The 72089-nt window shown below is 36.4% G+C and overlaps 1 protein-coding gene and 1 long non-coding RNA gene across 2 annotated transcripts; both read left to right on the plus strand.

Annotated features, from left to right (window-relative positions):
* Nucleotides 1–9096: 9096 nt before the first annotated feature.
* On the plus strand, nucleotides 9097–10228 carry LOC121419515. The gene is made up of 2 exons (XM_041613969.1): nucleotides 9097–9345; nucleotides 9807–10228. The coding sequence occupies exons 1-2, from the start codon at nucleotides 9102–9104 to the stop codon at nucleotides 10226–10228; spliced, it is 666 nt and encodes a 221-aa protein (XP_041469903.1). The 5' UTR covers nucleotides 9097–9101.
* A 17844-nt stretch (nucleotides 10229–28072) lies between these two features.
* LOC121420051 lies at nucleotides 28073–40865 on the plus strand. The gene is made up of 3 exons (XR_005970690.1): nucleotides 28073–29298; nucleotides 35930–35932; nucleotides 40827–40865. It is a non-coding gene; the product is annotated as an uncharacterized LOC121420051 (long non-coding RNA).
* The last annotated feature ends 31224 nt before the right edge of the window (nucleotides 40866–72089 follow it).

A 72089-nucleotide genomic window follows, 5' to 3' on the forward strand; every position in this document is an offset into this window, starting at 1 on the left:
TGGCATGGGAACTGTTAAAATGCCATGAAATGAGATATCAACTTAGAAAAAACAGTGTTGTATGGATATGATTTATTGTAATGAAATGAGTTATGCTTTCTACATCATTGTCATTTTGTGTTAAGCCCTGTTTAAAATAGCCCTGTTTTCACCCATCTGAACTCTTTTCTTATATACTTCTTTCTGCCAACATGGTCAGAATTATTTTATTATATTGTATAAAATGTGTTTTAATGTATATACATTTTGGACATAAAAACTGTATGAGATGTACACAAGCAAGGATTCTATAGTAACTTTCGCCGCTTTTCGTATATTGCTGTTACTAATTACGTTTTGGTTAATTTTAAACTTACAAGAATGGCGAGTAAGTGACGACCCTACCCCTCTTGTGATTTAAAGATGCCGGATAATAATGCTCACCGATAATTCATAGACCCATTACTATATAAGAAACTTTGTTAATATAATTTGTTATGATAGCACGAAGAAAGACTCATTTCAACTCTAAATTATGGTTGTTTAGCATGTTTTGAAAGAATTTACCGAGTATCAAATCTATTGTGCCCACCTATTGTTCTCGCGTTTGTGCGTACGGTCTTGGAGATTAGTATAAATAGAGTACGATATCGGATAAATCTCTGTCACTTGATAAAGAGTTGCAGCGGCACTCGAAAGCTCGTGAACTTGTAAGCTAGTGAACACTTTTTGCGAGAGTGATCACGAATTTCCTAGAAAGTCTGTGAACACTTTTTGCGAGAGTTATCACGAATTTCCTTGTTGACCATAGTAGATTGCGAGACAAATGAATGCCCTCTAGCGATTATTTCAATCCGCAATAATGAACCTATTTAGTATCAAATCTTTTTCATTCTTTTCTTGATTGTAAACGTGATTATAAAAATAATGTATGAATTAAAGAAGACAATTCTGTATTCCGTGAAAATGTTATTTATTGGTATGACTAAGTTGTCATGAATTTATCAGCTAATATGATCGAAATGAATATTAGTGTGTCTTGTATTAAAAATTTGGATGGATTAAATAATGTATGTAAAAGCAATTTATATTTGAAACAAGGCCTTTATTTCGTTGTTAATTCGTGACACACACTAACACACCATCCACACACACAACGCATAATCTCTCCCACACACCACCATTACCCACTACCACACACACTTGTGAAAGGCTCAACATAAGCAACTACTTCCAAATCAGGCAAGCCAATTTGCAATTTAACAGTGGGACTGTTGGCCATTGTTGATCAACGAAAGACATAACCAATGAGATAAGGGGAATGGGGAAAAGTAAATAATGCTTTATGAAGTGAACATGAAGCTATAATGTGTCGTGTGCGTGGGTTGGGTGGGGTGGATGTATGAAGTGTGTATGAATAGACCAATGGTATGAAGAAGTGTATGAATGGACCAATGGTATGAAGAAAGGTAATGTGTTATGTGTGGTTGTGTGTGTGGGTGGAATTATGGCGAGGCGTCTTTATGCGTGAATACAATTACCTTTGTTCTCACTTTGTTCGATTCTTCACCCAGCAACTTGGTGCAGCTGAGATTTTACAACCTTTGGGGGATTGTCTCGTAGTCAGTCGTGCATGAGAAAATCCATATAGAAGTGGTACCTAAATATACAGGGAAGATAAATCTACCAGTTTACGTCAATAAATCAATTATCAAATTTCATACTTCATACAAGAGAACTTCAAGCTGATGGGACATTTTTACTCCGTAGTTTCGACACTGTTGTTTTGACACACTAATCAGCTTGAAGGTAACACACTGTTTGCATAAAGTATATCTTTGCCATTTAAGACAAACCTCAGGCAAGTTTTAGTGACAGAAACAGATTTGTTAAAATGATTACCATACAACATACCGTCTTCTAATTGCGTGTTATGATAACATTATTCGTTCCATTACTTGCATGCAAACATCGTTGCTATATTTTCATTTCATGATTCATAGGATTATAAGTAACTTTCGTCGAAGATCAAGCTCATTTTCATGCAACCAATTGTCTATTTAGGCATGTAAATGAACAACTCAAAACAATGTTCTTGAAAATTATACACACGGATTAAACGTATGCTATATCACATCTTTTTGTTTTCAGCTTGTCTCAAAATCATGATTGATTAATATTTTAGGGCCACCGAAGAAAAATATTTTCAATTACAGCATTACAACAATTTATGTTTAAACTATAGAATTCTGATGCTTGTATAGTGACCCTTCATAACAAATTTACCCAAATGTTTTTAAATCTTTACATTCGTTGCCCATAAGTGAACGTGTCAAATTAAAAAACCTTTTGCTGGTATATCACTCAGTTTATGGGTCTGCTCCACAGTACAACACTGCTCTCATCAACACCTACACACCATCTATACACTGCAAAACCTTTGGTGTTGATTTAACAAGAGCCCGGTATCTATCAGTATGTCCACACCAGAGAAGTGTTAAGCAACACCAGTTTCGTCTTGGATAACACCAGATAGTAGTATTAAAACAGCATCGGTTTGATTCCAAACCGGTGTTGTTTCAATACTTCTCCGGTGTGGACATATTGGTATTGGTATTTATTTTCCATATCACAATGTTAAAAAGAACAATACAATGTAAATGTATGTACATAATAAAAATCGAAAGTGAGATGGCTGGATTAACCCACTCAGCTTTGTTAATGTAACAAAGCTGTTCTTCCTTGGGGTCCAGAAAATATGTAACAACAGTTACTGTACATAACATATGATATAACAACAGTTACTGTACATGACATAACATAGAATTAAACATAATAATTTAACTAAACAATAATGAAAAACATATAGATTCCGGGCTGGTGTTAAATCAAAACCGGAGTTTTTGCAGTGTAGGCTTTCATGCTCCAGTTACTCGATCCGGTCTTCTGTCAGTTCCAAAATGAAAAACAAAGGGCGGGGGGATTCATCTATGCGGGGCCCTCGCTATGGAATTTCCTCCCGCGAGAGATCCGTTATAGCAAGTGTGTCGAAACTTTTAAGATTAAGCTAAAACTCACCTCTATCCTTTTGGGCCATTCTTGGTCTCTTGTGTGACCAAAATTAGGAGAAAAATTGACTTTAATCAGTTATAGATATACAATTTTTTTATAGATTTTGTTATTCAAAGGTTATGTAACATGATCATGGTTAGCTTTCGTTTGGAAATATTTGCTGTCTCCAATATCCATGCAGGTTCCAGGTCAGAGGTCAAAGGAAAGGGGTCATGTCTGTGACTTCAGATCAAAACCTGATTCTTGAAGTTTGATTTCTTTTTTTAATCGATGTTAATTTAAAATTAAAAGTAAGCTTCACTGTTATCATAATCAGTCAGAAATTTCTAAAATTTTTAGACTTATACCTAATTAAATTCACGATTTGTCACAATTTATGTCACACATGTGACCAAGAATGGCCCTTTCGTCAATGATTTCCCTGTTCCTCTGTTATTTTATTTGCTTCCCCTTCACTTTTGCGTCACGAGCATCTCTAGCGAGATTGATATGGCGCTTAATACATTGCATTTGTTATGATCATTGTAATCTCAATAGGTATATTTTAAGACTAGCCATCTATAACACACAGTCAATGAGAACAAGTAAAACACTGTCTGTACCAGGTCTCCTTCTAGTCTGCAGGCACAGACCCTGATTGAACTTTGATCAGCAAGAATGTTTCCACGCAAAGAATAGCACATACAAAACTTGCTGTTTCATAAGGGCCTCCAGTGAATAAGGCATGAGTAGGCTGCAAATTCAGACCTTTAACTCGAGTGAAGGTGTGTGTGTGTGTGTATTTGAGTTTTGTCAGACGTGTATCAATCAGATATGATTATTTACGTCTGGGACCGACCTTTAACGTCACCATCCGAAAGACGTGACCAGGGCTCGAACCTCGAACCTCTGCATCAATTTGTAACTTCCCCACAGCTTGGATTACAGGCGCACGCCACAACGCCCAGTTAAAGGGTTTGTACAGCAGACTAGTCTCTTTCCAAGCCACTACTGCGAGTCAGTCTAAGTAAAGGACAATATTGATTAACACATGATAGTGGTTTCGAAGGAAACCAATAATAGACAGATATAATAGTCTTCATATTATCTTTCTTTCATGTGTGTATGTGTGTGTGTGTGCCTGTGTGTGTGATTGATTTTTTTTCAGACGTCTATCAGAGAGATTTCATGTGTTGTTAAGGCGCATACCATTCACATATGAATATTTACCATTTCCATTCAATTCCTTGTTTTTATTTGGCAATAAGTCATGATTGACTATTTTTGCCACTCACTGTATAATGAGTAGGGTAACAATTTTATTCATTATTATTATTATTTATTTCCCCCTTTTTTGTTATTTCTTGTATAATCATTCCTTTTTTCTATGGAATTACAAACAAAACAAAACAAAACATCTAAATACGATTCGTTCTATACTTGGCCTCTTTCCAAGTCACTACTGTGTACAAATCTTTTGATGGGGCTCCATAAACGTGTATACGATACTATAGTAACTTGGATCCAAGGAGACCAAATATGGAATGACTAACCCGAGTGAATGATTATCATTATTTGCATTGAGTCCCTCCACACCCCCTTTACTGGTTTTAAGAAAAACATGTTCCTGATTAAACATGTAGAATGAAATCGTGTCCTAATGTCCTGTCAGAAATCATTGTATAATTGGAAAACATATGGGTTTAAGCTAGGTCACTATCATCGGTTGGTGTGCGGGAGTTTCGCATCGAGAACAAAAGACTTCTTTACAAAATCACTGAACCCGACATTTCATTGAAATTTGTTTGCAACTATTAGGGGTTTGAAACTTAGCAACAACAAGCTTGGCAAGTGATGATAAATATTCTTGGGCAACTAATAAAGTCCCCGTAACACCCTAGAAGGATCCGATGATGCTATCTTATTGGACTTATCTGAAGCAGTAATAGTCCAAATTCATGTTCATGTGATCAAAAAAGTTCTCAGACGTGTATTATTGATTCTATATGAAGTGATTTATCGGGGAACTCCCCGATATGACCGGAACCTATTCGTGGTGTACTGCCTTCACGACACATCATGCCGCTGTAGATGAAGATGGCGGGTTCCAAAAGACTACTGGCTCTCTGGATATCATCTGTTGTGAACCTTTGCTCCTTTACGATGTTTCCAGGTTGGTGGTAATTAATTACAGATTTTGAACAATAGATTATGCTATCATTTTTTGACCCAAAATGCTTGCATGGGAATTCTGCAAATCTACTTAAGTTAAGGGCGTTCCACAGTTGAAATGAAATCCTCGTCGTTTTAATTTCGCACAGGATTGCTTAAAGCCCTTTAATGTTCCAATAGTGCAAAATAATAACATGGGTTCATGCGCTTGATTTTTTATATCGAAATTTGAAATCAACCCATTTGAATGTTCTCTAAAATATTGCGTAATCAAAGGAATTGGGCACCTATAGACGTACTGACACCACAGCGTTTAGTCTTTGAACCTCTATTTTTTAAAAATCCATGAAAAATTCATCAACTTGACAGTTTAGTTTAGAAATGTATATTTAAGATGGAGAGTCCATTCATAGAGCAATGCATCGGCTCTTCAAACTATAGTAGCACCTTCAATTCAGAAAATGGTATATAAATGACGCTAACAGATTTAACAAAATGAAATTTGTTTAAGAAATTGGAGAATTAGAATCTAAGGTGAGATCCCCAGGGCCCCCAATTCTAGGAAGTGTCCCTTCTCTACCCATGCATGCGTTTATGCGTGATTCTAATCAAAGAAAAACAGGCAACGACCACAAATTATATAGATGCATCTAGACCAGAGGCGGCGGATCGTAATTTCGTTGGGAGGGGGGGGGGGGCAAAAAGGGCATTTGTAATGTCAAAATGGGCATATTGGTGCAAACGGATATTTTCACCATGAGATTGTCATCTTCATGAAGTAGTTGTGTGTTTTGCAGTAATTAAGTTGAGCCTTTTTGAAGTGATTTTTTTATTGAAAAGATAAAAGAAATATATTCAGGCTTTACTTTTTTCCGCGAGCGAGCGGCTAGGAAAAAAATTCAAATCTGAAATTGTGAAAGTCCCTGTTGGTAATTACGGAGATGTTGGGATAGAAAAATCGCGAGCTCAAATTTTTGGACGTTACGTGTAATAAGACATGAAAAATAAACCTAGTTTTTATTATCATTAAAAAAATGTGTAACAAACTAAGAATAGACGCGAGCGCGAAGCGCGAGCTCAAATTTATAATACACTAACAATAAAAGGAACCTGATAAGGACTGCATTTATTGATTATTGATGAATAGGATAGGGCCTACATATCTTACCAATTGAATACTGCGAGCGCGAAGCATGAGCTGAAAATTCGTTACATTTGAACTTGAAAAACTGGACATTCTAAGCACTTTTTGTAACCAAGAACAGAATGAGTGTCTCACTAAACAATGTCATGATGCGAGCGCAAAACGCGAGCCCAAAAATTGTGATACTCCAAGCTGAGAACTGGATATTCTAAGCATTTTTGTAACCGAGAACATAATGAGTACCTAATACTAAACAATAATTAATTCGAGTGAGAAGCGCCAGCCAAAAATTGTGTGATTTTCTCACCTATTATGTTATACTTCCAATGGGTATTTTATTTTGAACAAGTGTGCATTTGATATTTAAATAAGGCCACTTTCCATTTTGAAAAAGAGGATTTTTTCCTACGGGGAATTTTAGGGGCAAGTCCCCCTGATTCCCCGCCCCTGATCTAGACAGATATTTCTTAAACAGTGTGTTTCAGGCATTTCATGTGACGGTCTAAAATTACAGCCTCTCTCATTAAAATCCCCTAACTGTGTGTAAAGTGACTGGGTGATTATACATGGGACATAATTTTTTTTTATCAAGATGAAAATGACAGACCGACAATTTGTGCATTAAATTCATACATTTCTCTCAAATTCTTATGAGATTTTTTTACACATTTAGTCATAAGAATATAAAGAACGTTTTCATTTTAACATTTTCGTAGAATAAAAAAGTTAAATACAGTTAGGTTCACAGACGTGCACCCGTCATACAATGCTGCCCTTTATATAAAACCCATGAATGCTGCCCTTTATATAAAACCCATGTCATTTTCAACCAAGTTTGCAAAGTTGTAAAGTAGTATCCCTAAATTAGACCCCAAAATAGCCAATCTGGAATAAGATTATTTGAAATGTTTTTTTTTCAACTGGTTTGAGTAGGTATGGGTGTCAACAATTACCCCCCCCCCAAAAAAAAAAGTTAGGTGGAATACAGGGTGGGGAAAGTGTTTTTTTTTTCAAGGTCAAAGGTCAATGACCCATTCATGTATACTGTATAATGGTATCTCTAAGATGAAAAGGGCGCAGGTTGGCGATCATGCCTAGTGCCAAAATGCACAGATTCTTACAAGAAGATCAACTTAGATAAATTATACTACCCAGAATGCACATTCACCCATAAAATCGAAGTTCAAAGCCTTTTTTATGCATATTTTATGTAAAAAGGTCTATGACCTTTTTACATAATATATGCCATACTGTATAACAGTATCTCTGAGATGAAAAGGCGCAGGTTGGAAGATCAAATGAAATAAAATCAAGTACATAGAATTCACATTCACCCACAAAATATAAGGTCAATGTCCTTTTTACATTATATATCATAATGTAATGGTATTATATATCTGAAATGAAAAAGCGCTGGTTGGATGCATATTCACCCATAAATTCAAGGTCAAAGAATTTTAAAGGTCAATTACCTTTTTTTTTTATTATATATCATACGGTATTATGGTTATTGAATTATAAAGATTTGCATTTATTCCGGTGAAGCAGTTCTAGGCGTGTCTTCATGAATATGCATTACGTGGGCTGATGATGTGATATTCTCACTTGTTCTTTTGTATTTTATTATATGAAATTAGGTTTATTCCATTTTTTTCTACCAAAAAACTACAATTACTTATTTATTGCCGCAACTTAATTCACCAAAATGGAGACACATCATTTACACATGCTTTACAGACATGCGATCCACCTTGATAAACTATCCCGTATAACTATTTTAGAGGTTGGACAAATGAGCAATAAAATTGTCTGTTAAGATTAAAACTCCTGCTATAGGAAAATACATCTAAATAGTTAGTTTTAAATATCTACCTGTGACAGTATGTAATGGGCGACAATTTGTGGTTCTAGGTTTTTTATGGCGACACAAATTGGCACAATATGCTTCAAAAAAGAGATCGGCATGAGAAGCACAAATTGTCGCGAGGCGACAATGTGTTGTGCAACAAGGGTCAAATTTACACCCCTCCCCGGTAAAAGGTTGATTTGAAGTAGCTCAGTGAAAATATGGTTAGAGATACAACGAATGAGTCAGGGGAAGCGAATGACTGTTGAAGATGATAAATTGAGAATATCAGCAGTAATGAGCCGTTTCATGCAAGCTGCCAGCAGAAAGGCTTGTTATAAAAGGCCTTGTGAGTGGCGCGTAAGTTTCGGGTAAATTTCTATTGGCAGCCATGATAGCAAAAATTAAACGACCGTGTAAGTGGAGTAGAAGCGAGCAAGGCCAGTGATTTTTTTCTAAGGTGTCATTCAAAGAACAAAGCTACCAAGAATTCACCACCCTGATTTTGTTTTAGACCGTTTGATAATGTCATTATTTTCATTAACTTTTGGTTTTATCATGTTTTATATTCCATGCTTTAAATGTGGTTGGACACCCACCCCAGAAAAAAAAGCTTTAAACTTTATAATTGAAATGTTCTCCTATGATATCATAAAATATCAGAACTTCGAATTTAACGAAAACCATTTAGATTTATTACACCTTCATGTTTGCTCCTCAATATATTGAAATGAGACAATACTAAGAATATTTTCTAAAAATGCAGCTTTATTAAATTTTGAATAACCTTATCTGTGTCATTTAGGGATACATGGTGATGTTCCTGATGATGTTGTCTACACTGAGTTACACAAAGATGTAAGAATAGGAGACAGTGCAGTCCTGACATGCCGCTTTAGAGGTTCACCAATGGCTGTCTACTGGAAGAAAGGATATGATCCCAGACGATCACCAAACCTTGTATCATGGATTCCAACTGATGACGTCACCGGTAAATGTCAACGTCATAGGGTGTGTGAGATCATGGAGATGAATGAAAATTATTCCTTGATCATTAAGGACGTCGGCATTTCTGAACAAGGTCGATACATCTGCAGAGTTACAAACTACAAGGGGAACACCATACATAATTTTACAGACGTTAGTTTATATGGTAAGAGTTCATCATTATGTCCCCCTCCCCCCCCCCCTTTGAATAGATATCATTTTTCGTCAGATTAATATATCTTTTTGAGCTCAATAGTGTTGAGATGATCTTATTCATGGAACATAATATGCATTTTATCCTCACATACATATCATGGAAATAGCACTCTTGACAACAATAAGTGATTTTACAAAACGGAACATTTCTTATATCGTTTTGGCCGTTGAATATTTTTAGTTGTGTATTTTGCATTGACAATACTAAAAAAAGATTTTTGTGTAGGCTGACAGATCTATATGATTGTCTTCCTGCGATATTAAACGTGATAAAAATATAACGTAATTGCAAGAAATACTATTTTTCTAAATAAAAAAAGAACCTAAATAGCAGATAATCCCAATCCCACTATTGCCTAAAACTTATATCAATATAGAGGTCATCCCACTCCCCCTTTTTTCACCTTTCAGCTCCCCCGGAAGAACCCTATCCAGTTATCGATGGGTGCCTCAATAGGTCATCGGTCAGCAGTCCAGAGCCTTGCCGTGTTCAAACCAACAAAACTATTACCTTAACCTGCTCGGTAACCAATTACTACCCCGGGATAGAACTTTTCTTTCTACATGGGACTAAACAGATAACTACCATACATCAGGAGGAGCAAAATAATGTTGATTCAACAAAAAACAAGTCGATTTGCATCGAAGCTGGCCCAAGTGAAACTTTGTATACATGTGTTGCATCAGATGTACCAGGATCGAGAGAACGAAAAGCCGCATCGATCTTGGTGGAATCATTTTTTTCTATTCCCTCGGAAACGATACCAGTAAATGTCGAGACTAAGAAAGAAATAAGTCTTGCTGCCATAGCTATGATAATTGGTAATTTTTAATTTCTTCCCTATCCACTAAATAAATTATTTGAACTTAGCCCGAAAAGCTGTTAACCTAAAAATGCCCAACCCCCCAGGAACAAATACTATGCTCTCTTGGAAGGAAGGGTACATGACACGTGGAGAATGTGCTAAGATTAGCTCTCATTATAGCTGATATCATTATACCAAAAGAAATCTGGTATGTAAGTCGCTTGACACATCTAAGAATAGTAATAATAATAGTTGCAATGATAATAATAATTGTAACAAGAAGAAGAAGATAAAGAAGAACGCATCCCCCCCAAGGAATAATTCCAATAAAAATTTAGGAGAGAAACCCTAATCCACTTACACAATTTTAGCTCATCATTCTATTATGTTTTCCAGCCTATTTGATCGTTTTACTTGTGGCTCCAGTGGTTTTCGTTTGGCGGAAATGGAAACATCGGCATACCAACAATGGTGGAATACAAGGTAACCTTGCTAGAAATTACATTTAGCATGAAAATAATAATAATGATAATGGTTATTTATCTGCGCTATACACAAAAAGTATCACAGCGCTTACAATTGTCAGCAATAGAAAAACAAATATAAATCTTAAGTAACAAAAAAAATATAATTATGTACATTAAATTGTATTAACTGTTGGTGTTCTCAACAACAGATGAGGCCTGGTAGACTCTTGCTTGCGTTTATGGCCCTATTTAATGCTGAAATAATTTACGAATTGACTAACATAGATTACATATAAGTCTGAGCATTTCTCGTTGTTGAATTGTAATACTTTATCAATAAAATGTACCAAGGAATGTGTGGTGGTACATTTATGGCGAAAGTAAAGCTCTTAATGAAAAAAAAAACATGATACTCCAATGAGGACACAGTATTGAACTGGTTCAAGAGTTACTTCGCTTGCAGGATACAATTTGGCGATTACAGATAATGTCACATGTAGGGGAAGGCGGGATAAGTTGTGACACTTCTTGCATTTTGCATGTTAGAATTTATATGACTAATAATATTGTAGTATGAAGTACCTTGCCTTGAAATTTGATTCTTGGGAAATATTTTTTCACCTATGTATAACTTTCTACCCCCCACACTGAAAGTCATTGTGACCTTTGAAAAAAAACGATATTAAAAAGCTTAACTTGCCCCATGTGTGGGGTAAGTTGTGCCACCTTCTGGGGTAAGTTGAGTCACAAAGACTATGTACAAAATGTACGCGGGAAGAACCGGCATGTCAATTTTTTATTTAAAGTCTTTTTACACTGTAAAAAATGAAGTGCTAATTCAGCACTTACAGTGCTTGTATAGTGACTGCACTACGAGTGCTGACTTTCTAGTTCAAATTTAAACACTGTAAGTGCTAAATTAGCACTCCATTTTTTTAAGTGTACTTGCTAATTCTCTATAAATACTAACATCCTCTAAAAGTAAAAAAAAAAACCCTGTCATGTGAATTTGCTCCGTTCTGCCTGCATATCAATGGCTTTTAAAGGTTTATTATCATTTTTATTATTATACATTACAATTACCATAAAAATTACCATGGCTCAATTTGCCCCATGCTTGCTGGCACAAATTACCCCAGTCCGAACTCAGTGCGACATTTTCACATTCACAAATTTCTTATGCATCCATCATGTAAAAGACTATGACAATAATGAGAATCCTTACCTGGACTAATAATATTATTCGTATTTCTTTACATTTAAAGATGTTTGTTGGTACACTGTAAAAAATAAAGTGCTAATTTAGCACTTACAGTGCTTGTATAGTGACTGCACTACGAGTGCTGATTTTTTAGTACAAATTTAAACTAGAAAATCAGCACTCGTAGTGTAGTCACTATACAAGCACTTGAAGTGCTAAAATAGCACTTCATTTACAGTGTAAAGGCGCTGATCTATTTCACGCCTTTTTTTTACCTTTTTTGGCTGAAATTTGTATTTTTCCCTCTAAAAATGTATTTTTTGTTTTAAATTTGAAAACCGTGTGGTGAGGTTAAGGGTTATATAATGGGTCATCAATGCATGGCACCACCACAATGTCTAACTGATTATTGGCCAGGGGGTGGTGGCTCAACTTGCCCCTATTCTCAACTTACCCCGCCTTCCCCTATTTTTAAAGTCCTCTGTGAATTCTCCTTGTTACTATATTAGTCCGGGGGCTGGGAGAGTTTATTCAGCTGATCTGGTTGGCATGAAGGTAGTTATCAAGGGAAAGTGTTGCTGCCGGGCCATATCCTGTACGGAAGGCCCGATGGCCCCAAATAGGGACCCCAAAAATTGGTTTATTCAGCTGAAAAGGTACATAGCTAATTGTTTTTGCAATGGACCGAGTATATATTGGGATTTCCAAAATACCCATGCAAGCAACTTTATCCTGTACAGGGGCCCAGACAGTTGGCCAAAAGGGCCCCCCGAAATAGGTTTATTCAGCTGAAAAGGTACACGGCTAATTCTTTTTGCAATGGACCTAGAATACATTTGGATTTCCCAAAACACCCACGTCAGCAATTTTATCCTGTACGGGGCCCAGACAGTAGCCCCGAAGTGCCCATATATCCTGTATATGTCCCACGACTAATTTATTCAGCTAAAATGTACATGGATAATTCATTTTGCAATAGAGGCAGTATACATTGGGATTTTCAAAAATACCCATGCAAGCATTTTTATCCTGTACGGGGGCCCAGACAGTAGGCCCAAAGGGCCTCCCAAAAATGGGTTTATTCAGCTGAAAAGGTACATGGCTAATTCTTTTTGCAATGGATCGAGAATACATTGGGATTTCCCAAAATATTCATGCCAGTAATTTTACCCTGTATGGGGGCCCAGACAGTAGCCCCAAAGTGTCCATATGCCCCACAACTAATTTATTCAGCTGAAAGTGTACATGGATAATTACTTTTGAAATTGAGGCAGTATACAATGCGATTTAAAAAGAAAACAACCCATGCCAGCAACTTCATCCTGTATAGGGGCCTAGACGGTAGGTCCGAAGGGCCCCCCAAAATAGGGTTCAGCTGAAAAGGTACATGGCTAATTCTTTTTAAAATGGAATCTGCATACTTAAGGGGGTAGAAAAGAGAATAGGGAATGGGAACATGGGAAGGGGACCGAGGGAGAAGAGAAAAGGAGAGCGGAAAGGATAAGAGGTGGAAAAGAGAGAAAATAGTGAAGGGTTGAGAATGAAAAGGAGGAAATAAAAAACGAGAAGGGAACATGTATTTCTGTTTGACAAAAGCCCTTGCCATCTCGTATAAAATAAAAATAAAAGAATGAAAGGGATTGGGGAAATATAGTTGGGTTTTGGAACCGGAAGCAGCAGGATTAAGAGGGATAAAAGAGTAATATATCAAAAAAGCGGGAAGAAGTTTTAAAAATATATAAACGTGGAAATAAAAAGAAAAGAAACCGAAATGAGAGAAAGGGGAGAAATACCACACCTTTCAGGTTAAGAAATCAAAATAATATTTTATTCCGGCCTTTAACTATCATCACCAAAACTAATAAATGTTAGTATTAGGCACACGGCAATATACTCATGTGGCCCTTGTTGTGGTGATTACAAACCACCTAGCTTCGCTCGTCCAAATATTGATATTACTAGCAGCATTTACCCGTGGCAGCACAGGGGGTAGGAGTCTTTTCTTTATCAAAGTTTGTGGGGGGAGGGGGTGACAATTTTGTATGTACAGCTAGACTGCCTATTCACACTGAAAGCCAAGCAGTTTTTCGATGAAATATATTTAGACAACTGATTCATAGCAGACTTCTCTTTCAATATAGACAGGAGGTTCAATTAAGTTAAGCATCTTGGGTTGAACTGGAGGAAGAACTTCAATAATCATTACAGAGTGAAATCCAAATCTAACTATAAAATGGAAAATGTATTAGAACACGGTGTATTTAGTAAGCAGTCAAGAGGCAATTATTGTGATATAGAAATGTTATGATTACCTGTATTAGGTCAGAAATAAATATATAAGCACATTGCACATGTACCTTACAATGTACATTAGACTGCGGTTGTTTGTACTTTTTAAATTAAAGGTTGCTCAAACATATATAAGTGTGGCAGGATGTCGAAAAGAAGTGAGAGAAAGGGGGGGGGTGGGTGATAAAATGAGTGAGACAGTCTGTAAAATCATTTTACCAATGCTTGTTTATTACGATCACACTACATTAGTATTTTGTTAATCACACAGAAATAAAGTTTAACATATGAATTGGCGAACATAATACTAAATATAGTTCATTTATATTTGTAAATGAATTTTCGAGACATTAATTTTGTTGAATGTGTGTAGCAAAGAAAGAAAATGCCAGTGTTACCAATGTTCCGAAGAAAATCTTATCAAATTTGCCGAAAAGGGTTAATAACAAATCTATTTAGAAATGTTCAATTTTGGGTTTTGGAACTTAGCACTGAGTTGATTATCAGAATCAACCAAACAACTTCATCACATGTTGGAATTTTGATTTACTGTGGCATTAATCATTCAATAAAAATTTTAGTCTTACGTCAAAATACTAACCATGCACTCAACTGTGTGCAACAGAGCACTGGCACAGCTTGGCCTTGGAGCATTGAGTGGCAGGTAGCTGAATCTGTTAAAATACAGGATTAAATATAAAGGATGTTTTAATGAAACTGGGCAGAAACATTAGATCTAGACCCCCAGCATATAGGCTCCGGAAGTGGGGGGGGGGGGTGGCTGGGCAGTCGCTCCCCAAAACAAAAAAATGGGGGGCAAAACATATTTTCGCCCGCCCCCCCAAAAAAAGTAGTAGTAATAGTATCATTGTTATTATTATTAAAAGTAGTAGTTCTAATAGTGTATATATAAAGCAGGCGCGGATCCATGGGGGGGGGGCGAGGGGGCCTCGGCCCCCCCCTTCGGCTAAAAAAGAGAGAAGGAAAGAAAGAGAAAAAGAGGGGAAGAGGGGGAAGAAAAGAAGAAAAAGGAAAGAGGGGGAAGGAAGGGAAGGAGAGAAAAAGGGGAAAGAAAGAGAAGGAAAAAGAGAGGGAAAGGAAAAGGAGAAAAAAAGAGAGAGAGGAAAAAGAGGAAAGAAAAGGAGGAAGAGAAGAAAAGAAAGGGAGAGGGAGGAAAGAAGAGAAGAAAAAAGAGAGGGAAAAGAAGAAGGGAAATAAAAAAGGAGAAGAAGAGGGGAAAGAAAGAGAAAAAAGAGGAAGAGGGGGAAGGAAGAGAAGAAAAAGGGAGGGGGAGGGAGAAGAAAAAAGAGGGAAAGGGGGAAAGAGAGAGGAAGAGGGGAAAAGGAAAAGGAGAAAAAAGGAAAGAGAGGAAGAGGGAAGAAAAAAGAGGAAAAAAGAGAGAGAAGGGGAAAAAAGGGGAAAGGAAGAGAAGAAAAGGGGAAAGGAAGAGAAGAAAAGGGAAAGAAAGAGAAGAAAAGGGAGGGGAGAGGGGGAAGAAAAAAGAGGAAGAGGGAAAGAAAAGGAAAAGGGGAAGAGGTAGGAAAGAAAAAAAAAAGAGGGGAAAGAAAAGAAGAAAAAAGGGAAAAAGAAGAGGGGAAAGAAAGAAAGAGGGGAAGGAAGAGAAGAAAAGGGAGGGAGGGGGAGAAAAAAAGAGGAAGAGGGGGGGGGGAAGAGAGAGAGGAAAGAGGGAAAAGGAGAAAAAAGAAGAAAGAGGAAGAGGGAAGAAAAGAGGGATGAAAAAGATAGAGAGAAAGGGGGAAAGAAGAGAAGAAAAGGGGAGAGGAAGACGGGGAAAGAAAATGATGTTCGAACCAAAAGGGCGCTGAAATAATGTTCGAAGAAATGTCAAAATGCTGTTCGATCTGGGGGCAGAATTGATGTTTGAACGGGGGGGGGGGGCGTATTGATGTTCGACGTAGGGGCGCCAAATTGATGTTGGAACTAGGGGCGCCAGATTGATACTCGAGCTAGGGGGGGGGGGGGGGGGCGAAATGGTATTCGAACTAGGGGCGCCAAATTGATGTTGGACCTACATGTAGGGGCGCCGAATCGATATTCGAACTAGAAGGGCGCCAAAATGATGTTCGAAGGGATGCCAAAATGATGTTCGAAATGGGGGCCAAATTGATGTTCGAACGGGGGGGGGGGCCGAAGTGATGATCGACCTGCATGTAGGGGCGCCGAATTGATATTCGAACTAGGGGCGTTAAATTGATATTAGACCTACATGTAGGGGCGCCGACTTGATATTCAAACTAGGATGGCGCCGAAATAAAGTTCGAAGGGATGTTAAAATAATGTTCGAACTGGGGGCGCAAAATTAATACTCGAACTGGGGAGGGGGGCCGAATCGATGTTCGAGCTAGGGGAGCGCCAATTGATACTCAAACTAGGGGGTCGCCGAATTGATGTTCGAACTAGGGGGGCGCAAAATTGATATTCGAGCTAGGGGGAATGATATTCGAACTAGGGAAGGCAAATTGAGTTCGAAGGGATGCCAAAATGATGTTCGAACTGGGGGCCAAATTGATGTTCGAACGGGGGGGGGGGGGGCGAAGTGATGATCGACCTACATGTAGGGGCGCCGAATTGATATTCGAACTAGGAGGGCGCCGAAATAAAGTTCGAAGGGATGTTGAAATAATGTTCGAACTGGGGGCGCAAAAATAATACTCGAACTGGGGAGGGGGGCCGAATTGATGTTCGAGCTAGGGGGGCGCCAATTGATACTCAAACTAGGGGGGGGCGCCGAATTGATGTTCGAACTAGGGGGGCGCCGAAATGATGTTCGAAGTGGGGGCGCCAAATTGATACTCAAACTAGGGGGCGCCGAATTGATGTTCAAACTAGGGGGGGGGGGCGCAAAATTGATACTCGAGCTAAGGGGGCGAAATGATATTCGAACTAGGGAAGGTAAATTGAGTTCGAAGGGATGTCAAAATGATGTTCGAACTGGGCGCCGAATTAATGTTCGAACGGGGGGGGGGGGCACATTGATGATCGACTTACATGTAGGGGCGCCGCGCCGTACTGATATTTGAACTGCCGCCTTGTTGTTGGCTCATTATTCCATATATTGAAAGTTTTTAAATGCCTTGGCCTTGAGGTTTTTAGGCCTTGGGGTTCCATGCCTTGGCCTTGGGGATTGAAGCCTTGGTCTTGGGTATTAAAGCCTTGGCCTTGGAGGTTTGAGCCTTGTCTACAACACTGATGGATATATTGATAGATATTATTTACAGAAATTTTGAAGTTTACTTGCACACACTAAGAAATAAAGGTTTAGAATTGAACCCCAAAAGGCTGATGCAAAATCAGCACCCTATGGGTTCAAAAATTGAACTCTGCGGTTGGGGTTCATTTTTGCACCCTGCGGGTTCAAAACTGCACCCTAGGGTTTCAATTTGAAATTTAGGGTGCAGTTTTGAACCCGCAGGGTGCAAAAATGAACCCCAACCGCAGGGTTCAATTTTGGAACCCCAAATCAGGGGTTCAAATTTTTAACCCATAGGGTGCTGATTTTGCATCAACCTTTCGGGGTTCAATTTTGAACCTTTATTTCTTGGTGTGCAATATGTAAAAGAATAAATGAAACATTCATTGTAAAGGTGAAAGTTTTGGATGCATGTTTTATTTTTTGACGAATCGTCAGATACTCAAATAACTGAAATAACTGTATGGTTTTTATCGTTCCTATATTGTTGTTTCATGTAGTAATGCGTAAAAGACAGCTATATACAGTTCATGATACGACACCTTTTCGTTTCCAACCTACAGTGGGAAATCACGTTTTATTATTTTTTAACGAATTCCACTGAAACTATACACAACAAAAAGTAAGTCCCCCCTTAAACAAACATCAATAATTTCCGAACCAATGCGAGTTTTTAATATATTTTTACATGAGCGTGTAAGTAATTTCATAAGCTTTCCTCTGAGTACATGTTATGGACGTATTTTACGTCATGCTTTAGTGAGCACCGTCAGAAGGCAAAAATGTCACTTTTAAAAAGTCACAAGCCAAATATCATTACTTTGATTCCATTTTATTGGAGCTAATTCCACATTTTCATCATGAAAAATGGTCAGAAGGCTTGTAAAAGGTATTTCTAAAAGATGATACAACTTTTTTGACTAAATTTTACGGTTGAATAAACACAAGTCCAAAATTACTATAATTGAATTTTGTACACATTTCTATCAATAAAAATGATAGAATATGATGACAGTTATTTTGGGGAGAGCATCTTCAAAATAACCATCGTTTCACGGTTCAATGAATATTTATTGAAAACAAAAATACGATTTTATAAATATCATAGGCATGTATTGTTTCATTTTTGTAACTGAAAATTATCTTTTCTCAACTTTTTCGTTATGTTCATGACCAATTAACATGCTTCAATGATTCAAAGGCGTTTAATTACACATTCACGCTTGAATGAACATGTGGAATGTGATCAGCTCGTTTTTACGTTATTAGAAAAATGCAATTTGTAACTATGTATATCTTTCACAAACCTCCTTGCATAGTTCATTTGATTTGACTCTTATGAAAATCCCGATGTTTAATGCATCAGTGAGCACACAATATTCGAAAATTATGCAAATGAGAAGAAAGTTCTAGGCCTTAGCCCACTCTGTGCCGTATCGAATGATTCTTTTGGTGTGCGCGGCTTTTAGATAGTGTTACCTTGAAGCCATGTGCGAAGTTTCATGAAATATTTGTTGGCAGAAGTAACAAAAACCGTCCATGACACAAACCCTCATTTCATATTTGTTAAAATTTTGACTTCCTCTCTCATAGACTTGTGTACATTAAAGGTGCATATATTTAAGAATAAGTAAGCCCTTATTCAATATGGTGGAACTTTTTTCACGGCTGTCTTTAGCAATGTCACTTGGCAGTAATGTTTATCAACCTATGGGCAATCTTTCTGTGCAAAAATGAAATCGATTTGTATATTCATGGATGAGCGAGCACGCATCAAAGTGGGAAAATTTGTATTTTCAATGTCAAAGACTCATTTTAAAGGGTAATAAAGTGAATATTGGGGGCAAATTCGGTTTCAAATGTGACTTTAATTGCTGTTGTCTTATCATCCATCATTTCTATCACTACACACGTTCCGAACTTTAAATATTTTCATGGTTGAGCGAGCACATTCGAAACAAGTTTTAGAGGATACTACCATAAACCCCTATGATGATACGTCACAATACAGGGGCCGCGGAACGGTTTTGAAAGTGGGAAGGGGGCTGACCATCCAGAAAATCACAATCGTATGATCATTTTTACATTTGTGTACATGCTTTTGGAAAAAAGTGAGGGGCTGAAGCCCCCAGCACCCCCGCGGCCCCTGCAATACACTGTGCTCACTCAACCATGAACATACAATATCAAAATTGTGTGTGGAGTGGCTAAATGGATAGTAAAACAGCATAACACCATGAAATTCACCTAAAAACATTTTTTGCCCAACTTTGCATATGCACAATCTGAAAATCGATTCTTGTGACTTTCAAAAATAGTCATTTTCAATTCAATCTTTAATCACTCATGCATGACACAACCGATCAATCTCATTTTTCACCAGGAGTTGTTTAATGAGTGTAGAAAACCACCTACGAAATATCATATCTCAAAATAATTCTGTTCAAAAGTTACAGCAATTTGATTTAGGGGGACTTGCTTTTTTTGTTGTGTATTTACTCAGGCCTAAACTGCATTGCTATCATTTACATTTATTGTTACATCTTGAACTAGTTGATGTATACAAGATACATGGGACCTTGGAATTCATGTTTCGCTAGTATCGTATGAAAGAGAGAGATTAGAACTTATCGTCCAAAATGATGCGAACTTAAGAGCATTGTTTTCATATTTATAAAGACACTGATAATAAAGAATATTTTTACAGTATATTTATCTTTAGTATCTTATTTTCTATTTATATACACCGTTTACACGCATTCTGTTTCTTTTGAAAATCTATTTGGAGTATATAAAATTTGAGCAAGATTATAAGATACATAACCTTTTGATACTTTATATGATTTTTGCAAGAGCGGAAGAGCCAATGTTTGTTGATTAGGATTGACAAGACAACTCACTGTTTTGATTGGATTTCAAGCGAATAATGTATAATAAATCCAAACACAGATCTAAGTAGGCAGTGCACTTCCAATTAGTAAATGCTGAGTGCTGACTACGGAGTCTACCTCAACTACATGTATATAATAAAAAGCATGTTAATTTATATCTTTTGAAGAATATCTTACCCAAAATAAAATATTAATTTTCTTTCATGCAGAATATGCAATTTAGTTATTGCACAACCAGTTTTCATACGTGGCGATACAGGGGTGTCATCCCCCTAAGATTTTTCAACCCTGAAACAAAAAGTAGGGAAAAAATGGGAGTAACCACAGGAACGAAGAATGCCTACAATGCAAGAGAGGTTTCTGTGAGAATTAACTGAACTAGACATTACCCATTCGGCAATGGGAGTCAATATTTCGGCACGATTATTACTTGACTTGAAATTAGGGCCCCCTAAGAAATCCTGGATCCGCGCCTGGCTCCCGCTCACATAATTCTAGCAGGGCCTACTCTGATGAGAAATTTAACGAAATTGAAAGCATCAAATGGTTAAAATACAAATCGCTCGAGTTTCCCGCTCGCATTGATTATTTTTATAAGTGATATTACATTTATTCATGAACACATCATTATAAATCCATTGTTCATTTGCCTCTTCTTCATGCATAGGCGGATCCAGGTGGGGGCCCGAGGCGCCCGCGCCCCCCTATTGGTAGAGCAAAAAAAAGGGGAAGGAAAGAAAAAGGAAGGAAAAGAAAAGAGAGAAAAAAAGGAGGAAGACGAATGAATAAAATAAGATGAGAGGAAGGCTTGGAAAAAATATTTCATGTCACTATATAAAATTTTCGCTCGCACTTCGCGCTCGCATTGCCTGTTAAATGATCCACATATCTTGTTCAACGTGGAGCTTAAATATCAAGTTTGGAAGTCAGTATACAAAACATATTTCTCCTTGGAAATCGAACTTTCATTAATTTTTGTGATTTACATATTGAATTTTAAAACGTGCTCTGTAAAAATGTCAGTTTTATGGTCTGAATATTAACATTTTCCAATTGCGCTGTGCGTTCGCGAATTTGATTTATCAGGTACCTATTATTTTCATGTATTCCATAAAGTTTTCAAAATATCCCTTTTCAGGTCTGATTATCAAAACGCATCAGTTAGCGCCACTATGCTTGCATTTTTGATTGGCGGGTTATGTATGTCTCAATATTGATTGTATAACAAACTACCTAAAATCCCCTTTTCATGACAGTTTATCAAAAATTTCGGCTTGCGATTTGCGCTCGCATTAATGGTTAAAAATATATCAACTAATTAATGATGCATCCTATTCATAATAAAAAGGTGCTTGAATGTACAGTGTTCAGGCCATAATATCATCAGATTCCGCGCCCTCATTCTGCATGTATAATAAGATATCAATTTAATAATTAAATTGTCCCTTTTTTTAATCTCGCGCTTAGCAAGATGAATAGGAAGATATATAGTCATCATATTCATATGATAACATGTCCTATAAGGATGGCAAGGTCCTATGTCTCAAAATTAAAGTAATAATGAAACATCCGCTCTTTATCAAGTGCGATTTATATCCACCTTACAAGTTTCCTATAAAGTGTTTGAAATATCAGATCGGAATATCAAATATTTTAAGCTCGCGCTTCGCGCTCGCTTTTATTTTCATGATAAAAGATTATGTAGAATGCCTAGATTATAGGTCTAAATCTGAAACACGCGCGCGCATTTTCATTCACTTATCCAGTTTCAGATCACAATATAAAAAATTCCGCTCGCCCTTTGTGCTCGAATTATTAATGTAGGAAGAGCCCCTTTCTCATCCCTTTCATGATTTAAACATGAATAGAGTATCCCGTTCAAGGTCGAAATCACGATTTTTTTACGCTCGCACTTTGCGCTCGCATTATTAATATAGGAAGATTCCATTTTATTCATCTTTTTCATGATTTAGGAAACAAATCTAGAATTTTTCCGCTCGCACTTTGCGCTCGCATCAATTGATTTGATTTGATTTATTGTTTTCTTCTGCATCCATAACATTCGTATAATACATTTTTCATAACATAATAAACATAATATTAGCATTTTTGGCATGAATCATAAATAAAGAGTACTAAAAAAATAATTCCAGACAAAATTATTAACTATATGATATTCACAATTTGCAGGAGAAGGATTGTCATCATAAGCAGATTGCTTGAAAAAATGACAATCCCAAACTTAAAATAATTGAATTTACATTTATAAAGCAGAATGGGCATATATTTTCAAATAGGAAACATGAATTCATGCAATATCATAGTGTGAAGATGAAGATGATAAAGCTGAGGGTGACCGTGATATGATGATGATGTTGTTGTTGTTGATGATGATGATGATGATTATGATGATGATGATGATGAAGGCCATGGAGATGATGGTGGTCATGATGAAGATATTGGTGATGACTAAATCGAAGGAGGAATAAATTCACGATAAAAAGGATACGACACAGAAATTTTACTTCAAATATTCTGATAATAACATAGATTTAACGTTAGCCTTAAATGAGTGAAGAGACGAAGATTGTTTTACAGACTCTGCTGGTAGAGAGTTCCACAAATCTGGACCATGGTGTCTGATGGATCTCTGCGCAATAAGCAGTTTGGGGTTGATTAAATGGAAATTTGAAGAGTAACGGGTAGGGTATGAATGAATAGATGTATTAAGAGTATAAAAATTGTGGAATGAAGGTGGGAGCATGTTATTTACGTACTTAAACATAAGTAGTAAACTTTGAAGTGTATTATGTCAAATACTGTTAGAGTCTTTAGTTTATGGGATAATGGATTTGTGTGTGATAAATATTGGGAATCAGTACAGATTCGAATTGCTTTTTTCTGTAATAAGTATATTGTATTAAAGTTTTCCATTCTTTATGTGAAAATGTCAAAAATTTTCAGCTCGCGCTTCGCGCTCGCATTATTTGATTGATGAAATATGTAATGTCTTCATGGCTAAATGTAAGCAGTCCTTAAAAGGCACCTTTCGATCAGTTCAAAACGTATACAAACATTTTCTGCTCGCGCTTTGCGCTCGCATTCTAGAATTCTCGCAAATCTAGAATTTTTCCGCCCGGACTTAGCTCTCGCATCAATTGTTAAGTAATACTGTATAGCTATCCTGTTCATGATTACAAAAAAAATTAAAATTTTTTATGTAGAAATGTCAAAAATTTTCAGCTCGCGTTTCGCGCTCGCATTATTTGATTGTTGAAATATATCACGTTTTCGTGGCTAACTGTATGCAGTCTTTAACAGGACTGGTAGGCCTACCTTTCCGATCAGTTCAAAACGTTTATCACAAATTTCTACTCGCGCTTCGCGTTCGCAGTAATTATTGCAGGCACATCTTTTTTTCAGAAAGTTCAAATTTTAGGAAAAAATTCATGCAATTTAAAAAAAAATTGCTCGCGCTTCGCACAGGCATTATAAAATAAGGATTATGATATTATACATTTATGTTGATTTAAAGAATAAAGCTAAGATGTGACTTGTAAGACTACCCCCTTCAAAGAAACAAACCCAAAAAAAATCTTCGAGCGGCCGATCGGGGAAAATATGGCTGAAAAAAAAAATTGGGCCCCTTTATTGGCGAAAGCTGGATCCGCCCCTGATTCATGTGCCTATGAAATAAGATAATTTAACATGCATTTAAGGCACTTATGATTGCCTGGGGAGGGAGGGGCCGCCATTTTTCCGAAAAGTAGACAGGGGCGCCAAAATCAGGTCGAATTTGGGCCCCCCTCCCTACGAAATCCTGGATCCGCGCCTGATATAAAGTGTTCAAACTCTTACTTTACCTCACAGGTTTTATGTTTAATAGAAAGAATTGTATTTTGTTAATCAAACAGAAATAAAGTTTTACATATGAATTGGCAAACATAATGTTTAAATATAGTGAATTTATTTGTAAATGAATTTTAGAGACATTAATTTTATTGGATGTGTGTAGCAAAAAAAGAAAAAATGCCAGTGTTCCTAATTTGCAGAAAAAAATCTGATCAAATTTGCTTTTAAATAAAAGGGTTAATAGGAAATCTATTTTAAACAATTTTAATTTTGGGTTTTGGAACTTAGCACTGAGTTGATTATCTGACTCAACCAAACAGCTTCATCACATGTTGGAATTTAGATTTACTGCGGCACCATACAATCATTCAATATAAATATTACATTTTACGTCAAAACTAACCATGCACTGAACTGTGTACAACAGAGCACTGGCACAGTTTGATTTTGGAGCGTTGAGTAGCTGGTAGCTGAATCTGTTAAAATACAGGATTAAATATATAAAGGATGTTTTAATGAAACTGGGTAGGTAGGTCATTGGCTTGACCTAATTATCAAGAAAAAATGTAACCTTCTCAAAGATTCATCATGAAGGTTTTATCTCCCAATTTCACTGATGTTGACATAGATTCTAGGCCTACAAATAATATTCTCACTTCATTCTTACCTGATCAGCAAGCAGGTAACAGTGAAGTGAGAATATTGTTTGTATGTCAAAGAAATCGGGAGATAAAACCTTTGTGATGAAGTTTGGAACATGTACCGTCGCAAGAAATACACATCGCTTGTGAGTTGTGTTACGCGTTTGGGATTACTGATAGCTGCATAAGGTGGGTCTTCATCAGCTCGAGCTTGAAGAATAGCGCGCTAATGTGGGATCAGAGAAATAAGCCCGAAGTCAGTGGGAGTGTGCGATCCCGTCTTCACCAGCTCGAGCTCGAGTTTAAGCCCGAAACTGGCGCATGCGCGCTTCAAAGGAACAAGCGCGCGGTTTTAAAATTTTACCGCGCCAACATTCGGACCGTCTGCATACGTACACCGTACGTGTGCGTACACGTACACGTGTGTTTTGTTGTTATAAAAGCCGGAAATTGATTGTTGCAGTGCATGGTGGGATCGATAAACCCGAAATTTGAGCTCGAGCTGGTGAAGACGCAAAAAGAATAGCGCGCTATTTTGCGAATTAGCTCGCTATTCTGAAAATAAGTCCAAGATTTTGGTGGTTTATTTTCCGATCAGAATAGCGCGCTATTTCCGTCTTCATTGCAAAATTAGCTCGCTATTCTCTGATCGGGCTAATTCACTGGATCAGGAATAGCGCGCTATTCTTCAAGCTCGAGCTGGTGAAGACGCACCTATGGAGTACACGTGCAAGTGACGCGTGTAGCGCGCAGTATCCACAGCGGGGCATGCATGCATGCTTTGTATTTCGCTGACCCGAGAGAGGTAAAAGGACTGGAAACTTCGAGGCTGTACTCAGGGCTGCGAAGAGGAATGCCAAACAGTTACGAATTGTAAAAAAAACTTTAAGTAATGCGACCAAAATACCACAAACATCCCCCTCATGACAATCTGTGAACAATTTAACCATGTTTAGAAAAAAAATACAGATCCATTGAATGGAAAACCACGGAGAAAAGCTGCTTCAAACAAACGGAAGGACACACAAGATTAGCCAAATTATAATAGAGATAGCGACTTCAGTAACTAAGAAAACTGTTATAATATAGGTATTTAAAAATGGTCATAGGCTTAACAAGAAAGATGGTAATGTTAGCCTGGTACACGCTTATATTTCCCGTGTTTTGGGTGTCCCCAAATTTTGAATTTTCATCTCAATATTTCTACATGATCACCCACTGCTAGGACCGGATCTACGTCACTGGGGAATGGGAGGAAATGAGAAGGAAAAGAAGAGGGGGGTGGAAGAGGGGGAAAAAGGGAAAAGGTGAGGGGCTATGGGAAAAGGGGACCGGAGAGGAAAGAAGTGAAGGGAAAAGAGGGGGGGGGGGGAGAACGGGAGAAGGGAAATAAGGGGGAAGGGAAAGGGACTGAGGGAGAGGAGAAAGGGAGAGCGAAAAAGACAGGAAGTGGGAAAGAAAGAAGAAAGTAAGTGGGGAAGAAATGGAGAAATAGAAAACGAAAAGAGATTAGAGGAGGGGAGAGAAAAGGAAGGGGAGGAAAGAGAGAAAATGAGAAGGGGCATATAGATGGGAGAGAGTGTGAAGGGGGCAAAGAGAAAGAATGAGAAGGAGAGAGCGAAGAGGGGAGAGAAAAGGAATGGGAAAGAGAAAAAAGGAGAGAGAGAAGGAAACTGGGAGAGACTAAAGAAAGGGGAGTTTGAACAAAATAGAGGAGAAACGGAAGGGAAGGGAAGAGAAAGAGGAAATATAAAAACTAAGAGATACAGGATGAACAGAATAAAAGATAGAGAAAAGGGATAATTGATTAAGGAAATTGATTGAGGAAACATGCAGGATATAGAGCCGATCAAAATGATAATATGGAAAAGAGAAATGAATAACAATAAATGGAAGAAATTATTTTTTTTTAACAAAAGCCCTTGCCGTCTCGTAAAAAATAAAAATGATAAGGGAAATATATGGGAAGATGTAGTTGGATCTTGGAAGCTGAAGCAGCCTCGTACCTTTGATGATGACACAAAGGATTATGAGGGATAAAAGAGGAAGATAACAAGAAAGGAGGAAGAAGTTTTTAAAAAATATATGGAAGTGGAAATGGAAAGAAAAGTAACCAAAATATCACACCTTTCAGGTTGATAAATTAAAATACTATTCTACTATATTCGGGCCTTTAACTGTAATCATCAAAAGTGATGGTAGTATTAGGCACACGGCAAACTACTCCCATAGGGTCATTCCGTGTCAAATCACCCAAAAATAAAATAAAATTAAATAGCACCATCTCAGAATTCATTCTTTTTTGGTATATAGGGAATTTGACATGGCCCATATCCACATATTTTTTTTCAGCGCGATCGGATGCACGGTTTTCCCGTTATGACACGCCCAATCTCGGTGATTTGACCGAAAATGGGCGCAGCCGCCGAGTTTTAAATGACCGTGGCTCGGTAACCGATGCACCAAAATCAGTAAAAATGGTATCATTGGATAGGAAATTGAATGAACTATCTGAAAAATGTGTTATTTTTTATTTAGGGGCAATATAATGAGTGATGACCTTTTGACCTTTGCATTGACCTTGAATTTGACCCCCGGGGTCACACTATTTTTAGTCAATATTTCAATATATGAATTCCCAACATTATTTCTATATAATATAAAAAAACTGGAGGTGTATTATTTTTTGTTTTTGTTCCAACTTCTCTCGAAGAAGGCATACTTTTTGCAAATATTTTTACTACAGTCCCACACATACTAATTTCTGTATTGTATAGTGAATACACATATGTATGTTGATACGAAGTATCTCAATTCTTTGTTAGTTACTGGGAATTCTGAAAATTTTCCATGTATGTAATGATGTGCATGCCTGCAAATCAGCATTATGAGGTAGGTCCATATTAAGAAACATGAATTACACTACCTTAATACATACATTTTACTAATCTCCCGGGGGCAGCCACATATAGTGCTGTACACACGCGTGACAAAAAAACGTGTTTAAAGGGGTGGTTTTTCAGTTTTGGACGCGAGCCGCGCATGCACTCTCGTTAAGGGTGTCAAAACCACAGATTTTTTCAAAAAAGAGGTAGTTTTGAAAGACTGGTCAATGGTCAATCGCAGGGTGAAGTGCATTTAGGGTATTTTTTTCAAAGCTTTTTTATTAGACTGGCCAAACGTGTTTAGGGTATGTTTTTTCCCCCCAAGCTTTTTCCCCGGGGTCATATTCTGGCAACAACTTGTTTAGGGGCCAAATGTGTAAATAGTAAATAAAGCCTGTGAAAAACTTGTTTACGGGGTTATTTTGCACACAGAGAAAAACTTGTTTAGGTGGTGTTTGGAAATAATTTGGCCATGTGTGTGTACAGCAATACATTTGACTGCCCCGCCCACCCCAGGGCCAATCTTGTAGTGATCAGAGCTCAAGAGAATGTGTCCAATGTGGGTATATTTTTGCAATAAAAGTGTCTGAGATGACATATTTCTGAGATGATGATGAAGTAGAAGGAGCATTAATCTAGAATGTTTTCTTCTCCAACCCAACACATGTCTTTGTGTCTTCCTTTGCTGGCCCCATGAGGATGTGCATAAATTTGACAGGATAGTCTCCAAACTCTTTGGAAATCTCATCTACCGTACTAATCCAGGATTAATCATTATAACTATTATAATGTTTTATACCCTCGCAAATTGGACCGTAAACACGTAGCTTTCCTAGCGAAATAAATACATGTACCCTGTTTTCGTTATTTAAGTGTTTTTGACGCCCTTATTACTCATGTACGTAACATGCAATATCCTGAAAAAGAGATAATTTGTACATGTTTTTTGGTTGCGCATGTTATCTACTTGTCAATGGAAGTCCCCCCCCCCCCACCCCGTCTAACTTCTGATCACTAAGCAATGTGTTCCCTTGATAAGTTGGACAAATTATTGTACAAAGCATGGGCTATCTGAATTTTCACCCATGAAATGGTACATCTACATGTATAGCGTAAGATAGCTAGGCAAGTGTCCAAGCAAAAAAACAAAACAAATAAACTACTGTAAGTTGAGGAAAGAGTTGGTTAAGCAGGAACTTGTTGTCTTATCAATGAATCAGTGAATCTGGTTAATTCTACATACAATGTATGAAATGCTTTTTTGGTGGGGGGAGGGAGGGGTTTAGCTCAATGGATCAATTTGTATACATTGTACACTGTAGGAACAATCCTGTATGAAACCCACACAGTGAAAGTTTGTTTACATTACAAAGAAATTGCAGTGGGTCATACATGTATCTGCCTCATATGGTAATTATGGGCAGGGTACTATTCCTCCATGATAAAACATGTTATTAACTGTTTACTGAGTTTGGCTGGACATAAACTACATGTTCAAGAACAATGGAAAGACATGAATTGTACAGCTTCAGTAAAATAGTGCATTCATCCCTTATTGCATCACAAGTATTGAATGCATGTTGATTGTTCACTGACCCAGCACAAATAGATATGTGTGGGACTGTAATGACAATTTTTGCAGTAAGAAATCATATTTTGAGTAGGAGTGGGCTATACATGGGTCCAAAATACCTTTTTTGTAATTTCAATATGGGAACAGTTTTTATTTATTCCTTGTAATGTATCTCAACATGAAATGACAATATTTTTTGTCTTGGGTCCGAGAAAAAAGTGTGCCGGGCCAAAATCCGAAATGGCCGCCAAAACCACTCAAAATCACAGTTTTGGCCACAACTTCTTTATTTGGTGGTCTTTTTCTTTGGTTTTGGTGTCTATTCATATGTATTTTGGGGCAGCCAATTTTTTTTTCCTATAATTAGTACTTTTTTAACCATTATTTGTAAAGTTAAAAGGTAATTATACCTAAATTTTTCAATTTTTATAGCCTTTTTTTCAGCCAAAAAGTAGATTTTATCGTCCTGGGGTTCTTGAATATTAGATGGTACGAGGTCAACAAGACGACGACGACGACCGCGACGATATGTTTGATTAGATCCTCCAAAGATTCCTCTTTTCCTCATTTTTCATCGCCTTTTATACTTCTGATAATGTAAATATCCTGTTAAATCAACTGCCAGGAACCTCCTAGATAATTTCAGCAACAAACTGGTATGATGATTATATGCTTTTTAACCGTCTGTATTGTGCTTCCGTTATGTGATCTTCTTACGTGTCCCACGTATTGACTTCTGTGTGTGCATTACCCATTGAGCGTAGATGTACATCGGCTGCTTGTCATTCTGCAGAGACTTATAGAATTTAGACTCTCCAGTGTAATATACGATTTTAATCTTCTGCCAATCTATCTTGCCATATATATAAAACAATATCTACTGTTCTTCATGTTCATTCGTTCAATATGACTAAAACAAAAAAGAAAAAGACTGGAACATCTTTGGATACCCATGTCCATGAAGAGCTAGAGAGTGGGACTCCAGAAAAAGCACACATTGATGAAAATCTATATTCACCGACGACATCGCATAGTACAGAGTCTATAGTTACAACTGTAATGAATGATCTACTGACTAATTCCTCATTTCTAGACAGGATAAAATTGATGATACAATCAATTGTAGATGCTACGTACCAACGACTTGTAGACTACACAGAGGAAAATCGAGGTTTCATACATGTACTGGAAGTTAAGATGGAGGAGAACCAGAAGGCCATGGAGAAGCTTCAAAGCATTGTGCAGTCACAACAGGAGCAGCTGGATACCCTGAAGAGAGCGAACAACGATCTCGAGCAGTATTCCCGCCGCAACTGTGTCAGGATTTTTGGAATCCCTGAGACTCGAGGAGAGAATCCTGACCAACTTGTCACTGATGTATTCCAGAAGCGATTGAAGCTCAACGTAACGTCAGCTGACATCGAAAGATGTCATCGCGTAGGAAAGACGGATCCAGATCCTGGAAAACATCGCGCTCTGATAGTTAAGTTCTGTAGCTATCGCGTTAGAAAGCAGGTCATTTCATCACGCAGAAAGTTGAAAGGATCACGCATATCCATACAAGAAGACCTGACTGTGAAAAATCAATCGCTGTACCGTAAAGTCTACAAAAGTGTGAAGATGACTAACAACAATGTTCTAAATGCATGGACCTATGATGGAAGAATCTTCGCCCAAGTTAAAGCAAGTGGTGGCAAGACAGTAACACTTGTCATCTCTACAGAAGCAGATCTTGCCCGTCTGACACAGTGACTCTTCAGATGCCTCATCTTGCTTTCCTAGTATAAATCATACCTTTAATTATTATACAGATTTCCACTGGCAATCTTTGATTCCCTTTTCAATTCATCAAAAAATCAAAACATTTGTAATCTCTTACATGTAATTCTAGACTTGTAATTTAAGAGATTAATTTTATGACTGTTCCCCCAGATACTGCAATGTATTCATATCGCTGTTGTTTTATTCTTTACACATGCTACCATTTCTGCATGCCATCACTATTTGTTACTAAAAGATTAAGGTTTGCTGTCTCTGTTATTCAATATTTGCACTGCATTTTTACATCCTTTTTCTGTTGTTTTACTCTTAGATACATAATTATATTGTCACTGTTAGATGTACTTAGCATTCTGCTCTGTCAATACCTACTGTGAACGATGAGAGTTATGTATTACAGGAAGAGGCTGATAATGACTGTATATATGTAACACCAGAAGAATTTTCAAATGAAAACTCTGGTAAAACACATGGTTTTTCACTCCTCCATTTAACCCGTTGCCAACGGGAGCCGGCTATATACGGTTCCCTAAAACTCATTCATGTACGGGAGCCGTATATAGTCGGTTCCCCAAAGGCTATTACTCGCATCCATTTGCAGGCTTTAAAAATACAATTTCATACTATGTTTCTGCCTTTTCTGTGGTATAATTACAATGTCCATTAATTAAACTACACATTCCAGAAAGTCATACGTTTTTACCTTTTGTTTCTATAGTTTATAAAGCATTATAAAACGAGTTTGCTTCGATGAGAGTCCAATATTGGCGTACAGTGGGCATTGCCGCGATGAAAGCTTGATTTCAACGATTTTCAGTTTCGCAGAACCACGTATATACCGTAATCAATAAAAGTGAGGGAAAATAATGGGAGCAGCGAAATGCAACCCAAAACGCACGCAGAGCTGCGTGCGTGCGCTGATATGATCAACGATAGATCGAAAACGATCGACATGATCGATACTATATTAGATTGCTTTCTCTAAATGGGAAAACTTAAATATTAGACCATGTATTGGAGCCCAGAGCCAGTTCTCCACCGGATAGGGGATGGGGGTGTTCAAGGGAGGGTGGGGGGGGGGGGATAATGACAAGGGCTGAGTTTGTGTTTGAATTTATTTGGGTGAAGAGGCCGAGGTGATGGGTCAAAAATATATATGCTGATGGCTTCAATTCGTTTAGGTTTTATTAATGATTTATTTATTTTTGTATTTGGAAAATTTCTCTTATGTTATTTATTTGACACTGGAAAAAAAATAATATGTCGGAATTTTCTGTAGAAGTTTCTTCTTGATGCATATAATTATAATCAATGTTATTTATAATTATGTATTGGAAGATGTCTGACATTGTGTTTTATTGTAACATTCATGAAAATATTATGTTTCAAAGTTCTATTTGTTACATATATTTTATTTTGTATATGAATTGAAGTTGTCAAAAAAACTACTCAATACAAACAAAATTGCTTGTGAGGTTTCAAAATGGCGCCGTTAGTAGAATATAGGAAAGAGAAAATCATGATTTCAGTTTATAACACATCGATTTTTGTTTTCTTCTTTCATTTAGGTGCATTATTTTGCCTCTTGAAAATGGTTGTCATAATATTCAACTTCATGAACTGATCAAGCTAGATCAAACTAGAAGAGAGTACACGACTTTAAGTTGATATCGATTTCTATAATCCTAAACAAAAGTGTATACAGCTGGCCATTGAGAATACCTCGGATCGTACATACACTCTATTCTGTTCTAACGGTACGGATGGGGTAATTGATGGAGGCATGGCCCCCTTTCCTTTGAAAATGACAAAAGGGCATCCAGCGAAGATCAATAAAGTTGCCACTTACTAACAATGTAAAAGAGTGACTTGAAAGGGAAGGATGTACGGATGAATTCACCCTTTGTCAGTTTGGTTTAACACCAAAGAGTGATAAACACCGTGACATAGGCATAATCATGCAAATGAAGACTAATATGTGTTATTTACGATGTACAAAGTATTAGAAGCATGTTTTATCCATATAATCTCATTATATGAATTTTCGAAAAATCTAAGGTTTCCCCGATTGATTTTATTCTGATGCATGTTATCGTGGTTTGGTTTGACCTGCATATCAAAAATGTGATGCGATAGGAATCCAGAGCATGGAGTAAATATGCATTCCATGGATATATTATTCGAGAAGATAGAGGGAATGAAAAGCAGAATATATTAAAATAAAATATCTATGTTTATGTCTGAAAACAGGCCTATAATGCTTTTCACGGAACAAATGATGTAAGCCGGGTAATAAATAAGTAGAGCGCCTTGATCACAATGTTTAGTGGATATTATATATGAATTATTAATCATCATCATCATGCGGCTCGTTTTATTTTTTTAATTGCTTGTTAGAAGGGTGCGAGAAAAACGGCATAAAGCATATTCCATATACGTCCATTCGGTTATTTGTTTTATTTTTAGCCGTACTCCATAGAATATAACAGACGCTCAAGTTGGATAAAGATAAATATGAGATAAAGCAATCAGTACATGGATAAATTAATAAAGACAATTAATTAATTAGAGATATTATGTATCAGTCAATATGAGCTGGAATATGATATTTAGGCAGGCGAGAATGGCCTTTCTATGTATCTCTTTTTAAGCACGCTCTTCCTCTTACAGTTCTCTAATTAACTCGTTATATTTGTATTTTCATCGGAGCTCTTATGGATTGTTGGCTACAAGGAAAAAGGAAGGGGAGAAATACAACATAAGAATTATTTTAATACATCGAAATTCTGTAAAGGTGAATGTACCGGGTGAGAAATTATATACACTTACGACATTTTAGAATTTTACTTTGGCAATGCAGGTTATCATTTTCACAGTCCTTTTCCATCTTGACGAAATTGTATATTAAAACAAACTGAACGCAGGAAATAATAATTTCCAAAAGGAAAGTTCCTAAAATGTAATCAAATCATATTGTCCTAAAATTTGACAGTGAGTGTGGCGAATCAAATAGGGGGGGGGGGGGTGGGGGTTAAACGATGGAATATAATTCATATGCACTAGAATTAGAAAAAAGGGGTATAAAATAGTAATGGTGTAACTCGGGTTGCGATTTCATTGCTGACCTCTATTTCCTCCCCCCTTTCCTTGTCAGAAAAAAAGTAAAGAAAAGTAGCGCATTTATAGTCCCCTCCACCGAGAATTCCTTGGTTCACCGCCGATCTCTAACAAATAGATTACCAGCAAAACAGAAAATGTTTTTCTGGTCACACTCATTTTTTTTCCATTTTAAATTGTCCAACATATACTTATGTTATTCTTTCTTGCATTTTTCCATGCATTACTAATCATTTGTTGATCATTAAATCCTTTGCACATAAATGTCAAGAAAATAACCACACATGTTCTAAACTAGTGAAATAAACTGAGAATTGAGTAAGTCCACAATAAATAAAACGGATTGCAGGGACTTATTGTATATTCTTGGATAATGAAAGAAAAGCAGAATGTCTTGTTTATAATACAAATTTAATTACTAGAATCATGTGATACATAATATTCATTTTTTTACACAAATACATGGCAACGTCTCCGTTCGATTTTGAATTAAGGAAATAATTTGGAGTTTTTTTGTTGAACATTTCTAGACGACGTAAAATCTAGACATCGTTTGAAATTGATTATGTGCCGAATATGCCGGGCACCTATCCTAAAATAGGTTCTATTTTTATTATGGGTTGGGCTTGGAGGGCCGGGTTTGGACATATTTCTCTGATGACGAGATAATACTAAGAAGGGAAAAAATAGAGAGAGGGCCGGGGGGCACGGAACGGGAGATGAAGAAGAGAGGGAGAGCATAACCCACTTGTCTGCGCAGTGTTGTAGTACATTTTTTTTCGATTAAAAGCGCCTCGTATGAAATTGAACCCTACCCCCCTGCGTAAGCTACTGATTGAATAGAAGGGTAAAAAGTAAAGGGAAAATAAAGGAGAGTAGAGGTTGACTAGAGGTAAGGGGATTAGAGAGAGGAGAGGGATTTTTCTTTCGGGCTGCGCCAAACAAACATGACAATAGCAATAATATTTTTCAATGGAATTAAACTAAATTCTTTTATTTTTTACATGTAAAGTATTCAAATGTTTACATAATATCAATGATAACAATTATAAACATTACTATCAACACTAACAATGATAATAACAAATAATAAAAGAAAATATAACAATCGGATAATAATAATAATAATATTGACAATAATAACAACAATGATCAGGATTATAAATATAATAATGATAAGACAAAGAAAAAGATAAAATAAAAAAGCAGACGAAACAGAAAAAAGATGAAAGGAGAAGATAATTGTGATCATGGGGGATGGGGTGGGCTAACTTAAATAATTGGATGATAAATGATAAATAATCTTCAAAATAATTGTCGTATACCACCTTTTGGATTGGTAAGAACTGGTCCCTATCGAGAAGATTATGATTTCTTGTTCAGAAAATATTACTTGTATGCATATAAAGATATTTTGAAGATTCATGTTTTTGCGGACATACTTTTAAAAAGAAATATCATATTCTTCATTTTTTTCATTTTGCAAGAAGAGAAAAACAGAGAGAGAACAAAATAAAGCAAAATAGGATGACGGGAGTAAAAGAATAATGAGAATAGGTAAGAGAAGATAAGACGACGAAGAAAAAAAAACGAAAAGGAAGAAGAACAAGCAAAATCATAACAAGAATAAATAGAAGGGAAATAGAAAAAGAAAACTTAGGGGATGGAGGAGGTGTAGGATTGCACAATTATCAGTGAAGGAGGAGAAAAGGAAAAGGAGCATTATAAAAAAGAAAAAGGAAAAAAAAGGAGGATTTCATTTGCAAGAGGAAACAAAGAAAGACTATATCAAGGGAGAAGGGGGAGGGGGGTCTATAAATAGGAAGTATAAGAATAAAAAGATGAGACAGAGATCGAACAGAAGAAGAAAGGAAATGACGATGATATGATGAGAAGAATATCGAAAAAGAAGAATATGAGAAGAAACGAAATGAGAATAATAATTTTGATAATAATAAGATCGAAAAAGAAGAAAAGGAAGAAGAAAGGAAGGGAGAATGATAATATCATGATAATAGTAATAAAAAAAAAGAAGAAGTCCAAGAAGAACTTCAAAACCCACATCACAAACAATACATTCTCAAAGAAGTCACTTTGTGCGGACGTAATTATAGCTCTTGAGCGACAGGTGAGCTCTGAACTCCGTGCAGCCAAAACAGGAAATGAACTACGCATGCGCGAAAACTATCGATCGATCAATTCACTCATCGTGGATCGCACACACGCTTTGTAATCAACGATCCAGCTCGCACGCACGGAACAATGGAGCTGTTCGAACTTGACATGGTCGGCTGATTAATCTCGTTTGGGGTGTTAGAACCTATTCTACTATGCCGTCGCGAACGGTTTGCCGTAGCTTGCCAAAACACTATGATGATATAACGTCTCTACTGTCACATTTAAATAATTCTTTTGGTCTTATAGCATTTACTGAAACATGGTTGGACAATGGTAAAAAAGATGAATTTAATATCAATGGATATAAGACTGAGAGTAAATCACGAAATAATAGAAAAGGAGGAGGAGTTGCATTTGCCATTAGAAATGATGTAAGATACATCATGCGTAATGACATCTCAGTATTCAATTGTTATTGTGAAAGCCTTTTTATTGAAATTTTAAAACCAGGAAAGAATATTATTGTTGGTGTCTTCTATAGACCACCTGATAAATCACATGCACATTTTATGGATACTTTAGGTAATATTTTGTCTACAGTTCATAATGAGAAAAAAGAATGTATATTTCTTGGAGACTTTAATATTGATTTAATGAAATTAGATGCACAGAGTTCTTGTAATGAGTTGCTTGAATTATTTTACTCATATTGTTTTTTTCCTTGTATTACAAAACCAACAAGAATAACTAACACCACAGCTTCATTGATTGACAATTTATTTACAAATAGTATGTGCAATATTTCCACAGGAATACTAACCTGTGACATATCTGATCATTTGCCAATATTTGCCATGTTTGAATTTAAAGGTATATATGGAGATGAACCTGTTACATATAAACATCAAATTAATGATATCAATATTTACTGTTTTCTGAATGTATTATCTTCAACTGATTTTGATAATCTGCTTTGCAGATATCAGGAAGAGCCAAATTATATGTATAAACAATTTATGGAGTTTTTTTCTGAGACTTATAATAAATGTTTTCCTCTCAGAAGATTAAAAATAAAGAAAAATCATAAACCATGGTTTAACAAAAACCTTAAACAGATGTGTTCTAAAAAAAATAATTTATATAAAAGGTATATTAAAAATCCTACGTCTCACAGAAAAGAATGTTATACTAAATTTCGAAATTCTTATACAAAACAAATACGTGATGCAAAAAGAGATTACTACTTTTCTAAGTTTCATATGTTTAAAGGAAACATTAATAAAACATGGAAAACAATTAATGATCTGTTACAAAGAAAAAGACTCCATAAAAACACCTCTGTATTTCAATGTAACGGTTCACTTATTAGTGAATCTAAGAAAATTGCTGAAGGTTTCAATGATTATTTTAAGAATATTGGTCATGAAATAGCTGGAATGAATAATAGTAATACTTGCAACAACTTTGAATCATTCTTGGGTAAAAGTTGTCCCTATACAGCTTATTTTTTACCTATTACAGAAAAAGAAATAGTTAATATTGTTTTATCTTTCAAAAATGGAAAAGCTCCTGGTTTTGACTCTATTGATTGCACTGTTGTCAAAAGAGTTATACATATTATTTCTAAACCACTTTGCAGTATTTTTAATTTATGTATTGAAAAGGGTATTGTACCTCAAGGTCTGAAAGTTGCTAAAGTTATTCCTATACATAAAAAAAGACCAAAAGATTTATTTAAAAATTATAGACCTATTTCCTTACTTCCACTATTTTCGAAAATTTTTGAAAGATGCATCTATACACGACTTCAAAAATTTCTTGATAAAAACAAAATTCTTTTTAATAAACAGTTTGGTTTCAGAGCTGGACATTCCACTCATCATGCTATCTTAGATTTTTTAATGAGTGTGTCTAAAGCAATTGAAAACAAAGATATTATTATTGGACTGTTCTTAGACTTTAAAAAAGCATTTGACTCCATTAATCACAAAATACTATTAAAAAAACTTTCTCATTATGGAATCCGTGGTGTTACTTTAAATTTATTTCACAGTTATTTGAGTAACCGTAAACAATTTACTGTGTTCAATTCTATAAACTCTAATTATCAAACTGTTTCTTGCGGTATTCCGCAAGGATCAATCCTCGGTCCCATACTCTTTTTGATTTACATTAATGATTTAAATTCAGTATCTCCACTATTAAATTGTTTGTTATTTGCAGACGACACCAATATATTTTATAAACATAGTGATGTGGAATGTCTTACTCAAAACTTTAACTCTGAACTTTCAAAGGTTAGCAAATGGGTTGAAGCAAATAAATTACAACTTAATTATGAAAAGACCCATGTAATGCTGTTCAATGCTCCAAAAAATAGTGCAAAAGAAGTAAATATATATATTAATGGCAACTTAATTCAACATGTAAATACTACACAATTTTTAGGAATTAGTATAGATAAGGATTTAAAATGGAAGACTCATGTTTATGAGGTCTTAAGGAAAGTTTCCAAAACAATAGGAATAATGAGTAAACTTAAAGACATTTTACCACAAAATATTCTTCTTACATTGTATAATTCATTGATTTTACCTTACATATCTTATTGCAATATTGTTTGGGGATCCTGCAAGCAATACTTACTGAACCGCATCTTTCTTCTTCAAAAGAGAGCAGTTCGTATAATATGCCATAAACCCTTTCTAAGTCATAGCAGACCTCTTTTCTTGAAATTAAATATACTCCCAATTTCTTTACTACATGATTTTCAATTATCTGTTTTTATGTATTCCTATTATAATAACCTTTTGCCTAATAATTTTGACAACATTTTTCAAACCAGTAGAGATATACATACATATAATACTAGAAACTCAGCTGATACTCGTGCAATATATGGCCATTATTCTTTCTCAAACAACATATTTTTATGTAGGGGACCCATTATTTGGAATAAGATACCTCAAAATATCAAGCAGTGCAAAACCCTTCAAAGCTTTAAAAGACATTTAAAAATACATTTCATGCAGAAAGTCTAATAGTAATACTGATATAGATACAATTGTATACTTATGTTATGTTTGTTGTTTTGTATTTCCTGATGCATTTTTTTATTGTGTTGTTTTGTGTTAATTTCAGGATCACTAACTTATAAGTTCCTTGTAACTTCTCAGTGATCCCTCCACTATTCTTGAATATACTCACTTTTGTTATAATGTATTTTATTGAAATATTTATACTTCTTGATTTGTATGTTTTTTAAGATTGTGGTAAATAAAGTTTCAATTTCAACAATAGCAAGCAGCTTCATAGATCTATATCGCTTTTATTCCTCTATTATGGGTTTTATGGATATTTGTGAAATATATCAGAACAAATGTTAATTATCCATAGGGGCTATACAGTATTAATGTACTGTACATACTGCACTGCATAAATGCATTGACCACCATGACAAGGCATGTATAAACTATAGTGTTAAACATGTAGAAATGAGCTCTTAGGTTTAGAATTAGATGCCTCAGAAATTGAAGATATGTTTTGTCTCAGAAACTGAGGACATGTTTTGTCAAATATGCTAATTCAGGGGGCGGAGAAAGGTAATTAACCAAACATCATGGCATTTACACTGTAGATATTCTGGGCACCGTTGCATAAAAATTTACCATTATGTTAACTTAATGGTAACTTTACATGGAATCCTTGGTTCTGATTGGCTGTTGATCAACGTTACCATGATAGTTACCTGACCCCATTAACATGGGCCAGTTAGACACAACCAGGTAAAAAAGCCTCCAAATGAAGAAGATATGGCTACATGTACACATGTGATGTACGTATATGATATGTGATATTTTTATGTGCAATTTACGTTGCTGGTTTCATCATGTACATCAGCTGACAAGCAATCAAATTCACAATTCACAATCTAATTTTAAACCTTAGGAGCCTATTTCTATGACACTATAGTTTATATACAGGCCTTGTCATATGTCCTGGTGGTCAATGCATGGATACATGTATATGCAGTGTAGTACATGTACATGTATGTACAGTAACAGTACATTGTATACTGTATTGCCCCTATGGATAATTTTTTTTTTATTGAATAAGATATATTTCACAAATATCCGTAAAACCCACAGTAGAGGAATAAAAGCAATATAGCTCTTTGATGCTGCTTGCTATTGTTGACCTCTTACCATCTAATATCCAAGAACTCCAGGACGATAAAACCTACATCTGGCTGAAAAAAGGCTATAAAAATTGGAAAATTTAGGTATAATTACCTTTTAACTCTACAAATAATGGTTAAAAAGTGCTAATTATAGGAAAAACAAATTGCCTGCCCCCTAAAACATATGAATAGACACCAAAACCAGAGAAAAAGACCACCAAATAAAGAAGTTGTGGCCAAAACTGTGATTTTGGGAGGTTTTGGCGGCCATTTTGGATTTTGGCCCGGCACACTTTTTTCTCGGACCCGAGACAAAAAATATTGTCATTTCATGTTGAGATAAGGTAAAAGGAACACAAAAAAACTGTTCCCACAGTAAAACCAAAAATCACCCATTTATAGCCCACTCCTATTTTGAGAGGGGTTTTAAGACAGAGAAAAAATAATACACTTCCAATTTTATGATATTGTGTAAAATAATGTTAGGGATTCAGATATAAAAATATTGACTAAAAATAGTGTGACCCGGGGGTCGAATTCAAGGTCAATGCGAAGGTCAAAAGGTCATCACTCATTATATTGCCCCTACATAACAAATAACACATTTTTCAGATAGTTCATTCAATTTCCTATCCAATGATACCTTTTTTAATGATTTCGGTCCATTAGTTACCGAGCTATGGTCGCTTAAAACTTGGCGGCCGCGCCCATTTTCGGCCAAATCACCGAAATTGGGCGTGTCATAACGGGAAAACCGTGCATCTGATTGCGCTAAAAAAAATCATGTAAGCATGGGCCATGTCAAACTCACTATATACCAAAAATGAACGAATTCTGAGACGGTGCGATTTAACTCGTTGGGTGAATTGACATGGAATGACCCCATATCCATAGTCCTTGTTGTGATATTACAAACCGCTTGAAAGAGGTATTTGGGAACACACCATTCTGCGCACTCGCTTCGCTCGCTACTGCTGTCATTATTTCAGTTCAAGAAAGATTATGCATGTTTCAATCTATTTTGTAAACCCTCACTTATAATGTAGTTATGTAAATAATTATCCCTCTATGTATTTAGCCCAGAAAAATAAGTGTGGTATTTCCGCCAGTTCCAAGCACATATTCGATATCCCAAAATGAAACTACATGTAAAGGCCTATATATTGCACACTGGGCCCCATTCAGGCATATATTACTGAAAATAAAGACCAAGGTATACTGATTACACTACAAAATTAATTATCCATGTACTAGTATATCCTATTATCGTAGGGGCTTTGGGGTTGACTGCATGTCTGGGCCTTTACAGAATAAACTTGATGGCATTGGCAAGATTGGTATCTTTTAAAAACCTTATCTGAGTGCATACAAATTCCATCCAAAAGTTATATCCATGTATCACTTCTGCCGAAAAAAAAATGGTGGTTAGACACCTGTTTCCTTTTTGGCTGCTATCTGGGCCTCCATACAGGGTAAATTTGCGGAATTGACAATTATCCATGTATGTCTTCAGCATAAAATACACTTTTGGGGAGGGGCACTATGGGGTTACTGTCTGGGCCTCGTACAGGATAAAGTTGCTGGCATGTGTATGTTTGTGAGACTTAAAGTATGCAGATTCCATTAAAAAAAATATTGGCCATGTACCTTTTCAGCTGATTAACCCCATTTTTGGCGGCCCTTCGGGCCTACTCTCTGGGCCCCGTACAACAGGAAGTTGCTGGCATGAGTTTTTTCTTTTCAAATCGCATTGTATACTGCCTCCATTTCAAAAGGAATTACCCGTGTACATTTTCAGCTGAATAATTTTTTGTGGGACATATATGGGCACTTTGGGGCTACTGTCTGGCCCCCGTACAGGATAACATTGCTTGCATGGATATTTTTTTAAATTCCCAATGTATACTGCCTCTATTGCAAAATGAATTATCCATGTACATTTTTAGCTTAATAAATTAGTTGTGGGACATATACAGGATATATGGGTACTTTGGGGCTACTGTCTGGGCCCCGTACAGGATTAAGTTGCTGGCATGGGTATTTTTGAAAATCCCATTGCATACTGCCTCAATGACAAAAGGAACTATCCATGTACATTCTAGCTGAATGAATTACAATGTAGTTGTGGGGCATATTGGCACTTTTGGGCTACTGTCTAGGCCCCCGCACAGGGTAAAGTTGCTGGCATGGGTAGTTTTGTGAGCCTTAAAGTATGCAGATTCCATTAAAAAAAATTAGCCATGTACCTTTTCAGCTGAACAACCCCATTTTCGGGGGCCCTTTGGGCCTACTCTCTGGGCCCCGTACAACAGGAAGTTGCTGGCATGAGTTTTTTCTTTTTTCAAATCGCATTGTATACTGCCTCCATTTCAAAAGGAATTACCCGTGTACATTTTCAGCTGAATAATTTTTTGTGGGACATATATGGGCACTTTGGGGCTACTGTCTGGCCCCCGTACAGGATAACATTGCTTGCATGGATATTTTTTTAAAATCCCAATGTATACTGCCTCTATTGCAAAATGAATTATCCATGTACATCTTTAGCTTAATAAATTAGTTGTGGGACATATACAGGATATATGGGTACTTTGGGGCTACTGTCTGGGCCCCCGTACAGGATAAAGTTGCTGGCATGGGTATTTTGGGAAATCCCGATGTATACTCGGTCCATTGCAAAAAGAATTAGCCATGTACCTTTTCAGCTGAATAAACCCATTTTCGGGGGGCATTTGGGCCTACTGTCTGGGCCCCCGTACAGGATAAAGTTGCTGGCATGTTTTATTTTTTTTAATCTCAATATATGCTCGGTCCATTGCAAAAAGAATTAGCCATGTACCTTTTCAGCTGAATAAACCAATTTTGGGGGGCTCCTATTTGGGGCCATCAGGGACTTCCGTACAGGATATGGCCCGGCAGCAACACTTTTCCTTAATCATTGCCTTCATGCCAACATGATGGGACCATCAAACCTTTTGTACCCGATCAGCTGAATAAACTCTCCCAGCCCCCGGACGATATTTATACATTAATTGCTTTCAATAGACCTCGGGGGGGGGGGGGGGGGTCATCAACATTTTTGTCTCTACAGATTGTTAGATCTGACATCTTTCCTTGATTTTGATTGGCTGAGAACCGCTGTTATTCTAGTAATTGTCAGATAAAACGTGACTTGTCTGAAAAAAAGTCCAAGTGTTTTCATAAAATGCTTGATCTTTTATCGTTAATTGAATTCATGGGGGTTTTTTTAGTTAGTGTTTTTTTCACAAAAACCCATAGTTCTTTTTGAAAATGTAAATGGTGAATTATTGATAGACACTTTGTGGACTGGATTATCTACAGAAAACAAATTATATGCTTCCATAAATTCTTAAAATGATGTTTTTGCATAGGGCCATTCTCTTAAAGCCAATCTTGATAGGATGTTTTTCATTTAAAAAAAATCTGATAAGAATTTGTTCATCCTAGCCTAATTTAATTCATAAGGATATAATTTCAAGGTTGCACGATATTTAGCATTCCAAACTAGGAGGTCTCATGTAAAGTTAGCTGTAGGTTTAAGAGGATAGTCACTTTTTTGGTTCTTACTAGTTATTTTACAAATAGTTCCCCCTCTTCCTTGTATTGTGTCTTAGGCTTTTTGTCATTAATGTGTCTATATTCTTCTGTGTCATTTTATTTTCCTTTCTATTTACCAACGTTGGTATAAAGCACCGTTTTCTTATTGATTAATTTTCCACTTTATGATATTTTGTTGTTTGTTTGGTAGTTAGACTTACTAAATGAGAACTAGATGAATTTGTTTACCCCCCCCCCCCCCCGATATGATGGATATAGTTTTATTTTATAAGACGGTCATCCTCATTCTACACCTTTCCCCACTCAGTCTACTCTGTACTTAATTGTTACCATACACGCATGCTTTTGTTTGTTTTTCATCTAGGCCTATGCCACTACTTTCTTTATCTTTCTGGCATAATCCTCTTTTTGTACCTTATATACTTATTTACTGGTCGTATTATATCATAACAAGATTATTTATTCAACTGATATGATTTCATGATTGTACTGTAACTACCATTCTGTTATTGTAAAATGTACATGTTTTTATTCGGTCTTTGGCTGCGAACCATGTCTTTATAAAACATGATTTAATTGAATTGAACTGAATTAGGCAATAGATAATATAATAAAAATTACATAGATTATTTGATTACTTGGCACAAATTGGCCTCATCTTACAATCACTGCTTCTTCAATGTTTTTTTTTATAATTCCAAAAGTTGATTGTTTTTCTGTCATGATGCTTACGAATATATAGAAGATTTGGAACAAGTAAAATGGCATTTTTTATGGCACACACATCATGTATGTAATAGAAAAAAGAGAGGCGAATAAATACCTTACAGATTAGGAAAATGATGAATCCGAAAAGTATTCCAATGCTTGATGGTAAGTTTATAATGAAATGTCACAATTTTTAAAAGAAAATCATCCTAATGGGAATAAATGGGACTCTTTCTATCTCTCTCCTGAAATGAGAAAAGCTGTGAACCAAGCATTTGCTTTGATTTTTTTTTATGTATTTTGCAGGGTGATAGATTCATATTCTCAACATTATTGATGAAAGAGATAAGCTTATAGGGATATCTGAGTGCCTTCTGTTTGGCGTAGTACATAAGCCTATGGTTGCAAAATCCCTTGTCCTCTTTAGCTGTTTAACCCCGTTTAACAAACTTTAAGTCAAATTCAGAACCACACTCTCACTTTTGCTGATATAGTGCAGGCTCTATGTCTATCCGCAGCGTCTTTACCCTTTCGTTTTCCCTTCAAGAGAGAGAGACTAAAAGCGCCGTTTTTCAGACGACGGCGGCGGTGGCGTAAACACCTAATCTTAACCGAAGGTTAAGCCTTTAAATGGCAGCATAACTTAGAAAGTATATAGAGCTAGTTCATGAAATTTGAACATTAGATTAATCGACTATTACTAAACATCCTGCCTGAGTTTCAATTCACATGACGAAAGTCAAAAGTCATTTAGAGTCAATGAACTTTGACCATGATGGGGAAAACCAACATCATAATCTTAACCTAAGGTTAAGTTTTTGAAATGACATCATAACTTAATAATATATGGACCTAGGTCATAAAACTTAAACATAAGGTTAATCAAGTACTACTGAACATTCTGTCGGAGGTTCAAGTCACATGATCAAGGTCATAGGTCATTTAAGGTCAATGAACTTTGACCAAGTTGGGGGTATTTGTTGAATCACCATCATAACTTCGAAAATTTATTCGTCTAGTTCATAAAACTTGGATTTAAGAGTAATCAAGTATCACTGAACATCCTGCGCGAATTTCAGGTCACATGACCAAGGTTAATGAACTTTGGCCATGTTCGGGGTATCTGTTGAATTACCATCATAACTTTGATTATGGATCTGGTTCATGAAACTAGGACAAAGAAGTGATATATCACTGAACATTCTGTGCGAGTTTCAAATCACATCATCAAGGTCAAAGGTCATTTAAGGTCAATGAACTTTGGCCAAGTTTGGGGTATCTGTTGAATTACCATCATAACTTCGAAAGTTTATTGATGCTGTTCATAAAACCTGGATATAAGAGTAATCAAGTATCTCTGAACACCCTGTTCGAATTTCAGGTCACATGACCAAGGTAAAAAACCAATGAACTTTGGCCATGTTGGGGGCATCTGTTGAATTAGCATCGTAACTTTGAAAGATTATGGATCTGATTCTTTAAACTTGGACATAATATTAAGTATTACTAAACATCCTGTGTGAGTTTCAGGTCACATGACCAAGGTCAAAGGTCATTTAAGGTCAATGAACTTTGGTCATGTTAGGGGTATTTGTTGAATAACTATAACTGTAAGTATATGGATCTAGTTCATAAAACTTGGACAAAAGAGTAATCAAGTATCACTGAATATCCCATGCGAGTTTCAGGTCACATGACTAAAGTCAAATATCACTTAAGGTCATTGAACTTTGGCCATTTTAGAGGTGATTATTAGATTGCTGTAATAACTTTTAAAGTTTATAGATATAGTTTATAAAATGTGGATATAGGGGTAATCAAGTATTACTGACAAGTAGGTCGCATGCTCAAGGTCAAATGTCATTTATTGTCAATGAACGTAGTATTGTATCATTATACGAATGGTGTTTTTTGTGAATAATTATTTTTATAGTAGTTTTCAAAGCCAACAATGCTGCTATATTGAATCGCACGATACAGGTGATACTGCCAGAGGCGCTCCACTCGTTATATTTATGGGATATCTGACAGATGAGAAAAAAGTGCAAACTAAGCTCAGAAAAGTGCCCTTTTCTAAATAACTGATCTAATTTTCAGAAAGGGTATCAACCTATAACAAGTTCTACTAAGCCGTTGCTTTTTATACTATTAACCTTCTAAGTGGTATTGATTTCAATTCTAACTATTGCCTGTGACCTAATCAAAACTGTTTTACTAGCTTATTGTAAAAGGTCATGTATGTTGGGCGTACGTTTCAGGTAAATTTTTATGGGCAGCCGTAAGGGCCAAAATTAAACACGTGTGTTCGTAGTCAGATCAGTGGTGAAGTGTAAGCTAGCCAATCGCAGGCCAATTTTTAAATGATATATACATACATACATATATATATATATATATATATATATATATATATATATATAAGCTAAGATTCTTGTATTGTTATAACGATAAAACGCCACTGAATCATTTGATATTACAGGCTATTTACTATTTTAATGAGATTCTCCCCCAAAATGTATAGATCTGCATACTTGTTCGAGCTTTGAAGGTCCAAGTTTTGCAGAATCTTAATTATCCAGTTTGTTGATATATTGTAAATATAATTAGAAATCTCCACAGATTTCCAAATATTGTTTGATTATTCTTATATGTTTTTCTCATTTCAAATAATTGCAGATCTGAACAGGAGTGTCATTTAAAAAACGACTACAAGTAAAATGACAGTTTCTGAAGAAAGGGAAATGACCAGAAACACACATGGAGAAGGATCAGTTTTGACAACCAATGCCGGGGTCACAGAAGAAGATGATTTTTCAGATATCTTAAAAACACTAGGCTTAAACGAATACTATCCATCTAAGATTTCCCTTTTAGATGCAATGAAAATTAAAAAGTTCACTGGGCAGTCCAACTACTGATCTCCCTTGGAAGTTTCTCCACAAAGTCCTCGTGAGCGATTTTCATGCTAGGGACCATTTTTTGTCAAGTAACAATTATTCATCAAGAGAAGAGAGACATAATGATGAAAGTGTCTTTGACTTTGATGCTATTCTTGAAATGCAAAACACGAATGGTCATGGAGACAATAAAAAACGTCTAAACCCTTTGGATGTCCTGCAGGCAATATTTACATGTTGCCATAACTTTCTGAAACAAACACTTGCTCAAAAGCTTTTTATTTGCAAACTTGCAATTCCATTTCTGTACCCTCTTGGATCAGAAGGGAAGATCGGGATGTCACTGTGGGCCCTCCGAATGATAAATGTTCAGTTGCATACCAACGACAATGGAGCTTTAGCGACGCCAGTGACAGAAAAACCTTTCCCTGTGGTGACGTTCATCAGATTTGGTAGGCCACCACTGTCTAAGTCCAAGCTGATGAATGATATCCTTAGGGATGGTAGTCATGACACCTTCTTTCACCATGACTGCATGAATGGTACCATAGTCAGAAGAATTACTGATGGTCTTGTGGAATGTTCCTGGTTTATTACAGTAGATGGAAAGAAAGACCATCTACCAGGCACAACAATGGTACTAAACCTAAGAGGCGATGCCTCATTAATGAAGAAACAGATGGAGATTTTGCAAGGAATATCTTCCGTGATTTTTGTGACAGTCACTGATCAAGACCTGGTAAAAGGCAAAAACACCAACACATTCCAACAGATGTTACAAACTAATGCTAAAGTCATCCTTCTTTTGATCAGTGAAAATCAAGGACAGAGTACACGGGCCTGTTTTGAGGCACTTGGAAAGGATATTCTGAAAACTGTCACAATTATTTTATCCACAACCAGGAAAGGTATTCCGAAAAATGTCAATGAGCTAAAGACTGAAGCTAGAGGAAAGCTGTCAGAAGTAATCAGTGGGTGTTCTGGCACAGTGGTAGAAGATTTTGCTGAATGTGCGAGGAAAAAGGGGATCATCATAGATGAGTATGATGATGAGTCCTGTGTTGAAGGTAAGGCCCTTGCAAAGAATGTTGTCAATCACATGAAAGATATACCTATCGTTGACTGTAAAGGCCTCTTACTTCCCCTTCAAGGTGTTGTATGGACTGAATACTGCAAGCTGGTAAAGATGCGTCACACGATTGGGCAGGGCTCACAGATAACAGCATACCATGCTGATGCAGGGAAATGGAGGATGGACCATATCCGTGAAAGGCAGATAGAAATATGCCAAATCGGGCTGACTCCCTTCATCACAGACTTCATTTCAAATCTGCAAAAGAACGCAAATGTTGTTATGTATTTCCTGAAGTGGATGGACCTCTTATTGAATAAAATGTCAAGAGATAACTTGCCAGAACTACGTAGGAAGTATCACACCGCATGGACCCAGTTTCAGGAGGCAAAGATACATCAGGAGAAGGCAGACGTACAATACTTGAAATTGCAAGTGGATAATGCGGAAAATCTGCTAGCCAGTGCATCGCTTGGACTGGAAAACATTTTCAGGGAAATTGGACAGATATACGAAGCGGTGAAGGGGAGCGACCAAATATCCACTATAGCAGATGTGGATAATCTGCCAGAAGTAGCTGCCAATCTCCTGGTGAAGGGCATCCCATTTGAGTTAGTTGATGGAAACTCATCAAGTATCCCCATAATATTGGTCAGGGCAGTGTTACATATATGAATAATTGTAAAAGAATTTTAAAAGCAATTACATTTATCTATTAGTTATTTCCCTTTAAGGATAGCCAAGAATTGTAAAGAACATTCCAGGATGTCTTTTTATTATGCAGGCCTTGCCTATTTAAAGGCCAAGGAGTTTTATTGTTGAATAAGGAAAAGCCAAACAATAGAATTGTATTGGTAGTGGAAATGAATAGGCTTAGGTATTTTGTTTACACTGTTGATTTCAATGAGGTCATTCAAGAGTGTTCTGGATTTTGACTGCTCCTGAAAGGAGAAAGTTTTTTTAAAGAAAATGCTAGAACCTTCCTTAATAGTGAGTTCTAGAAGAATAGCTGCAAACTATATAAAGCTGGCGGATTCTTCAAGATCATGATCACATCATCACACCACCACATCATATTAGATCACACCATCACATCATATGAGAGCAGGAGATCACATCACATCATATGAGATCACTTCACCAGATCAGATCAGAGCAGTTTATGCATCAATGAACTGTTTGCAGTTATTTTGAGAGAGAAATTATCAGTTCTCATCGAGATCATCAACATCATCAACCTGTTCAATGAACACGCTTCAACCCATGGATTGCTGAAATTGACTGTTAATCATCATCAACATCGTCTTCACGGACATTTCAACTCGTTGCAGTGACTCTTATTATTCATCGGACTTCAACATCAGTTTCATCATCGCCATCATTGTGAATTTTCGCCAGTCAACTGGGATTTTTATCATTTGGATTAATACTTGGATATAGCATCATCACTTCGGGATTTTACATCGGACACTTCAAGAGATTTATGTTAGATCATTATTTGTTTTATTTATGTATAATTATTTCCTGTAATAAAAAAAAGAAAAGGAAATTTAAATAAAATTTTTATTGTTATTTGTTGCAGTATCGTAACAGCAGTGCTGAGTAGGCTTGAAAATATTATTGGCAAAAAGAGGCTCTTTGTTCTGTCTGTCTTGGGCATCCAGGGCTCTGGGAAGTCTACACTCCTGAACACCATGTTTGGGTTGAAGTTCGCCGTCAGTGCAGGGGGATGCACAAAGGGAGCATACATGCAACTCATCCCAGTAGATGAACACGCTGATCTGCCATTCGATTATGTTGTTGTTATGGATACGGAAGGGCTTCGTGAACCAGAACGAGGACACCTTAAATACCAGCATGATAATGAGCTTGCAACCCTCGTACTTGGTCTAGGAAATGCAACCATGGTCAACATGAAAAGAAAAATAACAGTCGAAATGAAAGACGTCTTGCAGATTGTAGTGCATGCCTTCTTAAGAATGAATCTTGTGAGTAAACACACCCGAGATAACAAAACCTGCATATTTCTTTATCAGAATATGCCAGCAGCTAATGCAGAGGAAATGATGATGAAAGTGAAAGATGACTTGGACGATAGGACCAAAGAAGCAGCCCTCTGTGAGAACCTAAAAAACATCCACCTATTCCCCCAGATTATCAATTTTGATATCCAAAAGCATGTCTGGTTCTTCCCTGATCTATGGCATGGCAATCCACCCATGGCCCATGCAAATCCAGCGTACTGTGAAAAGGTAGCTGCATTACGGTCGGACCTTTTGGGAGAGATTGCAAAGGGACAGGGAGCATTTCTGACAGCTTCAGGTTTGTCCGTTCGCCTTGCTGATCTATGGAATAGGATCCTTGCTGATGACTTTGTCTTCAGATTCCGCAACAGTCTTGAGGTGAAGGCCTACAATCGCTTGCAATCCAAATACAACACTTTAGAGAGGAAGTTGCGAAATGCATTGGAATCTTGGTTATCCGCCACGAAGACAAAGCTGACAATGTGTGAAACTATCGATGACCTAGAAAAAGTATTTCAGCCACTCATAGACATACTCTCCGAAGTTCTTACTGGAAAGGCTGAAGAAACCAAGACTTCTATGTTGGATTACTTTGAGAACTGCAACATGCGGGAAATAACTGTGCAATGGAAACAATCCAAGCTGGAACAACTGAATTTTGCAGTTGAGCAGCTACTAAGTGAGAGCAAGAAAGATCTGTTATCAATCAAACAAGAACGCCGAGTGGAGATCTTGCAGTCGTAGAAATGTGCAAAGCATGACGTAAATGAACAAAGCAGTTGAACTGGCAGAAAAACTGAAAGGCAAAGAAGCAAAGTATTGTGAACTGTAAAGACGTTTGATATCATGAGGTTGTCAATAGTGCACGAGCTTGCAACAAATACCACAGACGAGAAACTGAAGACAAATGTGATGGAGGAGATTCTTCACCAAAGGTTTCATGCGCATAGAGCTATTTTTAATATTCTACTTGAGGATGTATCCTAGGAAAGCAGTATCTCTGAAGAAGATTTTGGAAATGATCACGTCATAATAACATGAATAGCATCTGTGGTTATAACAGCCATAAAATACAGATTACTATACCTTGGAAGTTGTACTCACAGACACCGAAATACGTGCTTATCTAAAGGACATTACTCATCAGCCTGATGAGCATGTAGAATTTCAAAATTTTCATGCCCAAGAGGTTATACAAAAGCTCGTGCAGACAATTGACACTTACAATTAGGATGCACAGGCAGGCCTGTGCACATGTGTCTGAAGACTGCAACTTCACGAATATTTTGTTTAACTTGCTGCTGTAAGCCGTCAACGTGTCCAGGTATACAGTTTGATGCAATCGGAGTATAATCTATAAAAGCATGACCTAAAGGCAAGGCCTCAAGACTATGACCAGAACTTTGCCTCGAGTCTGTTAAAGAACACAGCTAAGCACAGCGCCGAAGAGATAATAGAAGGTGGCATAGGCCCACTTTGCACACAATTGAAGAGCATTGACCAAAAGGCAGTAAAGAAAGCGATTCGAACAAAATGCAAAGATGATTTTCTCAGATATTACCATAATCCAAGCACTGCCTGGTGATGAAAATAATGGATGGAGAGGAAAACCTCAAGGACTACGAACAGAAATAAAAAGATGTTTTTTGAGACCGGGTGTAAGTGGCATGTTCAGGTATACAGAATTATTCAGTAGCCATATTGCAAGGACACGTTGACGGCCAGGATCCCACGAGATTGAAAATCGCCAACTTAACTCCAACACCAACCATCATACGATGTATTGCCGTAAGTTTTGAGTATGCAACTGCTGAGGTCGGGGTTTAATTCTAAATAGAAGATTGAAACATTCTGTCAGAGAGTCTGTGAGGAGATAGCTGTAGCAGTCAGTTCCCTGGCCTATGTGAGTGATCGATCAGTGGTGTATTTCAACAATTTGCAAAGGATTATTCTAAATCAGCTGGATAGAATGCAAGGTAGCCTGACGGAGGCCTTTGCCAATGAAACACATTCACTATTAAACTTCTGTTGGATGGAACACCTCCGTCACAACGAATTCTGTGCCCATTCTGTAAGGAACCCTGTGCAGAACACAGCAAACCGTTATGAATTATCTGGGAGAAGTAACATGTGTGTTCAGCACAGACCGATGGGAATTGGTGGTATCAGCGTCTACAACAGCCATCTGAGACACGAGATCTCTAACTACTACATACTACTACATACAGCCGAACAGATCCACGCTTCAACTGCAGATACAAATGCCGAGACTATCGAAGTGCTATACTACCAGCGCGAATTACGTCAAACACAAATATACCGAATACAATATTACCTGCCTGACTGGGACATAGCTCCTGATGCTACCAACAGTGTCTCCAAATATTGGATGTGGCTTTTGTGGCGACCTACCAACACGAGGTAACGGATGTGTGCAGTACAACAGTCGCTATTGCCTTACATATCTGCATCATGGAGGTCAATAACAAGCTTAGGGGGGAACATTGACCAATTCAAGGAGTATAGAGGTCAGAGGCATTATGATACCGTAAATGTGATATTTTCTTTTGGTTTTCTTGAATGTCTAAGTTCTTATAGATCGGGCTTTTAACAACTTGCTCTAAAATGGCTTAATTAGTTAGCGAGAACACTGCAGGCTTCGAAATTCGTAGAATGGCGAGCGTATATCACACTCAAGCTCTTATTTTCTTCTGTTGTGCTGCCATAGTCCTCAAAGAACTATCGTCATTCTCATGTATGCATTTGTTGTCACTGCCATCCATGCACTCTTCATATCATATATCTACCGTGACCTCCACCGACCAAGCCTGCTTCCGGGATTCCAATTCTCTCCCGAATCCATGGAATCAATGCATTCGTTTCCTTCTCTCTCCAGATGACCTTGAGCATTCTGCATCAGACCCACTAACTCGTCATTATGAGTGAACACGTTTTGAACATCTATATGATAATGGTATTTAGGATACATGTATGGCCAACTACAGATCCGAGGAAATAAATACATGTAGTATTAAACTATTTATCCACTTATTTTGAAGAGTTAATATCATAACAGAGTTCCACACATAAATTAGCAGCTATTCGTATTTTGTAATTCCCCCTTTTCCAAAGATATAATTTTGTTGCTTGTGCACCTACAATATTGCCTATGTATGTGCATGACAGTGATGTATTGATAGCGAATTCATTAACAAATGTCTTGCATGGACAAAGCCGCTCCCCAGGTAATTACAAAATGATAAATTTATCAACATAGAAGTTCGAACAAGAAAAAAATAAAATGTTAATCATTGTGTCATAATTGTGCCCGTGATACTTTCTACAAGAAAGAATAACGGTAAATATTATTTGAACACATTACCCGACATGTGTACTTTTGTTCCATGTATCATGTATTGATACTGTCATCTTATTACAAGTAATAATACTTAAAAAATATTAAGTATGATACGGATAAATCCGATGGTGAAATGGAACCCCGTCGGCACAAATCTTGTGGTTGTAATGATAAATCTTCATCTACCAGTTTGTCAGTTGGTGTCTAGGTGAAAATAATGACTGAACATATATTTATCAAAGTGTACTGCCTTGTGCTGAACATAATGTATAAATGGAATTGCAGTTTTATATATTCTTTGCTTTTTCATTTTATACCATTTGTTAAAGTTATATTGTTTGCTGTGTCAGTCCAAGTTGATCTCACATTCTCACTATACGTATTTGTTAATATTAGACTGCAACAAAATGACTGCAATATGGAGAACATTAAATAAATGTTTGCATGAAGCTGTTCTTTTTTTTATTTCAACTTTGTATGTACTATCTCTCCCTTTTATTTCCACCTCTCTTTTCTCAACTGCTTTAGTTCTCGTTTTTCTTCTAGATACTGTACTTCTTTATAATAATTTCATGCTTGTTTTAATATTTTGATTCGGGGTAGTTATAGTAATGTATTGTATATGTTATTATATTAATATAATCAAGTCATTTATGTATGCCCTGCTTGTTCTGTTACTCAGATATGTCCTGGGCGCTCCTTTCTTCTATGTTTGTATATATTTAATTCCATTGTTTGAACGATTTGAATGATAATAAATTGACGAATTACTACTAGGTATTTATATCGTAGTAGTGTCTTCTTGAACAAGAACATAACATAGGGAGCGAAAATAAAATGTTAATTAGGATACAATACTCGCACCATATTCTACCACAAATGTTTTTGCAGGCCAGTTGTATTGGAATGAAAGTAAATCTTTTGATTTGTAGAAAATAAACGCGGAACGAAATGAAATGCGTGGCTTAATCAATCTGATATGAGATGTGATATAGAGAGTGATGGGGTATAGACTATAAATGTTCTCCTTGACATTCTATTCCCCAATTTCGTATACATTTCATCTTTTTCATCTAAGAGCATAAAACTAAAAAAAACTTTTGTTCATGACGTTTGTATTATATTTTATTCCCTCTGTTATTTCGGTGTTCAATCTGTATAGGTATGTATTATAAATTAAAGCGATTTTATTCAGTGTGTAGTCGGTATTTTTTTTCTATTTCGTGAATTTGTCACTATAATTTTTGTTGGTATATGTATTTGTTTAGACCAATGGAGGGCTCAGTCGATATATTCCGAATGTACGCCGATTGGGATAGTCATGTTACACATGTATATGAGTATTACCAACTAACTAACTAATGAGAATAACCCTTATAATGTAGGTCTACTGATGATAAGTATCTTATTATAAACGAATTCTGCGAGTTTATGAATGATACTGTTCAAGGGATTGTTTTTTCACAACGTTTAGTATTCAGAATGCATGATTTGGAAAACCCTGTTCCAATTTTGGTACTTGTATTAGGCCTTTATCTAAAACGTGGCTACGGGGAAATTATAAATCGCATTTTAGTATACCTGGGGCCTATTGCATAAAACTTTTTACCTGAGAAAACTAAGGTTAGTCTCATTTCTACCATTGCCTTTAACACAGGGCAAAAACTCCGGTAAAAACGACCTGAGTTTCCTCAGGTAAAAACTTTTATGGAACGGTCCCCATATTTCTCCTAGTTATCAAAAAAAAAAAAAAAAACGTGATGGCTAAACAAGGGGTGGAGTTGGAATATGTCTAATATTCTTTAAAGAATACATGTTCGATATATTTTTCAACAAATGATGTATTGGGTGTATCCAAAATTCAAGTTCATCTGAAATCCGTATGTTTGATAATTTTTGTTTATGGACCTCACCCACCAATTTGAAAATGTTGTAAACACCGTGCATATATACCATGGAATACAATAGCAATCTTGTATCTTGTAATCTTGTATTAATTTAGTTATGCAGTATACATTATTTGTCATTTCTGTTAAGCCCTGCTCGATTGATTTCACTGATGCAGTCCTGGGCTGTATACTTTATTTTGCTGTAGTGTATTGCGTTGGTATTATATGAGTATTGTGATTGATTGGTTTGGGGCCTGTTGCAGAAAGAGTTGCGTTTAAATGCAAGTCAAAATATCAAGCGCTAGTCGCAAATACGGCTGCTCCATTGGCTGAAAATCAAGTTGTGCAAGATTTTTTTAGTTACGTTTAATCGCAACTCTTTCTGCAATGGCCCCCAGATGTTGCATACTATTTCTTCACTCCTCAACTCTTTCCTATATCTCACATTATCTCTATCTCTGTCTGTCTCTCTTCCTGTTTATCTCTCTCCCCCATTTGTCTCTTATCATGTACCTTTTATTGCCTTCTCATTCTCAGTCTTAAAGTCTTATTTTCGTTTATTTTGTTGTGATAATTCTTAAAACGAAATGTTTTGGTTCTCCTTGTTATGAATTATGTGTTTTATGAATGCAGATAATACTGCAGATCCCTGTGGAAAACCAGTTATTTTTGAATGAAATCTCTATTGTACATAGTGTGTAATTTTACATATTTTATTAAAAGCTTGACAGGGTACTCAAGATAAAAATTAGCAATAAATAAATAATATATTTTTCTTTTAATGTATTCTCTATTCCAATCTTTTAAGAATTAAAAAGTGTATGACATGTACATAAGCCTTTATTTGGTCAAAATACTATTTTCTACGTTTTTTATATTTCCGTTATTGACTAAATCTATATAAAAGAATAAATAAGTGACCGTGCTTTCCCCTATTCTGATTCAAAGTTGTAGTATCACCCATGTTTTTTTTTATTCATAGTCCCATTACTACATCATTGTGAAAACAATATATGATGAAATGAAGAAAGGCTCATTTGCATTTCTAAACTGTGTTTGTTGAGCATATCTTTAAAGAATATTATCGGATTTTGTTGTGATAATTCTTATAATGAAATGTTTTTGTTTCTCTTTGTTATGAATTAAAATTAGCAATAAATAAATAATATATTTTTCTTTGAATGTATTCTTTATTCCAATCTTTTAAGAAATAAAAAGCGTATGACATGTACATAAGCCTTTATTTGGTCAAAATACTTTTTTCTACGTTTTGTATATTTCCGTTATTGACTAAATCTATACAAAAATACTAAATAAGTGACCACCTTAAGGTGGTCACTTATTTAATATCTAGTATAGGGGTAATTACCCCTCTTGTGATTCAAAGTTATGTTATATGTTTACCAATACTTTTTTATTCGTAGTCCCATGACTATAATTATTCTGAAAAAATGTATGATAAAATGAAAGGCTCGTTGCATTTCTAAATTGGGATTGTTGAGCATATCTTTAAAGAGTATCGAACATTTAACCTGCTCTTCTTGATTATGATGTGTAATTATTAAAGAGTAATGCATACATCAAAGAAAACGAGCATCTGCATTCCATGAAAATAGTAATTTGGTATGACAATGTTGGGGTGTCTGGAAAACGAAGACCGAAGACCGGGGACACGCGTAATGTCAATGGTAGTTGCAAACGCCGGTGCAAACGGCAGTTAAGTTGAGACTGCTTGTACGTGATTGCGCAGTATGAGGTGTATTGTACGTTATAATTGTTATGTATTAATTATGCCCTAGCTGATAACGATATCCTTACAATTAATCATTAACTTATCAACCAATCATAACTGACTACATATCCAATATCAGAATATTCCTGAATTTGATCTGAATATAATAATGGTTTATTTTAGCTAGACGGATGCGATCCCCGGTCTTCTGTCTTCGTTTTCCAGACACCCAACAACAGGTTTGGAAAACGAAGATCGAAGACCGGGGACATGTGTTATGTCAATGGTAGTAAAATTTTAATGCCAGCTGAGCTGAGCGCGATTATTGCTCAATCAATTATCATTCACATCACGATATCCATACAATATTAATCATTAACTTATCAACCAATCATAACTGATCGCATATCCAATATCAGAATATTCCTGAATTTGATCTGAATATAATAATGGTTTATTTTAGCTAGACGGATGCGATCCCCGGTCTTCTGTCTTCGTTTTCCAGACACCCAACAACAGGTCTGGAAAACGAAGATCGAAGACCGGGGACATGCGTTATGTCAATGGGAGAACATTGTGTAGGGGGCAAGGTCCAAAGTCCATTCTAACCCGCGCACGTGTTTTGTACACACTTTGCACTGCTTTGTACACACTTCGTGCGTGAACTACAAACGCTTTCACACGAGTGTGATACGTGTCCCCGGTCTTCGGTCTTCGTTTTCCAGACACCCGACAACGTTGTCGTGAATTTATCTGCTTATGTGATCAATATGAATATCTATGCATTTTACATCAGTATGATTGGACTCAAGTATTGAATACATGGATGTATAAATAATTTACATTTGAAACGAAGCCTTTATTTCGGTCTTGATGATTCGGGACACAATTAGGAAGAGGATATTGGGGGAAACAGGGATGGAGAGGGGGATAGAATGGAGATTGAGAACGTGCTTCAAGTAAAAATCTACACATCAGATGTGTAGATTTTTACTTGAAGCAAAGCGTTAGCTTCTGCTGTTATATTAAAGCTCCCACTTTGGTTGCAATGATTCGTAAGACACTCAAAATTAGGAAAACAAATACATCACATAGAAAGGGGAGGTAAAGAGAGAGAGGGAGGGGGACAGAGAGAGAGAGGTGGTGGCTAGCTGCAGTTTAGGTGTGTTTTTTTAAATTAATCAGTGACACAGTCAGAATTAGGAAAACAATAAATTAGAAGGGAATTGAAAGAGAAATGTTGGGATCGATAACAAAAGAGGGAGAGAGAAAACAAGAGAGAGAAAGAGGTGTATTTAATCAATGATTCGTTATACAAATGATGGGGGAAGGGAAAGTGAGGGGCAGAGAGAGTTTTATTATGTTCTTGTATTTGAAACAAAGCCTCCTGGTTGCAATAATTTGTCAGGCAATCAGCATTAGGAAAATAAAGATATTAGAAAGTTCAAAGGGGGAGAGGGGTGAGTGGGATGGTGAGGATACCGACAGAAAATTGAACAAAGTTATTAAGAGCTACACTCTAGAAAAAGAGTGCATCTCACTATGCACTCCTTGATTCTGACCCCACTTGTAATTTCTCCCTACAGATCCAATCGACACTGAATGACATGAAAGACAACAAGCATCTCTCCGAGAAGGCCCACAAATTTCTCTCCCCTACTAATGCTAAACCTGCCCGCTTCTATCTCCTCCCCAAGATCCACAAACCTGGCAACCCTGGTCGACCCATCCTCTCAGGCAATGGATCCCCAACAGAGAACATCTCACTTTTTGTTGATTACCACATTAAACCCCTTGTCTCACGTGCACCCTCTTACATCCACGACACTCCAGACTTTCTCAGGAAACTCAATGACATCAAAGACCAGATACCGAGACTGCGATCATCGGCACTTTGGATGTTTCTTCACTGTACACCAATATTCCCCACGATGAAGGTGTCAAAGCATCATGTGAAGCCTTGGCCGCCAGCGGCCATTCCAGTCCCCCCATTTCCGATATCAAATCTCTGATGTCTCATGTACTAACAAAAAACAACTTCACTTTCATGGACCAGCACTACCTACAGATATTCGGCACAGCAACGGGTACTCGGATGGCTCCTTCATTCGCCTGTCTCTTCATGACCAAGCTGGAACAGCAGATGTTAGATTCAGCCCCCTGTCGCCCTTGGATTTGGTGGCGTTACATCGACGACATTTTCTTCATCTGGACCAGGGAGGAAGATAGCCTCCACACATTCATTGACCACATTAATTCCTTCCACAGGACCATCAAATTCACTTCTGATTTCTCCCAACAGGAAACCCACTTCCTTGATGTCACAGTCCAGAAAAAGCCTAACGGTATCACCACCACCCTGTACACTAAACCCACAGATACCCATGTTGCACCCACAAATGTAATAACACTTTACCCACAAATGTAATAACGCCCACAAATGTAATAACACTTTACCCACAAATGTAATAATTTCACCCACAAATGTAATAATGCACTTTACCCACAAATGTAATAATTTTTGATCTCCCACAAATGTAATAATGACTTTACCCACAAATGTAATAAATTTGAAGGGATTTTTGGCAAATCCGTTCTGAACTAAAATCGTATAGTAATGCGTTCATATAGCACAAAAGTGCAAAGTCTCTTTTCCTGACCCGGTTAATTAACAAATTATACTATAAATCCAAAGTCTTTATTCCAGACCCGGTTGTTTCAAAAATAATAATATGAGCCCAAAGTCTTTATTCCAGACCCGGTTGTTTCAAAAATTATAATATAAGTACAAAGTCTTTATTCCAGACCCGGTTGTTTAAGAAATAATCATATGAGCCTAAAGTCTTTATTCCAGACCCGATTGTTTCAAAAATGATAATATAAGTCCAAAGTCGTTTCTCCAGACCCGGTTGTTTTCAAAAATCATAATATAAATCCAAAGTCTTTATTCCAGACCCGGTTGTTCAAAAGATAATAAGATATGTCCAAAGACCCGATTGTTTCAAATATTATGATATAAGTCCAAACTAAGATACGATAATGATGTTCCGGTGGAATAAAAATGAGAATCGAGCCTAGTCTTCTCTCCAGACCCAGTTAATTAAAACTGGTGGAATCAAAGTCTTTGTTGTCGTTTTAAATTATACTGAACGTATTGTGAATATACGCGCTATGAGTAAATTGAGAATCAAGCATAGTCTTTTCTCCAGACCCGGGTTATTTAAAACTAAAAACTAAAACCCTATAGTAATGCCTTCATATAGCACAAAAGTCCAAAGTCTTTTTCCAGACGCAGTAGTTTCAAAAATTATAATGTAAGTCCAAAGTCTTTTTTCCAGACCCAGTTATTTCAAAAATTATAATATAAGTCCAAACTAAGATACCATAATGATATTCCAGTGGAAAAAAGGAAAATCGAGCTTAGCCTTTTCTCCAAACCCTGTTATTCAAAAATTGTAAATAACAATACAACAACAACAAAAACCGTATAAAGACCCCATAATCTTATTAATGCTGGATAACTGTTGTTGTTGTTGTTCGCTTGGGTTTTAAGGCGCGTGTCATTCAGATATGAATATTTACGCCTATATCAATTTGTCGTTTTTGTGGTTATAAAATTTTGACGCATAATGGATTAGCGCTGCTTTCAGTAAATTTGAATGAGATCGTGAAAGGCGGCTCATCACAAATCCTTGATTGTTTGAATAGTATTTTCTGGCCAACCCGGATCAGTAATTTGAACGGGCTTCTCAGCATGCGCGTGGTTGCTATTAAAAACAAGCACTGCCTAGGCCCCCCCCCCCCAATACCCAATCAAGACAGTGTGATGCCTGTCAACAGACCTCTCCTTCCGAAGTTTGAAAAGAGAACAATAAAAGTGTGTAATATAAAATACATGATGTATGGTATACCATAACCAATATAAGGACACAATTAATTAATGCAGACATTCTGGGATTGTGCTCGGTGCAATTAATGTCATGTGTTATTAATAAGTGTTACATGTTTAACATGTTATCTGGAATATTCTATCGATTCATAGATGGGTGACACCCGTGTACATAGACTCAAGAGGAACTTCAAAATGCAGTAGCCAAATACAAGTAAATTTATAGAGAGGAAAAGAAAATAACAAAACAAAATAAAACATATTACATACATATGTACACATTATATACATTTATTTACAGGCGCTTTATCTTATAATATGTTATGCAGAAAGAACTTAAAAATAAGAGAGTCTATGTGTCCTTCTTACGAAAGACACAAGTGCTCTCTGGTGTGAAGCTTCTGATGAAGATAATGATCCCTCGAAATCTGCTGCCTCTTGGGAGTCTGTATCCACGAACAGCATTGTTCTTTCTATGATATATTTTGCGCATTCAGTTAGAAAATGTCTTGTTGTTTCGGGCACTCCACAGACATCGCATAATCCAGTTAGGTGTGTTTTGAAAAGAAATAGGTTTTGGTTTAATCCTATATTATCCATTCTTAGACAGTGCAAAATGGATTCACTATTCTTGTGGTTCAAGGAACATTTAAAAGTTCCTGCTACGTTTTTTTGGATTCTTTTTAAGGGGGATACAGTTTCTTCCCATCTATTTTGCCATTTTTGCATATAATAAAATTTGATCAAACTATTTGATTCTCTTTTATTTAGTTTATTATGGATGTCAATTGTGGGATGTATTAACGCACCTTTGGCGGCCTTATCAACCACTTCATTACCAGTGATATTACAATGCCCAAGATTGACATATAGCGTAGTCTTTCAGCCAGACCCAGTCATTTGTTTTTCAAAATAAGGCTAAGAGTAAAAATATAAATAAATCCTAATCTAATACCAAGCAATTCTTGAACCTAAGAACATGTTTTTAAAAAGAGGTTTAGAATGTTGTCTTTATTCCAGACCTAATTATTACAAAAATTACGAAAAAAATCTAACATAAGACCCTATCATATTCTCTTGGAATAACATGAGTTGTAAAACGTACTCTTTCCTCCAGACCAGGTTATCTAAGAAATGAATTAAAAAAGAAAATCAAATCTAAAACCAGTTTTCAAAAGTTACACCCAGTAAAAAATATGTCTGTACCCCACACCCAGATTCTTTTGTATAATAATACTAAGACCCCTACAAAACATTGTAATTATGCATTTGCAAAGAAAACGTCCATTTTCCAGACTTGGTTATTATTTAAAAATAAAATTGTCTAAAACAAATACCCAATAATCTAACTACTGTGGAATAACATGGAGATCGATTGTAGACTTTTCTCCAGACACAATTATTTCAAGAATAAAAAAACAATAAAACCCAACCCCCAACAACGAATCTAAGAACCAACAATCCTCCAAATTAAGACCAAGTACAAAAGCACATGTTTACAGCGTTGTCTCTATTCCAGACCCAGTCCTTTAGAAATTAATTCAAACAATCTTAAAAACATAAGACTTTGTCATATTCTTATTCCTGTTGAATAACATTATTATTATGCTTAGACCTTCGTCTAGACCCAGCTATTTATAAGATAAATAAATATTGAAAAAAAATCAAAGCTAAGACCAATCTTTAAAATTAAACCCAGTTAAATGCTTGGGTTTAGAGAGTTGTCTTTACCCCACATCCAGTTCTCTTAAAATACAAATTAAGCAAAAGATTAATCTAAAAACTTAGACACCAGCATCTCCCAAACTATAAAACCCTGTGATAAGGCATACCGTAAGTTGGTATACAACTTGTTTTTGTTTGATGGAAGTGAAATAAATAAAATTGAATTGAATTGAATACCACAAAAACGTCAAATTAATAAAAGGCGTAAATATTCAGATCTGAATGGTACGCGCCTTAAAGACCCAAAATAACAACAACAACAACGTTATTCTACATCAATGATATTGTGGCGTCTTGGTTAATATTGTTTGTCTGTTTTTATCGTTTCTAATAATTTCCTATTTTGAAATAACTGCATGGGTCTAGAGCAAAGACTACACCATATTTAAAGACTGGCTGACTGGGCGTTGTGGCGTGCGCCTGTAATCCAAGCTATGGGGAAGTTACAAATTGATGCAGAGGTTCGAGGTTCGAGCCCTGGTCACGTCTTTCGGATGGTGACGTTAAAGGTCGGTCCCAGACGTAAATAATCATATCTGATTGATACACGTCTGACAAAACTCAAATACACACACACACACACACACTGGGCGTTGTGGCGTGCGCCTGTAATCCAAGCTGTGGGGAAGTTACAAATTGATGCAGAGGGTCGAGGTTCGAGCCCTGGTCACGTCTTTCGGATGGTGACGTTAAAGGTCGGTCCCAGACGTAAATAATCATATCTGATTGATACACGTCTGACAAAACTCAAATACACAAACACACACACACACACACTGGTCGTTGTTGCGTGCGCCTGTAATCCAAGCTATGTGGGGAAGTTACAAATTGATGCAGAGGTTCGAGGTTCGAGCCCTGGTCACGTCTTTCGGATGGTGACGTTAAAGGTCGGTCCCAGACGTAAATAATCATATCTGATTTAGACACGTCTGACAAAACTCAAACACACACACACACGTTTGCCCCATGGAAAGATTAAACCTCAAAATGTTGATGGTCCTGAATCCACCGACGGGACAGCCTAACTCCGTAACTCTGGTACGGGTGTGGGAGGGGCCCTTCTTTCTTTGCCTGTCTCTCTTTCAGTCATTTCAAATCAGTTTTTTTTTCCTATCTTATCACTTCTTGATCACATAAATCCTCTCTCTCTCTCTCTTTACTTACTTAACGGGTCAATATAACCCCAGAAAATATATCTTAGGCCACTGAGATTATTGGAATTGTAACTAATAAAAAGAAATGCTGAATATATTACAAATAGTGCTTGGTACACTGAAAATTTAAAATACCGAAGAACTTGTTAAAACTTTATCCCCTCTTGCTAGAATGATTTTCTTTTATATAATATCTCATAGATCGTCGATCAACAACCTTATCGTTTACGGGAAGTAATCCCCATATTGTGTGCTGATATCTTATTCCTCGGTTTTTTGTTTTATATGTATTTAAAGGTTTTGTGTTTTTTTCATAAAAAAGGAATGAATATACAAAAAATAATAATAATAAACAAGTGGAATGCCTCTGACCGTCTCACCTGCATCACGCGATTCAAAATAGCAGCAGTGCTGACTTTGAAAACTACTATAACTCGCACAAGATGTTAAGTGATACTTGGTTACTCTTATTTCCACGTTTTATGAACTAGACCAATACACTTACAGAAATAGGATGGTAATTCAACAAATACCCCCAATGTGGCAAAAATTCATTGACCTCACATGACCTTTGACCTTGATCATGTGACCTGAAACTTGCACAGGATATTCAGTGATACTTTATTACTCTTATGTCCAAGTTTCAAAAGTCAGATCAATAAACTTGCAAAGTTATGATGGTAATTCAACAGATACCCCCATTATGGCCAAAGTTCATTGACCTTTGACCTTTGTCATGTGACCTAAAATGCACACAGGATGTTCAGTGATACTTGATTACTCTTATGTCCAGGTTTTATGAACTAGACCAACATACTTTCAAAGTTATGATGGTAATTCAACAAATACCCCCAATTCGGCCAAAGTTCATTGACCCTAAATGACCTTTGACCTTGACCATGTGACCTGAAACTTGCCCAGGATGTTCAGTGATACTTGATTACTATTATGTCCAAGTTTCATGAATCAGATCCAAAACCTTTTAAAGTTTTGATTGTAATTCATCAGATACCCCAAAATCGGCCAAAGTTCATTGACCCTAAATGACCTTTGACCTTGGTCATGTGACGTGAAACTCATGCAGGATGTTTGGTGATACTTGATTAATCTTATGTCCAAGTTTAATGAACTAGGTCTATATATTTTCTAAGTTATGATGATATTTCAAAATCTTAACCTGAGGTTAAGATTTTGATGTTGATTCCCCCAACATGGTCTAAGTTCATTGACCCTAAATGACCTTTGACTTTGGTCATGTGACATGAAACTCTGATAGGATGTTAGGTAATACTTGATTAACCTTATGGCCAAGTTTCATGAACTAGGTTCATATACTTTCTAAGTTATGATGTCATTTCAAAAACTTAACATTAGGTTAAGATTTGATGTTGACGCCGCCGCCGCCGTCGCCGTCGGAAAAGCAGCGCCTATAGTCTCACTCTGCTATGCAGGTGAGACAAAAAGAAGTAATAAAAATAATACTAAATAAAATTGTTACCCTACTTCTCATACAGTGGGTGGCATAAATAGTCAATCATGACTTATTGCCAAATAAAAACATGGAATGGAATGGTTATCCCCTCTTGTTAGAATGTTTTTCTTTTATATAATATATCATAGATCGTCAATCAACAACTTTATCGTTTTCGGGAAGTAATCCCCCTATTGCTTACTGATATCTTATTTCTCATTTTTTTTTCATATGTATTTTAATGTTTTGTTATTTAGGTTTTTTCATAGAAAAAAGGAAGGAATATACAAGAAATTATTTTTTTAAAGGACAAGTCCACCCCAACAAAAACTTGATTTGAATAAAAAGAGAAAAATTCAACAAGCATAACACTGAAAATTTCATCAAAATCGGATGTAAAATAAGAAAGTTATGGCATTTTAATGTTTCGCTTCATTTCACAAAACAGTTATATGCACATCTCGGTCGGTATGCAAATGAGGAACTGATGACATCACTCACTCACTATTTCTTTTGTATTTTCTTAAATGAAATATGAAATATTTTATTTAAGAAACACGTGGAAATTTATTATTTTAACATTTTGTGCTTTAGGCAAGGAGGTCCTAATCGTCAAATTCGTAAAAATTGAAATAATGTATAATTCAAACAATGAAAACCAAAAGAAATAGTGAGTGAGTGACATCATCGACTCTCTCATTTGGATGTAGCTGGCTCGTTCATATAACTATTTTGTTAAAAATAAACAAAACTTTGAAATGTCATAACTTTCTTATTTTACATCCGATTTTGATGAAATTTTCAGCATTGTGCTTGTCTGATTTTTCTCTATTGATTCAAATCAACATTTTTCTGAAGAGGACTTGACCTTTAATGGTTGCAGGGTCTTTGTTTTGTTGTTGTTGTGTTTTAATGACTTTTATAACTGGGTCTGACAGAAAGACTACGCTACATTTCCATGTTATTCAACATAAATAGGATCGTGGGTCTTTGTTTTTTATAATTATTATAATTTTTGAAATAAATGGGTCTGGAAAAAAGACTTTGGACTTATATTATAATTTTTTAATTAACCGGGTCTGGGAAAAAAGATTTCGCATTTTTGTGCTATATAAACACATTACTATAAAGTTTCAGCTTTTAGTTACCGGGTCTGGAGCAAAGACTATGCATGATTTTCAATTTACCATTAGCGTCTGGAGAAAAGACTAAGCTCGATTCTCATTTTTATTCCACTGGAATATCATTAATGTATCTCATTTGGGACTAAAATTATAATTTTTTAAACACCCGGGTCTGGAAAAAAGATTTTGGATTCATATCATGATTTTTGAAACAACAGGGTCTGGAAAAAGACTTTGGACTTGCACTATTATTGTTTAAACAACCGGGTCTGGAATAAAGACTTTGGACTAATATTATCATTTTTGAAACAATCGGGTCTGGAATAAAGACTTTTGGCTCATACGATTATTTTTTAAACAACCGGGTCTGGAATAAAGACTTTGGACTTATATTATTATTTTCTTAACAACCGGGTCTGGAATGAAGACTTTTGATTTATATTATAATTTTTGAAACAACAGGGTCTGGAAAAAGACTTTGGATTTATATTATAATTTTTGAAACAACCGGGTCTGGAGAAAAGACTTTTGGATCATATGATTATTTTTTAAACAACCGGGTCTGGAATAAAGACTTTGGACTTATATTATTATTTTCTAAACAACCGGGTCTGGAATAAAGACTTTTGATTTATATTATAATTTTTAAAACAACAGGGTCTGGAAAAAGACTTTGGATTTATATTATAATTTTTGAAACAACCGGGTCTGGAATAAAGACTTTGGGCTCATATTATTATTTTTGAAACAACCGGGTCTGGAATAAAGACTTTGGGCTCATATTATTATTTTCGAAACAACCGGGTCTGGAATAAAGACTTTGGATTTATATTATAATTTTGAAACAACCGGGTCTGGAATAAAGACTTTGGGCTCATATTATTATTTTTTAAACAACCGGGTCTGGAATAAAGACTTTGGACTTATATTATTATTTTTTTAACAACCGGGTCTGGAATGAAGACTTTTGATTTATATTATAATTTTTGAAACAACAGGGTCTGGAAAAAGACTTTGGATTTATATTATAATTTTTGAAACAACAGGGTCTGGAAAAAGACTTTGGATTTATATTATAATTTTTGAAACAACCGGGTCTGGAATAAAGACTTTGGGCTCATATTATTATTTTTGAAACAACCGGGTCTGGAATAAAGACTTTGGGCTCATATTATTATTTTCGAACCAACCGGGTCTGGAATAAAGACTTTGGATTTATATTATAATTTTTGAAACAACCGGGTCTGGAATAAAGACTTTGGGCTCATATTATTATTTTTTAAACAACCGGGTCTGGAATAAAGACTTTGGACTTATATTATTATTTTTTTAACAACCGGGTCTGGAATGAAGACTTTTGATTTATATTATAATTTTTGAAACAACAGGGTCTGGAAAAAGACTTTGGATTTATATTATAATTTTTGAAACAACCGGGTCTGGAGAAAAGACTTTTGGATCATATGATTATTTTTTAAACAACCGGGTCTGGAATAAAGACTTTGGACTTATATTATTATTTTCTAAACAACCGGGTCTGGAATAAAGACTTTTGATTTATATTACAATTTTTTAAACAACAGGGTCTGGAATAAAGACTTTGGATTTATATTATAATTTTTGAAACAACCGGGTCTGGAATAAAGACTTTGGGCTCATATTATTATTTTTGAAACAACCGGGTCTGGAATAAAGACTTTGGGCTCATATTATTATTTTTTAAACAACCGGGTCTGGAATAAAGACTTTGGGCTCATATTATTATTTTTGAAACAACCGGGTCTGGAATAAAGACTTTGGATTTATAGTATAATTTGTTAATTAACCGGGTCAGGAAAAGAGACTTTGCACTTTTGTGCTAAATGAACGCATTACTATACGATTTTAGTTCAGAACGGATTTGCCAAAAATCCTTTCAAATTTATTACATTTGTGGGTAAAGTCATTATTACATTTGTGGGCGATCAAAAATTATTACATTTGTTGGTAAAGTGCATTATTACATTTGTGGGTGAAATTATTACATTTGTGGGTAAAGTGTTATTACATTTGTGGGCGTTATTACATTTGTGGGTAAAGTGTTATTACATTTGTGGGCGTTATTACATTTGTGGGCGATTATTACATTTGTGGGTGTAACAACCCACCAGTACCTCCACTCATCCAGCTGCCACCCTCGTCACTGCAAAACCGGCATCGCTTACAGTCAAGCCCTCAGACTTCGCCGCATCTGCTCCGAGGACCCTGATTTCTCCTTCCATACCAGGAATTTGCAGAAACATCTCTGTGCCAGGGGCCACGGGGCCAGGTCAGTCCAGCTGGCAATCAACAAAGTTCGTTCTCTCCCAGATCTGAAGTTCTCAAACCTAAAAGTGACAAGAAGACTACCGACAGAATACCGCTTGTGACCACCTTCCATCCCAATCTACCCCCTCTCCGCAAAATCCTGTTTGATAACCACCACATTTTACACACTTCTGATCGTCTCCAACAGGCCGTTCCCGATACTCCCCTTCTAGCATACCGACGCCCACCGAATCTCAGGGACCTCATTGTTCGTGCTGAATTGCCCTCCCTCACTAACCATTCTTCTCCCATACAGCATGGCACCTTCAAATGCACCAGCAACAGGTGTATCATATGTGAAATACACATTCATGAGGGCGACACTCTCACCAGCAACTCTACCAGCCTTTCTCACCGGACCAAGGGTAACATCACATGCACTACCACTAATGTTGTATATCTCATCACTTGCAGAGTTTGTAGGGTACAATACGTAGGGGAAACCAAGACCACACTCAAGAAACGATTCTACGGGCACAGATCCACCGTCAACACAGCAAAGCTGGACACTCCAGTTGGCCGCCATTTTAACCTTCCCGACCACTCCATCACTGACATGATGCTACAGGGCATCGAATCTTTAGGTACCCGTCCTGACTCAGTCCGTACTAGCAGAGAGAAGCTCTGGATGAGACGACTTCGCACCATCCAACCTCATGGCCTTAACATCCAAGAGGGGAACGACTGATTACCCCTTCTTTTCCACTTTCCATTTGTGTACACATATTTTTTCCTTCAGCTTTTTTAGATTAGTCACTTTATAGTTTCTTCCTCTACTTTCCTCCCATATCTCATACAAGCTCAGCTCTATTTTTTTCTCCCTTATTCAGGCAATATTATAATCATCATATATTTATTTATTTTTTCTCTCCACCCACCTCTTAGATTTACCACTTATTAATTTTGCCTTTTTAATGTTTACTTAATACACCCCCTCTCTCTTACAGCATCAGCTTCTTTATTTGCTTTTACCCTTTAGGCATTTTGCTTCCCTTCCATATATACAGGTGTTTTTTTTTTTTTTTTATATATAGTCTGCTGTTTTTCCCCCACACCCAGCGGATCACTATATAAGTTTTGTCTACCATATGTATATACATTTATATATTTATTCACATAGATTCCTTCCTGGATATATTTACATACTTTTATACTTACAGATTTATTTTTACACTCACTTTCCTCTCTTAGTTTGTTTTTTTGCTCTTTCATACATACTTATGTCTTCTGCACATGTTCAGTTGTTTCCCATTCTTTCCCTTTTTCCCCCACTCTTTTGCACCAGTTTTTTATGCCTTTCTTTGTTACCTGTTTGACCCACCTCTCACTAATTCTCTTGTTATTCATCTCTTCCTCATACCCTTTATCACTGTTTTGTTCCAGATCCTGTTTGATGTTGCCTGCTCCATATCTTAATCCCTCTTGGCTTGAGGTCTTTCTTTGGACTTACTCACACCTACTTCCCTTTGTGTCTACCCACTCCTTTTCTTTCTTCCCCTTCATTAACCTGATTGGTCATCTCTTCTCACTAATGCCCCTTTTGTCTCCTTGTTTCTAGCGTTGCTGTTGGATGTTTGTGGTCTATATCATGGTTGTTTCACTTTATATGTTTGTCATTTTGCCTCCGACGAAGATTCTGCTAGGATCGAAAGCTTAGGCCCCTTTTGACTCTAACTCTAGAAAAAGTTTAAACAATATTGGGAAAATGGGAACGTGTATGTTTGTTGGGTAAAAAGATACCAAATATTTTGTAAATTTTGCGCAATTTTGCGTTGAAATTGACCCTTCAACATGCATTTTGCCCAATATTGAGGGACAAAATTACCCAGCACTAAACATGCAATGTTCCCTTTCTAGCCAATATTGGGTAATTTTGACCCTCTGTATTGAGAGTGTAGTTGAATGTGCATTTTTTGGAAGGTTTATTTTTGGATGCAATTATTCGAGAAAAAATGGAACTGGGTAATTAATTAAGGAAATGGGGGAAAGGGTCGAGAGAAATAGAGGTCAAAGATTGAGTTATCTGTATTGTGGATTTCTAAGATGAATTTTAAGTTTGGTTTATGCAATTGTTCGTGACACAAACCTGATTAGGAAAACAAAGAAATTAGAAAGGTAAATGGGGGCAACTTAGAGCGAGAGGGGGCGTGAACGGGAACTATTCCCTATGATTAGTTTGATTGTTCTGACAAAGCCTGCGAGTGATTGATCGCCGGGGCATAGTTCAAACTATAGCCCGGGTTGTCAGGGATTTGGCGTTCCCTAACAACCCACGCCGCATTTACTGTGGTATAGTACCCCTCCTTGCTTCAGTGTTTAACAATAGAAATGAGAATGCCTAATGGGACAACGCTATGGGACTGTATTATACAGTAGGCTAAGAGTGTTATGACTTGGATTTGGCCGAATATAACTGTTCTATTTTGGCGACTCTGGATCAAAATGTACCGTCGTAGTTCAGTGTGAATAGGCCTATTTTACTCAAGACGGGGAATTAATTTGAGAGAAATTTAATATTTTAACACCTCAGGGTGTGGTCCTCTATTAACACCAATTGGTGTCAGTTTTAACACCGCAGTTTTTACAGTGTAGTAGGTCTATGGGTATTCCAACAAATTAACCGTTTCTGTAACGAATTCATTATTAGCCAATCAGCTGGAAGGATTTTAGTAGCTTTTAACTATTATTGCAAAATTATTATACCAGTAAGTTTTAA

The sequence above is a fragment of the Lytechinus variegatus genome, chromosome 8, assembly GCF_018143015.1.
Source record: "Lytechinus variegatus isolate NC3 chromosome 8, Lvar_3.0, whole genome shotgun sequence".
NCBI lineage: Eukaryota > Metazoa > Echinodermata > Echinoidea > Temnopleuroida > Toxopneustidae > Lytechinus > Lytechinus variegatus.

Coding starts and splice junctions, on each gene's coding strand:
- LOC121419515 (XM_041613969.1), top strand. CDS start 9,102: ATGGCTGTCTACTGGAAGAAAGGATATGATCCCAGACGATCACCAAAC. Junction 9,346..9,806: donor TACAGACGTTAGTTTATATG/GTAAGAGTTCAT, acceptor TTCACCTTTCAG/CTCCCCCGGAAGAACCCTAT.